Source organism: Oryza brachyantha, chromosome 1 (assembly GCF_000231095.2).
Source record: "Oryza brachyantha chromosome 1, ObraRS2, whole genome shotgun sequence".
Taxonomy (NCBI): Eukaryota; Viridiplantae; Streptophyta; class Magnoliopsida; order Poales; family Poaceae; genus Oryza; species Oryza brachyantha.
This window is the reverse complement of record NC_023163.2, coordinates 6432732-6502280: the sequence shown is the minus strand read 5'-3', so window position 1 is coordinate 6502280 and position 69549 is coordinate 6432732. Positions and strand designations below refer to the sequence as shown.

The window sequence follows — 69549 nt, the reverse complement described above, 5'->3', positions numbered from 1 at the left end:
GATGCCTGTGTGGTTGATTTGGTTTTCCAAGAATTTTTCCTTTGGTTGCACATCAACAGTAAGCATTTGAGTACATTGTGCTGTTTTTTTTACTAATCTGAACATAAATTATTCCATTTGCCATTTGCTTATTCATACTTAACAGTTAATTAGAAATGTTAACTCTATTATGCATGTCCACATTCACATTGGAATGTACAAAGCCTTTACTTTGATCCGTGTGGTACTGCAGTGCACCTTGAATACTTGAAGCATGCTGAAATGCTCAGTGACTGTGGTCCTTATGGCCAAATCCAATTATCTGAATACCGGTGTCATACTTGAAACTGGCTGGTTGTTTTGTAACCTGTTTGCCTGGCATTGTACCAGCTTTCAATAAAGGCTTGCAGCAAGTGCATGGAGCTTCACAAACTCCATGTAGCGATCTAAACCAATTTGTAGACTCTCACTTGTACTATTTGTCACTCTGCTTCTTCCTTTCCTGCAAGCTATTGCTATTGACTTGAACAACTGGCTTCTGTGATTAAGTTACTCTAATTGATCTTAACTTTTACTGCTCCTCATTTTGGGTTATCAGCTTGATTGCTTGAGAACTTTTTAATATGTCCAGCTTATTTATCCTAACTACATCCCTTCTTTATGCTCACATTAAGCCATAAGATACAAAATGCACGTACTAAGTAAATGCTGGTATTTTTGTTTTTATGTAGTTAAAAATAATTAAAGATTTATGTTAAGATGAAATTATAATATGGATTTATCTTGTAGCATATTTTGTTGTATTTTGAAGCATGATAGTTTCTGTTGTTACCCTATTTGCAGTTTGTTCTGACTTGCTTATGAAACTTGGTCCCTCGATATTGTGGGACTTCATCTTAGTTTTCATCATCCCTTGCTAGACTGAAGTACACTTTATTGTTGTGCTTTATACCTTAGAAAGGCTTATGCTACATTATGTCATCTTCTTTTTTCTCTCTATTTCCAGCTCTCTAGGATTGCCTGATGAGATTTGACCTTACATTTGCCCTATTTATTTTCCACCTGGAATCTTCTATTGTCCTTGATTCTGGCCAATTTAAATTTTAACCCAAATATCTGTGTAACATACTTACAGTTAACAATAATTTGATCCATAGCATTTCTAACATTTTATATAGATATATGCTGTTACTCACAACATAATTTACCTTCTGTCTTACCAGGATGTTGTTCACCAAACATGGTACAAAAAAGAGGGGGCCAAGATTGCCATTGTGTTTACCCAGTAAGAGTTGAGCTCTTCCTCCGAAATGTTTCACTGACATCAAATTGGAGCGATGAATTTCTTGGGGAGCTTGCTTCTCAGCTCAGCCTGAGAGTTAGTCAGTTTGAGATTGTAAATTTCTATGTTGTTGGGGCTTCTGGGCTAAACATTACAATGTATATAGCTCCTCACACTGGAATTAGTTTCTCAGCCGACCAAGTTACTTCCATGAATTATTCACTTAGTCAGCACACAGTTCAGATCAACCCTGTACTAGTTGGGGACTACAGTCTTCTTAATTTAACCTGGTTCAGGCCGCTGGCTCTAGCTCCTGGTAATGCTCACTGATCTTGACTTTGCTCTATGTCTTACAATGCTGCAGTTTATTTTAGTGTTCAGGTAGAGAGAACTGTAAGACTACTTCAGTTTTTTAACTTCTTTAATTTATCTCTATTGTCTACTGTGCTAGAGAAATGGAAGAATGTATGTAGTAGGTGACAATAACCCAGATGTTTGTGATTACAAATAAGTATATGAATATAAAAAAAATCACTGTTGGTTAGCATATTCTATTCTATAAAACCAATTTGCAAGTTGCAACTATTCCAGATGCCAAAGGAAAAGCAAAAAAGAAAATCAAGATAAACTGCAATATTCAGTTCCTTATATTTCTCTTCCTTTATTTATTTATTGGTCTGCTGTTGTTCTGCCCCTCCCCACCCTTCATGCAGTCATATAGTGTATCCTTTCAATATGCATCCAGTTTTACCAAGATACATACTATATCTTACTGCATATGCTTTGAGTTTAGCACTGGTTGGTCTAGTGCAAACTTTGTACACCCTACACAGTTTGTTATACATATTCTGGTTCTATCTTGTTGTATTAACTATCAACTTGGTTATGCAGTTAATATGCTATTTTCTTTGGTGAACTTTGTTGTTCTTCCTGTTGTTGATGATGTGACAGAAAAGGATGCTTGTTGATATCAATATGATACTTCCTAAGGATGATATAAACATATTTCTTTATATGCACATCCCTGTATGCTGTCGACCTTATGGTTTTTAACAGATTTCCTTTTCTAATAGCATGGTCTTTCATTTCTATTTCAGCTCCAACATTCACAATATCACCTAAACCGTCTCCATCTCAAGCATCTACATTACCAAGACAGCGTGCGGACACCAGCAACAGCAATGACAAACGCACGAGCATGAGCTTGATTACTGTCATTTGCATTTGTATTGGTGCTCTAATTGCTGTTTTGGTGATTGTCATGTTTATTTGCTTCTGCACACTGAGGAAAGGGAAAAAGAAGGCTCCTCCAGTTGAGACACGTATGTGTGGAGTTATTTATTCTCAGCTACATTCTTTGGAAACTATAGAATTATTATATTGCATGAGATTCTCTTAGTGATCTTTAATATTTTAGTCACGCTAGAGGAAAAGTACAAGTGCAATCACATGTCTGACCTCTCTAAAAAGTTTACGAATCTTTACTCAAAAGTAGTAAATTTCAGACATTTCTGCCTTTTTTCTCAGTGAAGCTAAGTCAGTAGCTGTGCCTAAGGGGGACCACGTAACAAATGAGTAATAACTAATATTTGTAAATCAAAGCCATTTTGTCTTGTAATGTTAAAAACTATTTTGCACACGAGAACCTTTACGGTGGTTTCTACTGGTAGTATTCAGTATTATCACTAGTAGAATTAATCACAACCATTGATTTGTGAGTTCTACCAGTAGAAAAAAGAATGATCTACTACCACTAGTTGAGTTGGTAGTATAAACAGATACGGTCTGTTGGATTAGAAAAGATGAATGGTCTAGATTGATTTCTACTACTAGTTGTAAAACACTTCTTTGCACACATAGACTTGCTGCCTGCGAAAGGTCATAACTCATAAGGTATCTCTGGCTTTAGTTCGAATTGTATAAAAGAAAATGCCGAAATGATAGTGGAGTTAGATACCATGGGGGTGATTGTTTGGCTTATTCAGGGGAAAAAACCAGGCGAAATATTTGCAAATGAAAAATAACTGTGAATAAAAATTTTATATACATGTTATTAGCAATCTAAAACACAAGACTAGAAAATAAACTACGATGAAAAAACCCCAAAATCTACTCCAAATTTAAGGTTGAAAATTCAAAATTTGGCTTATAAGAATAAGCAAAAACGAAAAAATGGGGCTGCATGTCCTTAACTCGTCATAATAAGTTTGGCTTCTTAAACCAAATTCAAATGAACAGTGAATTATATTATGCTTATTTTCTGGTTCATTATGCATGTTTGTAGGAGCATTAATATTACCAGTTCTTCTGTGCAGCCAAGCAAAGAACACCAGATGCAGTTTCTGCAGTGGAATCACTTCCTCGCCCAACAAGTACAAGGTTCCTTGCATATGATGAACTGAAAGAAGCAACCAACAACTTTGATCCGTCAACTATGCTTGGAGAAGGGGGTTTTGGCCGTGTCTTTAAGGGGGTACTAACTGATGGCACTGCTGTTGCTATAAAGAAGCTTACAAGTGGAGGGCACCAAGGAGACAAGGAATTTCTAGTTGAGGTGGAGATGCTGAGCAGGTTGCACCACCGAAACCTTGTGAAACTCATTGGTTACTATAGTAACCGCGAGTCATCACAGAACCTACTTTGCTATGAGCTAGTTCCTAATGGAAGCTTAGAGGCTTGGCTTCATGGTATGGCTAATTGAGCTAACTATTTTACTTTCTTAAATTGCTGGATAAGTTCCACCCAGTTGCAATTGAATGTGGTCCTTCATTGTTTAATTTAATGAGCAGTAAATACTGTAAACATGGTCTCTGGCTACTTTTTTTTCAGGAACATTGGGTGCTAACCGCCCCTTGGATTGGGACACTAGAATGAGGATAGCACTAGATGCTGCCAGGGGATTGGCGTACCTTCACGAGGATTCTCAACCTTGTGTAATTCACAGGGATTTCAAGGCTTCTAATATATTGCTTGAGGACGACTTTCATGCTAAAGTGTCTGATTTTGGTTTGGCCAAACAGGCACCGGAAGGCCGTGCAAATTATCTTTCAACACGTGTTATGGGAACATTCGGGTAATTTGGTTGACCTTTACCTTGAACTACTCCCCAGCTATTTCTGTTCTGCTTTTGTTTCATGTAACTGTTGTGCTTTTCAGGTACGTAGCACCAGAGTATGCAATGACAGGGCACTTGCTTGTAAAAAGTGATGTATATAGCTATGGAGTTGTTCTACTTGAACTACTTACTGGGAGGAGACCTGTGGATATGTCACAACCGTCTGGCCAGGAAAATCTAGTGACATGGGTTAGATTTCTTTCTGCTGTTATCTTCAGCTGTTATTGCATTACCTTTTAAATCTGAACGTGGATCCTTTAGCATGATAATCGTCATCAGCGAACCAGTGAAGTTCACTAGCCATGCATGTCAGATGTCTATAGATATGTCTTGACAAGGCAGCCAACCAAAGGGACTTGGAGCAATATTGCTATAAATCTGTCTCCTTTTCCAAGAAAAGAAACTATTTTTTCCAGTTCCTCTCTATTCATATGCATTGTGCACACCCTTGATGGAAAGCAGATTTATGTGCAAGTAAACTTTCACTTGCATTTTTTTCTGCCCATTGTGCGCCAAGCACCATCTATCTATTTGTTTCTTTTTGTGGTGTTTATGAGCTTACACAAATGTTTCCCTGATCCTTCTGCTAAAAGCCTAAACACACTGTTGATTTGTGTCACATCTACCTTTTATGGTTGAATTGTCAGGTGTGGACAACTGGACATTAGTATTTTTTTGAAAAACAACTCTCAAGTGTCAACATATTTCTTGCAGACAGTACCAGATTATTATCGCTGCAGAAGTATAAAGATACTTATTTGCTCAATTTTGACTATGCAGGCACGGCCAATTTTGCGAGATAAAGATATGCTAGAAGAGCTAGCCGATCCTAGGATTGGCGGCCAGTATCCGAAAGATGATTTTGTGCGAGTATGTACAATTGCGGCAGCCTGTGTTTCACCAGAGGCAAGCCAAAGGCCAACAATGGGCGAGGTGGTGCAGTCACTGAAGATGGTCCAACGTTCCGTGGAGTTCCAAGAATCTATACCAACTCCTCCAGCACGCCCCAACGTTAGGCAGTCTCTAACCGCCTATGAATCTGACGGCACCTCGTCCATGTTCTCGTCTGGACCCTTTTCAGGTCTCAGCCCCTTCGACACCGAGAACATGCCCAGAACGGCTTTCTCTGAAGATCTCCACGAAGGTCGATGACAGACAGCGGTGGTTTGGGATCTGTTTTGGGTAGAGCCTCTGACCACCCATTGAAAGGCTGGTGGTGCAAGTGACCTAGCCAGTTTTATTGGGAGGTAAATCCTGTAAATTCCATTTTTATTCACCACCTGCGAAAGACCAAACTGTTACAAGAACATTCAGTGGCTTTGTATGATGGAAATGATTTTGTACCAAGGAAGCTCCTTTTTTGCTCCTGTAGCTCCTGCCACATGTTATCGTGTAGTAGGGATAATAGACATTAGAATTCAATGAGTTGATGCGGCTGGCTTCCCTGCACTGTGTTTGTGGTACATAGCTCATTTTCTGATCGCAGAAGAGAACTGCAGGGTGACCCTACACGTGTCATGTGCATGGTGATTGGTGAACGCCTCTCCTCTCTTGGACCAGGCAAATGCTCCCAGTCACTGACACGTGTCGCACCCGCTTCTCCCGCGGTCAAATACTACTCCCCCCCTCAGCTTCCCTCGTTTTGCTCCTCTCCTCTCCTCCCGCCATCTCCATTGCTCTACCTCACACCACCTTCTCCCCCCTGTGACCCTGTCCGCCTCTCTCTCTCTCTCTCCCTCTCTCTTGTGTGTGTGTGTGTCCATGGCTGGCTGGGCTCGGTGCTTGCGGCTGGTGCTGGTGCTGGCGCTCGTCGTGGTGGCTGCCTCGGCGGCCGTGGCGACGGCGAAGGTGTACAGCCCGGCGGACAAGATCCTCCTCAACTGCGGGTCGACGACGGACGGGCTGGACGCGGACGGGCGCAGGTGGGTGGCGGACACCAACAACAACTCGTGGCTGGAGGACTCCGGCAAGTCGTCGATCATGGCGGCCGCCGACCAGCTGGAGCCGATGCTGCCGTCGTCCATCCCGTACATGACGGCGCGGGTGTTCACCATGGACGCAGTGTACAACTTCTCGGTGAACCCGCGCGACCGCCACTGGCTGCGCCTCCACTTCTACCCGTCGTCGTACAACGGGCTGGAGCCGCAGGACTTCCGGTTCTCCGTCGCCACCTCCACCGGCTTCACGCTGCTCCACAACTTCAGCGTCTACCTCACCACCAAGGCGCTCACGCAGGCCTACCTCGTCCGGGAGTACTCGCTGCCGCGGTCGCCGGAGGGCTTCCTCACCGTCACCTTCTCGCCGACGCCGATGGTGAACGTGACGTACGCCTTCATCAACGGCATCGAGGTCATCTCCATGCCGGACATCTTCGGCGACCCGGCCACCATGGTCGGGTTCGCCGACGAGACCGTCGACGTCTCCGCCGCCGCCTTCCAGACCATGTACCGCCTCAACGTCGGCGGCGCCTACATCCCGCCGTCCAACGACTCCGGCCTCTCGCGGTCGTGGTTCGACGACACGCCCTTCGTGCGGGGCCCCACGCAGGGCATCGTCTACACGGCCGGCCCGCGCTTCCACATCAAGTACCCGAGCGACGCCGCCGAGTACGCGGCGCCGACGGAGGTGTACCTCGGCGGCCGCTCCATGGGCAGCGACTCCCGCTTGAACCAGAACTCCAACCTCACCTGGACCGTCGACGTCGACAGCAACTTCACCTACATCGCGCGCCTCCATTTCTGCGAGCTCCAGCTCGTCCACGCCAACCAGCGGGTGTTCGACGTCTACATCAACAACAAGACGGCGCAGACGGACGTCGACGTGCTCGAGATGACGACGGAGCGCGGGGTGCCGGTGTACAAGGACTACGCGGTGACCATGAGCAACGACACCGCCGACGAGGTGCTCTGGGTGGCGATGCACCCCTCGGTGATGCTCCGGCCGCAGTTCTACGACGCCATCCTCAACGGCCTCGAGGTGTTCAAGGTCAACAACTCCGGTGGCAGCCTGGCGGCGCCGGACCCCAGCCCGTTCAAGCTGCTGGCGGAGAACGAGCTCGGCTGGGGCGGGCCGCCGGAGTTCTCCACCAACGACCCGGCCGGCATGGCCAGGGTGATGGGCGGCACCGCGGGCGGCGCGGCGGCGGCCGGGATCCTAGCGGCCATCTGCGTGGTGGTGTACAACAACAAGAGGAACAGGAAGCCCGGCGGCGGCGGCGACTCGCACACCTCCGCGTGGCTGCCGCTGTACCACTCCCACACCAGCGGCAAGTCGTCGGGCCACGTCACGGCGAACCTGGCCGGCATGTGCCGCCACTTCTCCTTCGCGGAGATCAAGGCGGCGACCAAGAACTTCTCCAACGACCTGGCCATCGGCGTGGGCGGGTTCGGCGTGGTGTACCGCGGCGTGGTCGACAACGACGTCAAGGTGGCGGTGAAGCGGTCGAACCCGTCGTCGGAGCAGGGGATCAACGAGTTCCAGACCGAGGTGGAGATGCTCTCCAAGCTGCGCCACCGCCACCTCGTCTCCCTCATCGGCTTCTGCGAGGAGGACGGCGAGATGGTGCTCGTCTACGACTACATGGAGCACGGCACGCTGCGCGAGCACCTCTACCACAACGGCGGCAAGCCGACGCTGTCGTGGCGCCACCGCCTCGACATCTGCATCGGCGCCGCGCGCGGCCTGCACTACCTCCACACCGGCGCCAAGTACACCATCATCCACCGCGACGTCAAGACCACCAACATCCTCGTCGACGAGAACTGGGTCGCCAAGGTCTCCGACTTCGGCCTCTCCAAGTCCGGCCCGACCACGCTCAACCAGTCGCACGTCAGCACGGTGGTCAAGGGCAGCTTCGGCTACCTCGACCCGGAGTACTACCGCCGCCAGCAGCTCACCGAGAAGTCCGACGTCTACTCCTTCGGCGTCGTCCTCTTCGAGGTGCTCCTCGCCCGCCCGGCGCTCGACCCGGCGCTGCCGCGAGACCAGGTCAGCCTCGCCGACTACGCGCTCGCCTGCAAGCGGGGCGGCACCCTGCCGGGCGTCGTCGACCCGGCCATCAAGCACCAGATCGCGCCGGAGTGCCTCGTCAAGTTCGCCGACACCGCCGAGAAGTGCCTCGCCGAGAACGGCGCCGACCGCCCCGGCATGGCCGACGTGCTCTGGAACCTCGAGAGCGCGATGCTCGCGCAGGACACGTTCGACGGCGCCTCCGGCCGCCCGGCCTCCTCGCTCGACCCGGCCACCAGCAACGACGACGGGAGCACGGCCAGCGCCACCACGCTGGGGACGTCGTCCATGTCCCACCCGCACGAGACTTGCGTCGTCTTGGAGGCCGACGAGGTGGTGGCCGAGCGCGCCACCTTCTCGCAGCTCGTGCAGCCCACCGGCCGGTGACACCTCGATACAATTACAAGCTAGCGAACCATGCCAAAAGTTTAATTAGTTGAGTTTTTTTTTCTGTGTTAATAACTAATCCCAACGTTTACTTAGTTTTGAGTTTTTTTTGTTAATTAATGTTAAATCTTGGGTTTTTAAGTAGTAGATTCCGAATCAGGTTCACTTGATTACGAAACCTAAATCGAGTTTAGGGGTGATTGTTTGGGTATTTTGTACAAAAAGATAAATGACATATTTACAATTGAAAAGTAATTTATGAATAAAAATTTTATATGCTTATTCTTAGCATATCTAAAAGCCAAATGCTAGAAAATAAACTTAGCTAAACACCCTAAAAATCAATTTTAAATTTTAAATTTAAATTTAGCTTATAAACATAAGTTCAAAAAAAAGATCGTATTCCGAATCCGCTCCATACTACCTATAATTCCCATATCCACCGTCAATCTCTCCAGCCAATCAAAATTAGGAACACTCGTGCCATCCCCTGTATAGTCGATGCTCTGCGAAGGAGAGTGGAGCGAGGCATCTATTTCTGCGATTTTATGTAATCCAAAGATGATTTAAATTCTTCAAATTTGATTTTGCATTAATTCAAGGGTTTTCTTATCCACTTTCATCACAAAACCTCCTTCTATGATAGGAAGACAAGTAGAGAGATCAAGAAAAAATAATTTAAACGTAAAAGTTCAAATTCACTTTAATTATAATTTGAAAAGAACATGACCTCAAGTAGTTCTCCCTCGTAGAAAACAGTAGTGACATTTTTCGTAAGAGTATTTATCGTGACAACTATTAATGTACAACGGATAACAAGTGGGCATACTTTTGTGGAATTATCCAAATGGTCCAAATGGACAAGGATGAATCAATTTAGCTGGCACACCAGTCTTCAGCTTTCTCTGAGCATGAAATAAGCAGTCTAAGCAGCTGTATGTGAATAAGTAAGGTCCTGTTTGAAACCTCGAGATTTTGGAACTTTAGATTATCGAGGTACAAATGATTCAACTAACAACTGTAAGGTCGAAATATTTGATCTATAAAGGTAACATGTTAATTTTTATATAGAAAATCTATTCACGAAGCATACTCCATACATTCCATATTACAATATGTTTTCACCTAACCAAGATTCATCAATGAAATCATGAATAAGTGTACTTTTTGAGAAGAAGAAGATAATGGTGGTGGTTAAATCTGCCCCCACCTCCTGGTACTTTATATCCTTTAATGTTTATAAAATATCATTCCATATATTTATAGGGACGAATATCATGCAAAGTCATATGTACGGGTGAATATTTGAAAAATCTCACCTATAATTTGTTCCAAACAATATTAGTATACACATAGTTCATTTTTATCCATAGAAAAACACATATATTTAGCCAGTGTTATATATGTCTAAAATCATCAGCATTCATATCAATCTAGAGACAAAACATATCATTATCATTTCATAATATAAACGTAACCATGAAAATTCTAATTCTACGGAGGAAAAAAAAAGGAGGAAATGGAAAGGCATGATTAAAAAAAAGGCAAAAAAAAAAAAAGAAAAACTAGGGCACGGAGGCGCGGACGCCGAGCCACCCAAAACGTCCCAACCATTGCCATCTGGTTCAGCCCAGCCGTTTAGGTCAGCCAGCCTGCTCCATCCCGACCGACCCATTGACCCACCCAAACCAACGCCGCGCCGCTCTCCACCGCTTCCCCCTCCCCTCCTCTCCTCTCCTCTCCCGCCCGCCGAGTACGGCGCCGGCGGCAACGCCGAGGGGCCCATCGTCGGAGCGCCCCCCACTCCCCCTTGACACTGGGTCGCCCCTCAGCGGGTGGCCGCCCCCCCCCCCCCCCCACTCCTCCCGGAAGGCGCGCCCCAGGTCAGTTGCTGGGGGTGTTGTGTTGCGTCCCTGTCGATGCGTGGCCGCCCGCCCCGCCCGGTGGAATCAATGCCGGGCGCGCGCGGCGCGGATGCGGTATTGGAGATAGAGGCGACGCTGGGCGTATTGGCTCGATTTGTTTGTGCATCTGTGGCTGTGCTCTCGGGTAGAGATAGTACTAGAAGGGTTGAATAGTGCGCCGCGCCCTTGGGTTGGGGGCACTGCCATGTATTGGCTAAGGTTAAAACTAAAGGATGTGATGGTTTGTGGGGAGAAAAACTGTCAGAATGTTTTTTCATATAGCAATTTCGGTTATTGGTATGCACATGAAATCTGCGTAGACGAAAGAGATAGTCATGGCTGCTTTCTGTGGATTTCATGCGAGGTTCCATGGCTTGTAGGGGGGAATGTAGGTCTTGTAGAGCCCAATGGTGTGATCAATTTTATCATGTCCTGTATGATGTTGACTAGTGCATGCATCCTAAACTTAAGGGATAAAATTATGCTTCAACGAATGACAAACAAATGCCCTCTAGGAAATATGTTTATGTTTTATACGTCAGTTATAATTTGTTTACTTTGATAAGAAAACATCCATGCGGATTGGAAGTATTTCATTTTTCTTTTGGTAAATAACTTCTTCATTCTCTTTCCTCAGCTTTTGGTAGGAAATACTAGATCAAATTGATAATTATCAGCCAATGGCAAGGGAACCAAGTCCTGAAATTGATGATGAACTATTCAATGAAGTTTATGGGAAGGCATACAGTGGTCCAGTCGCAACAACTACTAATAACGTGACGCCTAGAGTGAATGATGAGAAGAGGCCCCTGACACATGAAAAGTCAGATGAGGAAGATGACCCCCCGGATCCCAATGCTGTCCCTACCGACTTCACTAGCAGAGAAGCCAAGGTCTGGGAGGCTAAAGCTAAAGCTACAGAAAGGAACTGGAAGAAGAGAAAGGAGGAAGAAATGATTTGTAAAATATGTGGAGAATCAGGTCATTTTACTCAGGTAGTCTTTTCTCTGAAGAAATTACAACTGGTATTCATGCTGATTGAGATAGATGCATAATGCATTACTAGGGTCGATTTTCAACCCTGCAGTACTCATTCAAGTATCTGCTCAATCTTAGGGTGATAACTTTCCTGGAAATCATTTTCCTTCAAGGAGAAATATTCTCTCTCGAGAGAGATGCTCTTCTTGAATCTTGCTAAAACTCTTATTTGAGTTTCATAATTCTCTTCCTGAGAATGTAGTGTTCTTTGTGACACTATTAATATGAGATTTCTATAAATACATTGAATCTCTAGGACTAATTTTGTCTCAAAAGTACCTCTGGAAGCTGCCTCTATACATCTGGACATTGATTAGAGACACTGTAGTGTTTTATGTGTGCTTATCATCAACATATACATAGATTCTTGCAGTACTGCCTAGAAGAATGTAAGCATGTAGGCGTTCTCAACATGCTAACATTACTTTGCTACCATAGAAGTGTAAAAGTTTGTACTTCAGCTTACAATTTTTCCCGTTTGGAACAGGGTTGTCCATCCACACTGGGGGCAAATAGGAGAAATGCAGATTTTTTTGAAAGAGTTCCAGCAAGAGATAAACAAGTCAGGGATCTATTCACTGAGAGGACAATAAGTCAGATTGAGAAGGACGTGGGGTGTAAAATCAGAATGGATGAGAAGTTCTTGTTTGTCAGTGGTAAAGATAGGTTGATACTAGCGAAAGGTGTAGATGCTGTTCATAAAATCATTCAGGAGGGTAAAGGTAAAAATACTCCAAGCAGTCCAAAACGGGATCGTTCGAGATCCCCTCCGCGAACTACCACTGATATTCGCCCCAGACATACTGATTCTAGATGGTCACATAGTCCAAGAAGTGCATCACACTCTCAAAGTAAAGGATATTATAACGAAAGGCCACTAGATGGCCGCTCACGTGATGATATGCCTAAGTTTTCAAAAGGATCTCCACAAGGTAGGGCGCTCAAGCATATTGGTATTATCATTGTTGTACAGGCAAATATTAGAAGCCAGGAATTTTAGACAATTTGAGCTAAAAAATAATGCCTCTGATCCAATTTTGTTGGTTATCAACATGCTACAGTACAATTTGTTTGGTTCCTTTTGCAGCTAGAGGTAAGTTCAAGATTTATGTGCTCAAATATGACTCAATGCGTGTCTGGTTATGATCAGACAAATTTACTTGAATACAACAAGTTCCGTATTGAAAGACTTTCCAGACATCTATGACTTGGGTGGCCTGCAATTTGTGTATTGTATCTGGCATTGTTCCTCCTTTCAGTGTTCAGTAAAGTCTATTTAGGTTGTCAGTCATCCTATCTTAGTCATCTGGAACTAAAATGCATATCTTGCATGTTCTTCGTTTTCTGAAGCTTCTGCCAACTATGGAACCAAAGGCCGTCCAGCCCAATCAAAATCTCCATGTCAACCCTCCTATCTTGATGATTCCCTTAGATCAAATGATGGGAATAACCAATATGTGGCTACATGTGTGCCAAATACCTGGAGCACTGAGTCACGTGGAACAGATTCCCGATTAAGCCTTAAGTTTGACCTGCCTTCCTACCCTCAAACTTTGGAAGAGCTTGAACTGGAGTTCAGAAGAGAAGCTATGGAGTTAGCTAGAGTCCATGACAAAGAAGAGGATGAAGAAAATTACAAGCATCGGGAGGTAAATTACTTGGTTGGCATATTTAATTACGCATCATTTCTCTGTTAGGTAACCTATTTTCAATATGAAATGTTCACTGGTGGTATCTGAAAGAGCTCTTATTTATTCAATCAATATGGTGGTTTGATCTGTCCATGATAGAAGGGATGAAATGCATTGCATTCTTTATTTCTTTTACAGGAAAGCCGATAAATTTCAGGTTTCCTCATTTGGTATAGCCACAGTATGTATAGTATTAAAACTATATGTTTCAGTAGTTCTGTCACTTGCAAATAAATTAAGAAAATTGAGTGCTCACAACTCTGACCCAATGATTGCTTAACTTTGGCATTTAGGATTGTTTTACCCTTCCGCTTCCGGCCTCTGTTGGGAACAGCTGAAGCTCCCAATTCTTACTCTGTTCATTTTTTTTTCTTTTTCTGTTTTACTCCCTCACTTTGAAAACATAAGGTGTGTTAGCTTTTTACATTGTCTCCAACATTATTCTTTGATTATTGGTTTCTTTATAATATGTTATTAATGACTACAAAATTAACATCATATGAAAATATTTTGAAATACAAATCTAATGGTACTACATGCATGACCAAAACAGATATATTGTAGTTAAAACCTTATATTTTAGAATGGAGTGAGTATAACTGTATGATTAATATGTGAAGTGAAATTGGAGTTAGCAACATTCCACATAGTATTTGAGGGCTCATTGTGTTTTTATTCTAAATATCGTGGATTGCACTCCATGGATTCTCAGTTGTTCGTTAAAGAAATATATTGATCCCATCATCATTTTCCAGCAATTTGTTTATTATATGCATGAAACGTTTGAGGTTACATCAGGACAATACAACTTAAAATACTTGCCATGATTAGTTATTTGTTTCTTTTGGTTGCTTTCTATGTTATAAAAAACTAACATTTCCATCTATTAATTTAATTCAGTTGCACTATCTCTATTTCATGTTATAAGTCATTTTAGTTTTGTTCTAGGTCAAACTTATCTAACTTTGACTGAGTTTATTGATAAATGCACCAACATCTACACTAACAAATCTATACACTATCAAAACTTATTACATGGTGGATTTAATAAAACCAATTTGTTGTTGTAGATGTTGGTTCATTTTTTTATAAACTTGTCAAAGTTAGAGAAGTTTGATTTAGGATGAAACCAAAATGACTTGTAATATGAAACGGAGGGAGTAGTAGCATGCAGCGGGCAACTTTTCATACTTGGATAATTTCTTTACCAGTGGCTTCTATTTTGGAATTAGATGTATTCTACGGTAAAGGGTTTTATGGCTCAATTTCGTACCATGCAGCATGGTTGCTTTGTAACATTTTGATTTTTGTATTGAAAATGTCTACCAACTAGTCACCTTCTAGTATTTCCTGAAGTCATCATTATTTTCAATGCAGTCACTAAGAGAAATGAGAGAAAACCACATGAAGAGGGTGACAGCCATGAGGAGTATGCAAGCAAAGAAGTGGGATAAATTTCTTGAACAAAGCTTTAAAAGGCACCAGCAAGTTCAGCAGACTTCTTATGCCCAAACTACTTATCCAGACTATGATCAGAGAACTACACAATTTGCTGCTACTGATGGTCCACCAATCGATTCAAAGAATGCATATCCATATATTACTGATAGCTACTCAGCCCCAAGGCCTCATACTGCATACGATGAGTTTCAGCATGAAAGGCATGACAATTTTGGGAGGACCTATGGGCGATATTAGCTTTTGGCTAGTGGTGAGTTAAACACTCATTTTAGCTTTTCACCATAAGTTGTGTTGTTTAATTGTATTTAGAGAGAGCCTCTTTTGCGGTTTGAGAAACTGATACAAGGGTAAGTCCATGATATGGTGTTCCAGGTAAGTGTGGCAAAGTTTAAGGGATTGCGACTCGCTACATAAAGCAGAGCAGATATGGACTTGGTAGCATCCATCTTACTAACAGTAAACAGATGTTGACGGAATGTTCTCTTACATTTTAAGTAGCTAAGAGCACTTCCCGGATTTTCAGGGCAACTTTGTGAGGAATCTGAGTCAATGGTGTGCTACTGTCTTAGCAGCCTAGTGCCTATTCTCTGTCATGTAGTTTCAGCAGGTAAGGAATTTCATATATTGGCAGTAAAATGCGTTCCAGTTGCTCATTCTTTTGCAGCACCATCACAATGGGATGTGAAACTGTCAAAACGGATTTAGATAATGTATCTCTTGCTTACCTATCTCGTCGATGAAACAATTGATGTTATGAATGGCTTTAGATAATGTATCTCTTGCTTATCTATTTCATCGATGAAACAATTGATGTTATGAATGTATTAAGTATTAACATAATATTGGTTACTCCTTTTTCCTGGAAGCATTTTCTGCTGGACTGATATTTCTTTATAGAAATATGCTCATGTTGTGTTGCTAATTTTATTTGAAATTTGCATCAGACCTTTTGAGTTGATCAGTTTATATAAAAAGGGTCCTGTTGAGTTGTATTTTTATTTATTTTCTAGTGAAGCTTCATGATAGTTCGGTATTCATTGCAAGGTAGTTATCCTTTCACATTCCACCAACTACTTTTACTTGTGGGACATATATGCAATGGGAAAGGCGCATAGTTTAATTTAATTCTAATTAAACTCTTGAGTTGTATGCAATAGAGCTTATTTAAACTTGTCGAATAACATCTATAATGAGGTCGAACTTAGGGGGAAAAGACCATACATGTAGATTGCATGGATTGCCTTCGTACTATTATAGTTTTTATGATGTTTTGTGTACATATTTTTTTCTTTGGTTTTTTTTATTTCATACTATAGATTTTTGAATCTATGTTTGACCACTCGTATTATGTTTTTTTCTCACTTTTTTGAATCTATGTTTGACCACTCGTATTATGTGTTTTTTCTCACTTTTTTATCCTGTGTTGTAAATCATGTAGGAAATATACCCATATAAATAACTGCATGTAGTGATGGAATGACGCTATACATGCATGTAGCGATGGAATGACACTTTTCTTGATTGCATTCTTCTTTTGTACTTAAAATCTGAAGGTTGCTTTTATCAACAACTTTGATATGAAAGTCAAAATCTGAACACCTGTCGTAAAGAGTAGCTTCCGATGAACTAGGCCGATCTAGATGCACGCATGCCGTTGGACGTTGTCGTCCTTGGAGAAATGCATCGCAATCTTGTCGTGTGCCGTGTTCGTGTCGCAATAATTTCGATTCTGGATAATCCTTCTGCCAATCTGTTGGCCAGCCTTTTTCATTTATCTCGGTTGCTATGGCTTGCTGAACTTCCAATCAAGTTGACAAATTGGAAACCAACGGTCCTGTTCTTTTTATGCAAAATTTTATGTTAAATTTGTGCCTAAGTTGAACGCGTCTGCAAAATGATTGCCTAATGTTGCAAAATTAGATAGTCCTCACCGAAATTTATATATATACGGCGGAGTGCTCCGGTAGATTTTTTTTTATAAAACACGTGGATTTATGTTTAAATTGTGGTTTGCTGAGCATAGAACTACTCTCTTACGTTATTTTACTTATACCGTTATTTTTGGATTTTGGATATTGGTCTTATTTATTTACCCGTGACATATAATTTAATGCTACCATAATATGATTGTATTTTTTGAGTGGGTGTGAGTAAAATTGACATTGGAGGTAGAATTAATTACTCACGCATTGTGACTCGATTTAATTTAAAAAAATTATAACTAATCTACCATTACCATTCTATATATATTTTTTCCTTCCCATAGTAAGTTGGTAGTTGGATGGTTGATACGTGGGTAATCTTAACACCATGCTATTATTATTATTTTTTCTTCTCACAAAACAGTAAGGACTTGTTGTTGTTGGTGGTGACGCCATTAGCATTTTTTTTTAAAAAATAGCAGAGATATATGAGTGCCCAAACTAAAATAATGAAAGTTAAAAATGCCAGAATGGCAGGCACTATCCTTAACTGGTGGAATTAATTGTTTGCAACGCCGCCAATTCATGCCATCTGCTGTTATATTACGTGTGTGAAAACCCCATGATGCCTTTGATCGGCTGAAACACTATGGGCGATCGATGCTAGCTGCCGAGATGGATGCCATCTGCTGTTACGTTGTGATAACCCCATGATATCCACACGGATTGTGACCTTGTCGATGCATTTGTGACATGCATGCCTTGACGTGCTTACTGACAATAACATGATGCTTAATTGATATATATCATTCCAAAAGGGGGGAAAAAAAAAGGAGAAGCTGATGCCAATCGCTGATTAATTGATTACACGGATCTTCATTAGTACAATTTGAATAGAGTGCTGTGTAGATATGTGAGGACTACATCTGCAGGTGGGTGTCTCATGGACCACGAAGAATAGGCCTCAACAATGTTGATGCGGCCTAATAATGTTGACTTGCCATTAGAGATATACACCCTCGTCTTTTCTCTTTTATGTATGCTTATAAACTAAAATTTAAATTTTTAATTTTTTTCATCATAGTATTTTTAGTCGTGGTTTTTATATCACTAAGAATATATACATAAAAATTTTATTTATAAATTATTTTTTACTTGTAAATATGCCGACTTTTTTCATGGAAAAAAAAAGATGAGCCTCATATACTAATGGCCTAATGATGCTTTTACAGTTATAGTGCTATCAAAGGACTTTAAAAAAGAAGTTTTAGTAAATATCATGTAAAAAGGTAATTAACTCTTTTTGTTTTTTAATTGCACCAAAGACTTATGTACGGACACATATAACATGTACATAATAATATAATATAAGGGCGCTCTCTTAACGCATGCTGATGAGACGGAGGCAAACAGTAAAATTGCAATCTCACTAAATTTGTACTATTGAGTTTGGTTTGGTGCCATTGGAGATCGGAAGAGAGAGTTGGTTGATTAATAAAATTGAAGACACGATGGTAACTGGTAAGTTTGTTAAGGAGAGGCTTAATTTATTTTATCCTCGGATAATTAAGAGCACTTATTGTGTTACAGTTTTCATTCAAAGTAAACCCCTTTCAGAGTCCGGGCTAAAATGAACTATAAAATCTTATAATTATATTCGTATTTATTTTCTTAATTACACGATTATGAGTATCACGAGAGCTGTGTCAAGCAATGCCTAGCTGCTCAATTGAGTGTGTACCTGTGTGTGATACGGAAACAGTTTTTATAGCACAGGTGTACCTACACCCGTGTACTTGTATGTCATCTAAATAATCATCAAAAAATATAAATTTTTTTTAAAAGATAAATTAATATGAGTTATATCACTTCACAAACATGCAAGTTTAAATTCAATTTCTACAAGTTGTAGAAAAAAACAAATAAAACTGAAACTAACTGTACGCATATTCATAATTGTTTTTGTTATTTTTGCTACAACTTGTAGCAGATGAATTTAAACTTGCATGTTGGTGGAGTGATATAACTCATATTAAACTATCTTGTTAAATTTTTCATATTTTTTGATGACTATTTAGATGACATACAAACAACATTGTATATATACTAAAAAACTGCTTCCCGTGTGATACTGATACATCGCCGGCGACGACGACCGGAGCTAGCACGTGTAATGAGCCATCTACTACCCTATTTCTTGGCCTTGATGGCCGCCGCCGCCACGGCGCCTTCGTTGCCGGCGAGCATCATGTACTTGTCCTTCCTGGTCATCCCTGTGAGCTCGAATCCGAGCGCCTCGCCTATCTGGCGCTGCACCCGGTTGGCGACGCGGATGCTGCTGCAGCGGCGGTCGTCGCCGTCCTCCGCCGCCGCCGCGACGGCCGCGGCGCGCGGCAGGAACTCGACCCGGTACGACGGCTTCGGGTTCATCATGAAGTAGAAGGGGTCCATCCACTTGGCCGCCGGCGTCGTCGACGTGCCGTAGAACATGTCGACGCTGGTGTCGAGCGCGACGGGGTTCACGTCGGCGCCGAGCTCGGCGAACAGCGGGCTGAACCGGAGCAGGTACCCCTCCCGGCACGTCGTCCCCTCCGGGCACACCACCAGGTCGCCGCGCGCGAGCAGCGCCGCCATGTCCCGCCGGTCTCTCTCCCGGTTTCGCGTCAGCCTCGCCGTGCGGATCGGCGCGATCATCTCCGACACACGGCTCAGGCTGTACGTCACCGCCGTGACCGGCTTCCCCAGCGCCGTCGCCACCACGACCGGGTCGAGCAGCGTGCGGTGGTTGCACACGTAGAGCCTCCCACCGCCACCGCCTCCACCTCCACCAGCCACGGCGGCGCCGTCCGCGTCGGGCGCGTGGTGGCGGGGGCCGGCGACGAGGCGGTAGTGCACGCCGGTGGCCGCGCCCACGAGGAACGTGACGCGGTACGGGAGGAGCGACAGCGCGACGACGCGCGACACGGCGAGCGCGACGCCGAAGGGGAGGTAAGCGTACATGGCGAGCGCGGCGGACGGCGTCGGCGGGAAGGCGAGGCGGCCGTCGTGGAAGACGAGCGGCTCGACGCCGCACTTGCCCGGCGGCAGCGGGCGCCGCTTGTCAGCCTCACTCGCAGTGAAGGTTTCCTGCAAGGACGTTAATTGTGTGCATGTCTCACTCTGTAATTATTATTAATGAACAACGTGTGTTAATCAATTAGATAATTGGATATTATTGACATATTGTTGACTGCACCCATCGAATCAAAGAGAAAAGAAACCCTTAGATTTGCCCTGAACACTAGTACCACAAAAGGTGACAGATTATGCAGCAAGCGACACATGCCGACCTCATTAATTTGCTTAAAAGATGGCCTCCACGGTTGGCTACTTTTCTTTCGATTTGGTGATAATGCTTTTTGCACTATCCAGTTAATGTGTAGTTAACTGATGTCCCTAACAAATATAACAAAGACTAATGCTATTCGTACAATGGGTTTGCAACGAGCAGAAGTTATGGTAAAGGGTGCTGGCAGTGGAAGAGATGCCGCATTACGAGCCCTTCCGGATCAATGTCACTAGTTCCGCATCATTTCCTAAAATGATGATCTCATTATTAACTATTCTGGCAAAACCGCTCCACAGAACCGCCGTTAACCATTGATCGTTGAGGAGACGTATTCTCAAGGGACCCATATCTACAGCAGTGTTAATGGGAGCGTGGTTTAGTAATACGCCAATTTGGTCACTGTTAGTAGATAAAATAATTTTCCTAGAAAAATAACACTAATTAATGTCCCAGAATAAAAAAGCTAACTAATGTCATTAATGTATCGATCATAATTAATGGTGCCTATCTTTTGGCTCATTTAAGAAATAAACGAAACGGGCATGTTAATAAACGAAAAATAGCTTGTGAATAAAACTTTTATATATTGTTATTAACAATTTAAAATCTAAGATTGAAAAATAAACTACGATAAAAAACACATATTTAACTCTAAAAGTTTTCATAATATTTTAAGTATCATGTAAATTATGAGCGGACATCCACCCAAGGGATAGCTTTCTCACTATGAGAGTAAGTATAATAGTAGATTATAAGTTGGCTATAAGCTGATGTGGAGGAAAGAGGTAATGAAAAAAAGTGAGGTAGGCTCTCATGCAAGAGCCAGCTATACATCAACTCCAAAAAAATATATTAAATACAAAGTTAAAAGAAAGAGATAAGAGATAAAAATCATAGTCAATCTATTATATATGTTAACTATAATATAAGTTTATAGTTAATAAGTTGACTTTAGTATTAAACTTGGTCTAAGGTGATGGGTTTACACATGCATATCGAGATGAATTTTTGGAAGGGGGTTAAAAGTTTGAGAAGATTTAAAAATAGATGTCTCGATGAATAAATGAACAACATGGATTTCAGTGAAGATTCATGTATGTGCACTGTGCAGCTTTCCCTTGTCTCATTTGGAACTAAAAAAAAAGGATGAACTTGTTGAACACAACGTAGACTCACCTTGCAGTAGTAACGTGAGAAAAGGTGGTGCACCGTGCCACCGCTCCTCCCTTCTCCGACGAGCCCCACGGCGGCGGCGCCGCCCTGCTTGCCCTCCTCCGTCTCGTCGCCGAGCAGCGCCCGGAGCCTCCTGGCGGCCACCTCCGCGGCGTCCCCCTCGTCCACCAGCCCGGCGACGACGCCGGCGACCGACCTCAGCTCTGGCCCCACGACGGCGTCCACGCCGACGTGCTCCCGCAGGAACGCCTCCACCATCACCCTCGGGAACGTCGCGCTCACGGCCACCGACCGCCGCGCCGCCCTCACCGCCTCCACCCCCTCGGCGGCGGCCGCCTCCAGGAAGAACCTGGGCAGCACCGCCCGGCCCACCCTGGCCACCTCCTCCTCCTCCAGCCCGATGAGCGCCACCGTCGCCATGGCCCTCCCCCGCGCGCCGCCGCGGCCGTCTCCAAGGAAAGCGCACAGCAGCGGGTAGAGCAGCAGCAGCAGGAGGCCCCGGAGGAACCCGCCGGCCTCGACGGCGACGACCATGAAGTAGGTGAACGCGTGCACCGGCGGCCGCAGCAGCCACGCCTCCACGTCCACCACCACTGTCCGTCCATACAGCCTGTCGAGGGGCAGCGACGACGTCGGAGGAGGAGGATCGCCGCTTGCCGGCTTCGCCGCCGTGTTCCGACCGCGGTGGTGGCGGACGCCGGCGAGACGCCGGATCAGGTGGAGGAAGCTGGAGCAATGTTGCATGGTGTTCGATCGTGTGTTGCCCTAGTCTCTGTGTGGGTGTTGACGTGTTGTTGCATGTACTTGTCCTTCGCCTCGCGCCTCGTTGGCTGTCGGTGTTAGGCTAGCTACCTTCTTGTAGCCGCTGATTTTTAACGTGTATCTTTTACTTGTAGGCGCATATCTACGAGTATTGAGACATTGAAAATAGATATACCTTCTCAAATCTTTGAAAAAACGCTCTATATATATACATGCACACACCGCACTTGCACGTACCGGTGTTAGGCTGCCTCTACAAGTATGAAACTATGAACTATGTCGCTATGAACTATTAATTGTCTCATTTTTGTACATTGTAAAATATCTTAAACATTGAGTGATAGTATTATAGTATTGTAATTAACGATACACCGTTATATTTTCGGTTGTCAACGTGAAGAGAAAGAAAGGGGCCTGTCGAGTGTCGTTGGTTTGAAATCTTTTTTGAAAAGAGCTTCTTCAAAGCATGGAGCGTAGTAAAGTTGTCCTGGTAAGAATTTTAATCATTTTCACATTTTACATGTTTCATATACTTTAGGCTCAATTTTGACATTTTGTGTTTATATATATATATATATATATATATATATGAAGCCTCTATCCTACTACTAGGTGTACCTACTCCATTCACATCTAAAATACAAAAACATCTTTATATATATTTTTTCTCTCTTTCAACAAAAAGTATAAATTCTATACATGTAGTTATATCATTCATATGAAATTTAATAGCATCCATACTTTCTGTTGGGTGGGAGCAGAAACAGTTATGAAAATACTTTTCATCATAGACGTGCACAGAGTAGCTACACCTGTTAGTATGATTATATATATATATATATCGCTAAGTGTTTGATGTTATACAAGCCAATTGTTGGGATTTTGGATATACATTTTTTTTATACCCTAATATTTTGAATACCCATTCTTAAATCCCGCGTCCACCCCTGTCTTTGTGTATGTGGATATTTCGTGACACAGAAAAGAACTAATTTATAATGATGAATATGGTTTTATAACAGTTTGAAACACCTATTATTTCCTGTAATATTCTTAATATACTTACTCCGTTCTAAAATATAAGTTTTTTTTCTTAATTCAAATCATATAACAAAATATAAGCAATTGTCGCATCAATTACTCCTCATTCAAAACTTTTCCTATTATATTTTCACCTACCCTCCCACTCTCGTCATTTTCTCATTTATTAAGGGACATTATAATTTTTTCAAACTTAATCTCTTTTAAAGAAACTAAAAATGATTAATTTTGGAACAGAGACAATATTTCTGTTAATGGGTCATCTTTTAGTTTTTTAGGAAGAAAGTCGAACATCATATTTACAAAAACAAAAAATAATTTATAAATAAAACTTTTATAAACATGTTCTAAGTGATCTACAAACAAAAACCAAAAAATAAACAATGATAAAAATCTCAAAGTTAACTCGAAATTTAAGGTTAGAGAAAATTTCAAATTTTGGTTTCTATGCGTAAGCATAGATCAGATTACTCCACCGTAAGTGTAGCTCATATGACAAGCGATTCAGTGCATTGATAGTACTTTCATAAGCGTGGCCGTTTGACTGGAGCCGACTAAGTACTAGTATACTCTAGTACTAACCAACTACACAAGTAACACAACATACATTCAAGATGATCAACGGGGTTAGTAGGGTGTGGCTGTAAAAGTACAAAGTAGGGCCAGACAGAGGTGTCAATGATGGAGTTCATCGACCACAGTTGTTTCATAGACACGATTAACTAGAGTGATATGTCATTTAAAAATATTTAAACTAGGATAAAACATACCTCTCTCGATGCATAGTCTCATCTATTGTTGTTTTCATCTATTCTTGTTTACTAGATTACATGCAAGACATAAGCTGCCTAGGTAACTGTGCATACATGTTTCATCTTCATGAAACTCATTTTATCTCTCTTCATTAATACGTTACCACATCATCAAAAATATCTATATGTCACCTTGTTTATTGTCCATAAAACTCTGGCTGAGAATAACCTAATATGTTGATTGTTTGGAAGAAATCAATTGGAAACCATGCATGCATCTAACTATTGTGCAGAGAATGTGAGAAAGCAGTCATTAGCCATTAATCCAGGTACCTAACCTTAGGTTCAGATAAAATATTCAGATTCTTTGTAGCTCCTTTGAAACACATGATTTTTTATATAATTAACATCGAAAAGCAGTTCACCTACTGATCTCCGTAAATTCCTCCGAACCAAATAGTCCATAAGAATTGATTCAGCAGTTGGCTGTGTCTTTCTATGTACACTGATCTGCGTGATTTCTTCTCCGGTGAGGTGTTAGATTTCCACTGCAACGGTCGGGAGTCTTGCAGATACATCCGGTGGCTGAGCAGAGCATGAACAGCTCAGTTGGACGCCATGGTTTGTGAATTGTGATGTGATCTTGTTCGCTTTCATCACCGACCTGCTGCCGCCTCTGCATCGTCGCCGCCGCCCACCACCAGCTGCGCCTTGAGCCATCTCGCCAGGTTCACCAAGAACGGCGTGTACACAAAGTAGCACGTCGTCGTCCAGCTCACGAGCCCCTGCAGCCATGCTCAGGCTCAGCTCAGCTCCCATGGCGGTTGGTCACCTCAGAGTAGCTGCCATCGCTTCAGAATCAGATAGTGAGACGTGGTGCTACCTCGCCAAGAAGCTGTACGTCGGCGTTGGGGTAGCTCCAGCAGTCGAACAATCTGCAATCGGCAGCGACAGGTGTTGCTTTAGATCAATCACGCCGCGCGCGCGACGCCATTAGTGGAGCTGTGGAAGCGAAGAGATTTGAGAGCTTGCTATGCGCACTTGATCAGAGGGATCTCGGCGAGAGGGCAGGCGGTGCCGACGAGGCAGGCGAAGGCGAAGCCGAGCCAGGTGCCGTCGAGGAGCAGCCACGCGAGCTCTGCGCCAGCGAACAGCACGTACGCCTCCACGTTGCTGGGCACCCCCGCTCTGTACATCTCCGCGCTCAGCTCGATGAACAGCGCCAGGAACCTGGGCGGCCGGAAATTAGTCAGCAGGGAAAACCAGTGGTCAGGATGCGCACAGACGGGGGGACGATTGGACGAACACTAGCGACGCCGCCGTCTTCTGCGGGCTCCCGGTTGCCTTGGATACGGCCGGCGGCGGCGACACCCTCTCGTCCAAGAACAGCTGGAGCATCCCGACGGTGGAGTAGAACGCTCCGAGAAGCGGTGGAACCTGCACCGGCACAGGCGACGACGGTTCAGCACCTCCGGCGAAAAGCGGAGAAAGATCGATGCACGAATTGTCACCAGGATGTGGGTGTGGAGGGGGCCGACATCTACGGCGCCACTGTGGTAGAGCTGGAGGCCGACGCGGGAGTGGATGCCGTCGAGGAGCGGGCCGAGGAGGAACCCGGCGCCGAAGAGCGCGGCGGCGACGGCCGGCCAGGCGCGTCCCGGGGGCCCGCCGTCGCCGCTCCGAAGGGCGCGCACGGGTTTGGCGGGCAACCGGGTGTGCGGCCTGGGGCGGAGCGAGACAGAGGACGGCCGCGGCGGCGAGGGGGCGGCGCCGGCGACCGGCACGGCGAGCTTGGCGCGCATTAGCGTTATCCGGTGGGGCCGTCCAGCTTAGCAGCGCCACTCGAGGTAAGAAGAACGCCTGACCATGGTGGATTTGGATCCAACAGTGCTCAGCTCAGCAGTAACCAGTATCTATAATACTCTCTCCGTTCCCACGTTTGACTTTTTTACTATCTAAAGTTATAAAATATTATTTATTTTGTTTGTAATTTACTTTATTATCAAAAGAATTTTAAACATAACTTATCATTTTTTATATTTATACTAAATTTTTTAAATAAGACGAATGGTCAAACGTTATAATAAAAAAGTCAAACATATTATATTATAGAACGGAGGCAGCAACTACCGGTCGCTTATTTTTATCACACGTTTACTCATTCATTTTATTTTAAAAATTATGCTTTTTATTATATATTTTTATTATGATTGAATTTACTATTATTTTAATTATAGCTTACATTTTCATATATTTAAACAAAAATTTTGAACAACACAAATATTCTACCGGAAAAATCAGTGGCGTCGTCTACTAGAATAGAGAGGGAATACTTGTTACGTTATTATATGTAAGATACACACCACTACGCATGAACATTACTTTTACTCATTAACCAATGTGTCTTTCACACGTATTCGTTTAGGCGACGATGTTAACTTTGTTACGTGTTTAACCATTCATTTTATTTAATTATGTAAACATGTGAAGTTGTAATTAAAATATATTTAGATAAATTAGTAAATATATTTTACCAAGGTTTGAAATAAAATTTTTAATATACTTAAAAAATACATAGCTTGATATAAAATTTAATACACTACTGTAGCTGCAAGCAAGTAAAATATACCGTAACTTACATTGTAGCTGCTATTACACCATCATCTATGGCCATCACACTACGCTCTATTCTTTTCAACCGATTACTCGGTTTTTCCTGGACTTTTGGGCGCAAAATTCCCAACCTGATAAACAATGTATTTTGGTAAAAAGTTTATATATAAAGTTCATTATCTCATATTTCTCAAATATATTTTTATTCTTGTAGTAGCTAATTTTATTATTTACACTATTAAATAGTTATATTAATAAATCAGATAATTTTTTATCTTTCCTCTTCAGCTTGTGAAAAGAATACGTCTATATTTTGCCTGCAGTTAGGCTAAGACTGGAACCATGGCCTCTAGTTGTCGGCTTTCGAATTAATATTGGTATATATTGAAGCGTGTATACGTTCTATCATTTATATTATGGCTGTGCAAGGCAGCATCCTAATCTCTTGACAAACTTAAAGACCTAATAAGCGGTCACAGGCTTCTGCACCATGCACACACATGACACGTAATCACAGTCATCTAGCATGATCACCTGTATTGTTATGCATGTGTACGGTGTACCGTGCCTCGGAACAAATTGACACTCTAGGTTAATGTAGAAAAAGATATGAACATATTAATTAGTTGTCAGGCCATGCAGTATGTGGTTAGGATTTGTTTATTATATTCCCATGTCGTTGCAAAGTCCAAGCATTACTTATCTAGTTATTTCCATCGATCTCAACCATTATGATCTATAGGTAAAAAGTTTCCGTAAATATTTTTCTTTTTCTCCGATTAATCTACACCATTATAATATGGAGTTCTAGACCCACCACGATCTAATGGTAAATATTTTTTTTCTTTTTCTACGATTAATCTACATCGTTATAATCTGGATCCACCATGATCTAATAGTGCATATTTTTTTCTTTTCTCTGATGGTAAATATTTTTTTTTGTTTTTCACCGATTAATCTACACCGTTATAATCTGGACCCACCATGATCTAATAGCGTATATTTTTTTTCTTTTGCTCTGATTAACGTGGTAATTTCAGTCCCCAGAGTGAACGTGAAACCTCTTTTTCAGGCTTTCTTTATATTATAATAGATAGATAGAGACCAGGGGCGGGCCTAGCTATATTATTCAAGGGTATTCAGACATATACCCAAGATTTTTACGAATAATAGAATAAAAAGAAAAAGTATATCAGTTCAAACAGACAATCAAATGGCTTATTGGGCCAGTTTTCTTCCTTCAGCCCATTTCGCGCTAAGGCCCACGACCCAATAGAAGTAAAAAACCCTAATGTGGGGTAGGGGCTGGTTGCTGGCGCCTGGCGGCTGCGTGCCTGCGTCTCGTGCTGCCGTGCTGGTGCTGTCCAGGAGGAGGGGCGAGCGCCGCGAGCCAGCGTCCGGCAAGGAGGGCGGCCGGCGGCAGACTGGCGTTGGAAGCGGCCTGTCAGATCCCGGAGTGAAGGAATCGCAATGAACAATCGACGAATTTGAGGGCGCCGCAAGACCAAGATCGGAGCACGATGAAATGAACTCCAAAACAAATAACCCTAGATTACTCCTACTCCTAAAGACGAAATGATTAGAGTAATTTTCTTCTTTCTCATTCTGCCAGATCGACGCAAATATATAGCCAGGTCTTTTTTCACCGTTTTACAATTCACCAACAGCTATAAAGTAAAAGTTTTTACTGAATTTAAAATGGGAGCTAAGCTACCCGACAAAAGATGACAACCACAGCGATTCCCTTCTACGGATGCCATCCGATCTTCATAATTCACCCCGCAGCTTCTTTCCTGGCCGCTAGATGAACAAATCGTTTTCTTCCCCTTGTGTCTTCAGATAGCAAGTCTGAATGTTTTCTCCAGAATGTTCAGACTTGTCTCCTCCATTTCTCCCTGCCATTCCCGGTTCTGACAATATGCCGCCCCTTGAATCCATACTTGTCCTCAAGGATGAAAAGTTGGAAATGTACGCTGGATGAAGGAAGCATCTTCCCAAGTGGCGTCTGCTGGAGTGAGGTTCTGCCATAAAACAAGCCACTGAATCACAGCAACCCCTTGCCTTGCACCATCTTGCGTTGCAACACTGCCACTGGTTCGGTTTTAATTTCCCCATTTGGACCCACTAATGGCAAATTGGCTAGTGGTACAGCATTTGGTCCTAGATGTTTCTTCAACTGACTGACATGAAAAACAGGGTGAATAGCAGAGTCATCAGGCAGTTGCAATCGATAAGCCACTTGACCAATTTTCTCCAGAATTCTGAAAGGGCCATAAAACTTTGATCTCAGCTTCAAAGAACCCCTGATCCCAAAAGCATTTTGTCTGTACGGCTGCAGTTTCAGATATACCATATCACCCACTAGTAATTCTCTTTCAGTTCTGTTTTGATCAGCATAGTACTTCATTCTGTGTTGAGCCACATGCAAACTGTCCTTCAGATTTTGCAATATTTCTTCCCTGTCCTCCAGAGTCACCCTTGCTTCTGCGGATACCTTAAAGGGAATAGAAAATTCTCCGATCTGTGGTGGATGATACCCATACAAAGCTCGAAAAGGAGTCATGTTGATAGATGTATGGTATGAGGTATTGTACCACCATTCAGCCAAAGATAGCCAACTATACCATTTATGGGGCTCCTGGAATGTCATGCTCCTAAGATAAGCTTCTAAACATTGGTTCACTCTTTCTGTTTGTCCATCAGTTTGGGGATGATATGCAGTGCTGAGTCTCAGTTGGACATTTAAAGCATGAAAAATTTCTTGAAACAACTGACTGGTGAAAACTCTCTCTATCAGTTACTATAGCAATGGGTATTCCTCATGTAATCTATGAATTTCCTTCATAAAGACTTCCACCACATCACTCACAGTAAATTGATGAGACATAGCTATAAAATGAGCATATTTAGTTAATCTATCAACCACCACCAGTATAGTGTCTTTACCTGCTGATTTAGGGAGCCCTTCAATGAAATCCATAGAAATGCGAGTCCATGCCATTTCAGGAATTTCCAAAGGATTCAGAAGACCAGGAATGTGTATATTTTCAGACTTGGTAATTTGACAAACTGGGCACTCCTTTATGAAAGCTTCAATTCCTCCTTTCAACTTAGGCCAAAAAAAAAGTTTTTTCATCTTGTGGTAAGTAGCTCTCATCCCAGAATGTCCCCCAATATTGGATGAATGAAATGTGTGTATCAATTGAGTTCTGAGTTCAGTGGTGGCTCCGACATAAATCCTTCCTTGATATTTTATAATTGGGCCTTCAATCTTGTAATTACCCTCGGGATTGTTTCCAGTTTCTATCCAACTTTTGATTTTCAAGGCTAATTCATCCTGATTATAACTAGCCTCCAAATCATGTATCCAGTCCAGATTGACAAAAGTGATAGCCTAACATTCTTCCCTACTGTCAGTAGCAATACCAGGTTTCCTGGACAGAGCATCAGCCACTCTATTCTCCTTACCACTCTTGTACTCAATGGTGTAATCATACTCCAACAGTTTCAAGAGTAACTTATGTTGAATACCTTCTGTCAACCTTTGTGACATCATATACTTCAAACTTTGTTGATCAGTCCTGATTATCAACTGGTTTCCCAATATATAATGCCTCCAGTGCTTAAGTGCTTCTAAAATTGCAATAGACTCCTTCTCATAAATGGACTGAGCTGCAGCCTTAGGCCCTAAAGATTTGCTGAAATAAGCTATTGGGTTTCCCTTCTGTATTAGCACTGCCCCAATACCCTTGCCACTAGCATCAGTTTCCAGAGTAAAGGGCTCGTTGAAATTTGGGAGAGTTAGAACAGGACTGTGACATAAACAAGTCTTCAATGATTCAAATGCCTGGGTTTGTTCTTCTCCCCAATGAAACCCATCCTTCTTCAACATATCATGCAATGGTCTACATATTACTCCATACCCCTTGATAAACCTCCTGTAGTAACCTGTCATTCCCAGGAAACTTCTAAGTTCGGTTACATTCTTGGGTTCTTGCCAATTCAAAATTTCTGCAATCTTTTCAGGATTAGTAGCCACCCCTTCACTGGATATTACATGTCCCAGATAGGCTACACTTGGCTGGGCAAACGTGCACTTCTTCAGTTTGATTTTGAGTTGCTGTTTGTCCAGGATTTGTAGTACTATATTGAGATGTTCCAGGTGCTCTGACATGTTTTTGCTGTATATCAAAATATCATCAAAGAACACAATGACAAACTTCCTGAGATGTTCAGCAAATACGTGATTCATCAGGGCCTGAAAAGTGGCTGGAGCATTTGTCAGGCCAAAAGGCATGACCCTGTACTCATAGTGACCCATATGAGTTTTAAAGGCAGTTTTAGGAATATCCTTTTCATCCATCCTAATTTGGTGATACCCTGACCTCAGGTCCAATTTGGTGAAAACCACTGCACCACTTAGTTCCCCAATCAGATCCTCAGTGATAGGCATTGGAAATTTGTTCTTGATTGTTTGAGCATTAAGTTGTCTGTAATCCACACACAACCTCCACGACCCATCTTTCTTTCTGACCATCACAGCAGGAGAAGCATATGGGCTTAGACTGGGCTGAATCTCCTCAGACTGCAACAGTTCTGAAATAATATTCTCCATGGATTCTTTCTGATAGTGAGGTACTCTATATGGCCTCAAATTAGGTGGTTCAGCTCCTGCTTTTAGGTGAATAGAATGATCGCATTCCCTCTTTGGTGGAAGCCCTTTTGGTTCTTGAACCACCTCTGGAAAATTCAGCAACAACTTCTCAATTTCTGTTGGTATGCTCATCTGTTTGGAATTCCCTTGTGACTGCTCAGATATTAAATGAATCTGAATCATGCAGCCAACCTCCCCTTTCCTCCATAATTTTCCAGCACTTTTTCCCTGAGCTGTCCAATGTTTCCCAGGTTTGGTAAAGTCCTGGATTACCATCATCTTACCACATTTAGTAATGCTCAAACTTCTTTGTTTTAAGTCCAACTCAATTGGACTGTGTTGGTATATCCAATCAGCTCCCAATATCACATCATACCCCTTCAGAGGAATCAAGTTGAATTTGTTACAAAATTTCTCTTGTTGTATAGTATAATTAGTTTCAGGTACTTGCAAGTCACTGAGCAACTCTCCCCCTCCAGCTATTGTAACCTTCTTAGCTGCGCTGGGAACCATCTTACATCCACTTTTGTGTGCAAAATCATGATCCATGAACGTTCCAGTGCTTCCACTATCCACCAATCCAACTGCCCTTTTTCCTTGTATATTTATCAACACAGCAAATGTGTCAGGTCTAGAAGTCCCATATATTGCAGTATGTGAGATCAACATCAGTTCTTCCTTCTCCTGATTCTGATCTTTTGCAGGGCTGCCATGAGCAGATTTGTAGTCGGCTTCCTTCTCATCTTCCTCGGAAGCTTCTACTTCTTCATCCTCTGTTGGCTCCATTAATAAAGCATACACAACTTTCTTAATCTTGCATTGGTGTTTTGGATCCCAAGGTTCCTTACAATACCAACACTTCTTCCCTTCTTTGTCTCTAGTTGGCTCTGTCCTTGCTGCCACCTTAAAAGTATTTGGTTTTTCAGGTGGTCTACTCCTGTTATAGCTCCCAGCTGAAAATTTTCTCCTAGCTAAGGCAGCTTTCTCATAATTCTTTGCATACCAATAGGATTCCAGCAGCCCTTGAGGTCTATGTCCACTAACATCATGTTTTATGTCTCCCCGGAGGCCCCCGATAAAACAACTGGTTAGAAATGGTTCTTGTAGGTAAGGGTGATCTCTTCTGACCAAATCCATGCACTCCTCAAACCTATCAATGTACTGGTTGACAGTGCTGCCATGCTATTTCACATTTTGCAATAGTTCTACAGCTTCATGCACATTTGCATCAGTGAACCTAGTACTGATCATTGCACACAACTGTGGCCATGAAATCATCTGCCAAGGAATTCCCACACCTCTAAACCAGGTTGCAGCTCTTCCACACAGATGAGCTAGAGCCAAATTAACCCATTGATCATGTGGAGTTCCAGATACTTCATAGAATTTCTCACACTGTTTCAGCCAATTCAGAGCATCATCTCCATTGAATAAAGGTATTTCCAGTCTAGGTCCCTTGATAATAGCCTCAGCATAAGTACTATGACTTCCACGTGGATCAATATAAACATTCCTTTGAGCATCCAACATCTGTACCCCAGGAGCATGCTGAAACTGAAACCCAGGAGGTCTTCCCATATTATGGCCTGGTGGTATTCCTCCTCCTCTTGAAAAACCAAAGCTAACCCCCCTGTTTTCTCCAGATGTTGCAGGAGGTGGATCAGCATCAGGACTACCGACTGGAAATTTTGGTGGCACCAGTGACCCAAGGGATCAGCATCCTGAACCACTCCCCCATCACGCACAATCCCACTAATCACATTCTCCTGATGTGCTGCACTAGTTCCAGCACCTGCAGTATCCGTATGAATCACAGGAGGTACTTCTCCCCTCACCTCAGCATCCTTTTGCTCGCAAAAACGAACCAACAGCCCCTTGATCTCACTCACCTCAGTTTTCAAATCCTTCAATCCAGCTATATCCTTCTTGATCACCCCCAGTTCAGCTCTCAGTTCAGAGATCTCCTCCATCTCTTCCACCGAACCCTGAGATCTAGTCTTGCTAACCATGCACACCAAATAACAAACACCCGAGAGAAGGATCGAGTACCTGAACTTGCTCTTCTGGTCCGAGATTTTACAGCAGCACGGGTATCGTGCTACCAACCTACCAGATCTGATACCGCTCTTTGCTTCCAAGGATCAACCGTGCTCTGATACCTATGTCAGATCCCGGAGTGACAGGAATCGCAATGAACAATCGACGAATTTGAGGGCGCCGCAAGACCAAGATCGGAGCACGATGAAATGAACTCCAAAACAAATAAACCCTAGATTACTCCTACTCCTAAAGACGAAATGATTAGAGTAATTTTCTTCTTTCTCATTCTGCCAGATCGGCGCAAATATATAGCCAGGTCTTTTTTCACCGTTTTACAATTCACCAACAGCTATAAAGTAAAAGTTTTTACTGAATTTAAAATGGGAGCTAAGCTACCCGACAAAAGATGACAACCATATGCCATCCGATCTTCATAATTCACCCCACAGCTTCTTTCGTGGCCGCTAGATGAACAAATCGTTTTCTTCCCCTTGTGTCTTCAGATAGCAAGTCTAAATGTTTTCTCCAGAATGTTCAGACTTGTCTCCTCCATTTCTCCCTGCCATTCCCGGTTCTGACATGGCCGAGGCGGGAGCGGGACACGGCTGCGGCTCGCCGGTGCGGTGGCGAGGACCGACCGACCGTCGACCGAGGCGGTGCCACGGCAAGCTGTGGAGGGCGCGAGGCGCATCGCAGCCGCGAAGGCAGGCGGCGGCCGCCGGGTGAGGGCGACTTCAGCCGGCGCCCGGGCCGGCGGTGGGCGAGCCCGTGAGGTGCCTGTGTGCCGTGTGCGCCGTGCGGGCGTGCGGGGAGGCCGGGCGACTACGGGCGACAGCGACTGAGCTTATGATGTTTTTTTTGGTGAAAACAAATGTAAGCCACTGGCTTGTTCGTCCATGCATTTGATTGCATCCAAACTTGGAAAAAAAAAAACAGAAACAAACGCCTAAAGTGAAGCTGAACTCTTGCTTTAGTGAAGGCAACATCCAACTCCAGCTAATTTTAGTGCCTACTTAGCATTTGCCACATGTTAAAAATGGCACAAATACTCAAAAATGAAAGATCATACTCCTCTTATTCTATCAGAAGCTGATAAGCATTTGCATATCTCAAATATGGCACAGCCCTGTGATCACACACTTAGAACTGGAGCTGAACAACGTATGGAGCTAACAAGCAAAATAACAACAATAATAACAATTCACCTCGGGTATGGACTCCCCGCCGCCCTACTTGAACCAGGCGTCCTCCCTGCTGATCTCCTCCGCCCGCTCTTTCCGCCTCCTCTCATCATCCCCCTGCGCCGCGGAGGCGGACACCAGCACGGCGCTGCTCTGTGACTCTGCGGGCGGCTTCACCGCCACGCCGTTCCCTCTCCCGTTGCCGTTGGACCCGAGGTACGCCTCCACGGCGGCATTGTCGTACCCGACCCTGCTCGCGCTCCCGTTGAGCCCGTACCTCCTCGGCTCCTCCGGCGAGGCGGAGGGGGCGCGGTCATCCTGCAGGACGGCGAGAACGAAGCGGCTGCGGCGGCGGTGGTCGCCCCGCAGGATGTGCGGCGGCTGCATCTTTGGCGGCGGCCGCGGGTGGAGGCGGAAGCAGCGGAGCCGGAGGTGGTCGGGCACGGACAGCGACGCGGAGGTGGCGACGAGGGAGGCCGCCCCGGCCGCGGCCGAGGCCGACATGGCGAGGAGGGACTCGTAGGGTTCGTGCGGCAGCGAGAAGTGGAAGCGAGAGGAGGCGGCGGCGGAGGAGAGAGAGATTCAGAGAGAGAGAGAGAGAGAGAGTGGTGGTGGAGAAGCCGACGAGGCGAGGCGAGGCACAGGCATCTTATGCCGTCATCCTTGCGGCGAGAAAGGAGTAGCTAAAGCCGCCGCCGCGAAGAGCCACCGCTAGGTCAGAGATCCACCGTGGGGCCGACCGGATCCGTAGCCGTTCCCTCTGCTGCCCCGAGGCCCTCCCACCCCACGAGCGCACGGCGCCGGGCAAGCACCGGCTCAACCTTGCCGCCAGCGGAGATGCACAGCAGGCACGGTGCCGCCAGATCCGCGCGGACAGGGAAAAGAACGGCGAGGGCGACCACCGGCGTATAGATGTGCGGTAAGCGACCGACCGGCGGCACCCCCGCCGACCGCGACCGTCGGAGGCCATCGGGGAGGCGGGGAGAGCGAGGTAGGGCTGGACGGCTGGGGAAATTTTGACGGAGGCGGAGCAAGAGAGAAGCGGCCAACGGTATTCTCTAACGTCCCTTTAAAAGTCAGAATACCCTGACTCCGGGAGTGTTTTTAGTCGTCTAATATAACGAGCCCACGAGATCCATCGCTACCGTACCGGTGAACAGTAGGTATGGTGACGTATATTTCCTGTATCTACAGTGTTTAAAGTCAGGTACTTTTATGACTTTTGTTCACTAGGTCAGATTGGTGGAGAGTGACGGGCGATGCCGCGCACGGCATAAATAGTAATTGCCTGTCACTTTGGGAGCACTGGTGCTATTGTGATGACGTGAGCCGAATTCCCTATTTCCTAGTGGAGTTTGGATGGGATTTTTCATGACACGGAAAATGAGAAGAGTCGTTAGCATATAATTACTAAGTATAAGCTATTTTATTTTTTAAAAAGAATTTCACATGAATTTTTTTAAATAATGTTTAGCAATTTGAAAAAAGTACTCACCAAAATCGATGAAATATTCTATATTGGGAAACTTGTCTAGATACCTATACAGAACCGAGGTCTTTTGGAGATAAAGGCATTAGTAATTGTTATTCATTATATGATTATACTTTCTCCATCCTAAAATAAGCATTCACTCTGTTTTATATTTTAAAACTTTTGAGTTTATCTAAATTTATTTATTTATATATATCTAGATTTATTAACAAAAATAAATCTCGACAATGATAGAAAGTCTTATAATATAGAACAGAGGGAATATTAACTTTTAGTTGAAATTTTAGAACTAATTTGGATCAGGTCAGTTGTGAAGGGAGGAAGGCTAAATCCCCACCTCGTTTGAAAAATACCATTGAGTTTTTCTATAAGAATTTCAGTACTTTCTTAAGAAAAAAAAATGTGACTAATGTCTATTCGAGCTCTCTACGTTAGCATTTTTTGTGTGATTCTTATTGTCACTCCGCTACTGACCAAGCAACAGAGTCCCTTTTTTCCTCTTTTCCATGTCAGTTTTACACGAAGCTTTTTTAGCCTTAGAACAAACAAGACCATTCATCCCGGTTAATGCGGTTGTAGATCGATGGACAGATAGGCGTGACAGACAGAATTAACCGAAAGCAAGAGTTATGATTTTGCACTTTCACGTGAGAATGACAGATAGGGTTATATTGTGAAGGTTTTACGTTAGCCCAAGCTCGGAGGGTTTTGTTTGACTTTTTTCTTGAAAAAAAAGCTAAACGGCATATTTATAAACGAAAAATAATTTGTGAATAAAATTTTTATATATATATTATTGGCGATCTAAAATAAACTTCGTGAAATTTTAGATTATAAGCACATGACTGATAATCTTTCTAAATGCTATGTTTTATCAACGAAAGCTTCAAAAGCGAGAGCAAACATTGCAACCATTCTTGTGCCATTTATAGAAGAAAATGAGCTGTCTTGGATCGGCAATTGGTATCATCACAGAGAGCTTTGTCATGGCGTACACTTCACTGGCTAATGCAGTGCACGAATAACGAATCGACAATATAATTTTGTTAGGTAACATTGTACCAAACAATGTATTGCAAAATTATGTGCTAAACCAAGATAAAAAATCTCGGGCTGCCCTTCTCACCTAAAAGCACAATTGGAATGTTGGATGAACAAACAGAAGGACTGGCATTCTAGCAGATATTTCAATTTGCAGCATTGCTGCCAACTACATCCCTAATAATTCTGTTCACCTAGAGCCCACACTAGCAGAGCACCAGAACCAAACCCTAAGCACAACCTTTCTGTGACCCACCAGCAAAAAAGTTTCCTTGCAAGAACAGTGCAAATGCCTTGCAAGAAATGCAGATTTACCTGAAACCTGTAAACAAAAAAAACTCGGGTCACTATAAGTAGGTGCAGCTTGAGCACACTTGTTCACAGTCATTGCAAACTGACGAGCCAACCAGCAGCCGATGGCTTCTCTCCTGCTGCTTCTGCAAGCCATCGTCAGTGGCGTCGACGTCGAGGAGAAGCTCATCCATGGCGAGAGGCAGGTGTCGGAGGAGTTGGAGAGACAGCCAGAGCGGTTTTGTCCAGAGCTTCCAGCGATGCACCAGCGCTGTGGCTTCTCCAATCACGATGTGGAGGAAGAACAGTGGCTGGTCTCATGCTTACGGTGGCCTGGTGTTGATCGGCAGGCAGCCTGGATGCAAACGATCTGATCGAGCATCTTCAGGTTAGGGCGTGTTTGCTTGCTGCTCTCAAATTCGCGCCTGGTTTGGGCGTCATTCTTAGGCGTTCGATTGCGGTCGCCTGCGGCCGGATCGATCTGCCTGAGCAACGGTCTCCAGGCGAGGGCAGCACCCAAACAGCCCCATATATGTAGCCATGTGCCTGTCAGTCGAATGGAGATTTGCTGGTCCTGCTCCATGAATGTAATTTTCTGTGGAGAAACTTATGGCTAAATTCTGTATTGTTAGTGCAAAATGTAAGTTCAGTATGCTGAAACCAAGAGAAGGCACAAGGCTCCCCTTATTGTAGGCAAATGTTTTCATGGCTGATTGAGTGATCTCATGTTGTCTACTTGACTGCTGATCCTCCTGGTTGCTGATGCACAATTGGCCCTGTTAATTGAAGAAGGTTCCAGATTATAAAACACATCTTCTAGAAAACCAAAAAATCACAAATCTCAAGAACTTGGTTGGTAAATGGAGATCAAAACTGAAACTTCATTAACTAGGTGCAACATATCTGATGGATGCATAGCATTGATGGGCCAGGATGCCCATCCAGATCCAGGTTTCCAGCCCATTCAATTACAGATCTGGGAATGGCGAAAGGAGGCCAGAAAACACAATTTTAAGTACAAAGAGAGCTCAATTCCTAAAAGGAACATTTTAAGTGAATGCAGGTACACAGTTCACTAAGAGGTACAAGTATGGCTGCATATGAGAACTATTTCATAGCCAATATAAACCCTTTTTCTACAAAGTAGCAATATTCCTTTTGCACATTTGAGACAAGAAGTACCAAGCATGAACTTTCAATATATGGCACCTTCGCATTAACAAGCAATTCAACCCCAGTCCACAAAAGGAAAGGGAGGATAACCTCCTTCAGGAGGAGGCCGTAGTGATGGAGGCAAGTTCCCCCATGAAGTGTGGCCCCCAAGAATGTTCCCTGCTAAAAGAAAATAAAAAAAAAATGTGACATCATCAAGGAGAAACTAGAGAATTATCTAGTAATACTTTGAAGAACACTGAAACATATGCTAAACTGGCAGGTTATGCATCTTAAAGCACCAGAATTCATTGTTTAGGTCAAGGCTTTCGAGCACACTTGTCATGAATCCAGTAGTTTGACAATTCTTGAGTAAGCCAAACTATTTAAATGTCCTAGTATCTAGTGCCTCATTAGTCAATAAAGGGGCCAGCCATCAGACCCAGATGCAATCAAATTGCCTAGAAACATCGGTCCTCATGAGTCACTGAGCACCAACCATTGGGCCTACATGCATAAAGGATTGCATCCAATGATTGTATGGCACCCTGGCAGGTCCAACGTGTTCTATTCATGGCATGAAAGGTGACTGGACGGAAAACATGCAGAAGAAATTTATGTATTCCACAGAGCAGAGAAACAGACTCCTAAGCACTAAAACACAATGGAAACCCTTTTTTCCATTCACTTTTTTTTTTCAGAATGTAGCTAACTCAAGTAGTAAAAGTTTGCAACATAACATCCAAGCTTCTTTCCCGTTATATGTTCTTTTATCCTCATTTTACATTATCTATATAATAATCTTTCCCAACTCCAACAGTTGTGACATGGCATGCTAGAAAAGTAAGCCACCTAAAATTTTTTCTATAAATGCAAGCTAAAGTTTACCATATTCCATTGAGAGTAAAGGTGACATGTAGTATTTGACTATTTGTTTTGCTGCTTGCTGCGGCAACTATGGTCGTGAGTCCAGACATTAAGTTCGTATTTTAATAATGATGTGATTGACTAACATAAAATAACCACCAAATGCCTTCATTCATCGATTTAATCTAAGTTGGATGGAGAAAGCTACGTAAGGACTAAGAACCAGACCCTAAATTAATTAGAACAGAAAACGAGAAATTGTCTGGGAATAAAATCCAATCATCACTTGGAGGAAGCAGCATAGGCCTTTCAATTTTCTGAACTACCCCAGTTAGCTATAACAATGTTGTTTTTTTGCCAAGAGTGTGCCATAATCAGATCACCTGAGAGAGAACTTCCATCTGCTGCCTGATATCCAACAAAATTGGGTTGACTCCCTAGAAAATTAGACTGCTGCACCATTGGTCTAGAGCCAGGCCCTGGATAATAAAAAGGTAAGTCACAAGATAAGGACTATCCACGGTTTAAATCTAGTTTAGAACTATGTGCAGTTGCAAGAATTATCTTATAGCAATAAGAATCATGACTGGTGTACATTTGACATGGACATATATAAATCGTAACTGACAAGAAGACTCAAGTGTGTGCATGGTACTGTAGGCACCTAATTTCATGAAAGTATATTTTGTCTATTTTTCAAGTCACACAGATATACAAATAGTCAAATATATCGCCCTTTGTGCTATGTACACTATATGGTCCAACAGACTTGTGTACAGCTATTTTCTTCATGTGAGATAAAACTAAGGACTAAAGAAGTATTGGTAGAATCCCAAAACAAGGGCAGATACAGATAATCCTCTGAAAAATGAGTTGCATGGCAATGTGCATAGTGTTAACATCAGGCCAGCGACTTCTTGTTTTGCGCCAACATTAAGACGCCTTCAACTGCACTAATACTATGTGAATACCTTCAGCCCAGGGCTTCCTGCAGGTGTGTGATGAACTGAAATAAGTCTAGACAAACGCCCATCGGGCAATCGTCATTCCAATGAGTTTTTATCATAATATAGCGAAGAATATGTCCCGGCATCAAGCAAACTTTCGCTGAAGAATCTTACTACGCAGCTTTCCAAAATAAATATACCAAAAGATTTACAAAAATAAATCAGGGCACAAGAAGGTAAACTCACCAGAAGGAGGTGATCCTGGATGGGCAGGACCTGGCTTCGGATGGAAATACCTACATGAATCTCCAAACTTGCACGTCCCCTGTAAACACATAAAAATACACCCAAAAATAATAGTAACAAGTTACTGTTCATCCCCGTTGAGTATAGATGCGTTTGCAAAGGATGGTAAGACCGAGCAGGAGCGCACGCACCGTACGGACGAAGTGCTGGCAGACGCCGATGCCGCCGTCGGTCTGGACGAGGGGGGCGCCGCCGCCGTGCAGCTCTGCCGATTAAGACGAGGTGGGGGGGAGCGAGCGGTCAGAAGGCGTCGGAGACAGCACGTGAGCCAGCCACGCGGGCAAAAGCAAGGGGGAAATGGAGGAGGAGGAGCACCTTGGCGGCGGACGGCGTCGTACCAGAGAGCGCGGGCGCGCTGGTGCTGGGAGCCCTCGAGGTGGCGCTTGCGGGCGGCGGCGGTGTCCTGGAACTGCTTGTCGCAGTAGTCGCAGTAGTACTTGCCCAGCGGCATCTCCGCCCGCCGGCGCCGCGCCGCCTCCCTTTCCCCTTCCCCGGCTTCTTCTGCTCTTCTCACTCCGGCAGTTTCTTTCTGGTTTTCGGGTGCAACCACTCTCAACTCTGAAGAATATATTTAAATTTGATTCTTGTTCGCTACGATTTTGAGCTTTCTGCCAGAAACGGAAGGCGAAGATTAATTAAAATTTTAAAACCATGCTATCCAAATATAGTTTTCTGCGATCATGTTGTGCAAGTTTGGAACTAGCTCGAAAACGTCGATAGTTTTTTTTTAACTTATTTCCTCCATAGTTTTTTTTAACTTATTTCCTCCATCCAAAACGACTAACTTTATGAATGAATCTGGATAAGCAGATTCTATTTTAGAAGTTGTCCGTCAGCATAAACTAATCTAATCCTAGGGGTTGTTTCGATTTTTTTAAGCCACATGTCACATCGGATTTTTGACACTAATTTGAAGTATTAAACATAGATTAATAAAAAAACTAATTTTATAAATGAATGCTAATCCACAAGACGATTTTTTAAGCATAATTAATCCATAATTAAAGCATGTTTACTGTAGCTTCACAGATGTTAATCCACGATTTTTTAAACCTAATTAAAGCATGTTTACGGTAGCACCACAGGTGATAATCATAGATTAATTAGGCTCAATAGATTCGTCTCGCGAATTAGTCCATGGATTAATTAGGCTTAATAGATTCGTCTTGCGAATTAGTCTAAGATTATGAATAAGTTTTATTAATAATCTACGCTTACTATTTATAATAAGCATTCAAACATTCATGGAAGAAGAGCTTGTCCTAAACAGCCCCTTAATTCAGTTTTGCCATTTAATTCACCAAAAATTTAATTCCCTTCCAGTCTTGTTACGCAGTCGTTCCAGTGCAATAACAGAACGTAGGTACCAAACTGACCCTTCACCAGTAGAGAGTAGTAGAAAGAAGTAAACCAACGAGTCAAAAAGGCATTATGAATCTATACACAGGAGGGCAAGGTCATCGACGAACTTGTCCATACGGTCATCGGGCAGAAGCAGAACGTCCTCACAGAGGCTACACACACAGGAGCAAACAAGCGCACAGTAAGGTGGCAGGCAGTAGTACCGTAGTAGTAGCATTTTTCAGAACAATCTAAAACCAGGTAGCAGTCTGGGGCACAAAGAACCAAGAAAATAGACGACGATCCCAACATATGGATCAACTACCATAAATACATTCTTAACTGCTCTAGAACATACTAACATTACAGAATCTGCTATGGCAATCTCAATTCTCATGTGGGTGAGGGTTAGTAGGGGAGGGGTGCACCGGTTACATGTCAGGTTTTGCATCACAGCATACTGCTACACAACTACACTGGTCAACAAGGTGGTCATACAACAAAGGCGTAGCTTCACATCTTCATCAACCAGCATGCACGCATATGTTGACGATCCATCGATCGTCCAGGGGGGGGGGATGCGCACTTGCCATGGAAATTTCCAGGGGATTGCGACTGCGGCCATCTCAGACTCCTGCATAGGAGCATTGCTTCTTCGCATGTTCGGGGATCAATTTTGCCATAATATCTGATGGGATTCCTTTCAATTCTGTGCAAACACAAGAAAGGGGCATATAAGATGCTGATCTTATCAGAAAGTAATGAGCAAGCAATTTGCAGCATATCGCCCAATCAAACTGTAACATTACAACAGAATAACCAGAATAATTGCAATGCCAGCTTGAGCAAACAACTGGTAATATCAACCAGGATAACTGTAACCATGATCCATAACTTACCATGAGGCTTGAAGTTAAAGAGAGGAGGCAGAAAGCGGCCATTCGGAAGACGAGCATTAGGGTCTCGAAGCTCATCAAAGAACGGGTGGACAAGTGCTTCCACCTGGACAAGGTAACACGAATATTAATGAAATGAATCCCTGCAGAGTCATCTCAAGAACTAAGTGTGGCAATGTAGTATCATTTTCAGTACTTTGACCATGAAATATCCATTGAAATATACTTACAGCAGTGCATCTTAGGTTGGGTGAGTACTGGAGCAGCCTAGAGACAAGATCAACAGCTTCTGGAGGCAACCTTTTATGGAATACCTAAATATTTTACATGTACGGTAAATCACATGATAGTGACCAGTCCTTGAAAGTATATAACACGGTAATAGATGGACTTGCACCTTGTGCCATGGGTGTGCTTTAATCTGTGGAAACTTGAACTCGGTATAGTTTGGATTCATGCATTTAATTTCCTCCCTAGTAGGTGTACCAAGAACCTGCAATGTGTGACCAGTTTTAAGGTTATAAAAATATGTGCCTCAGAACAACTCAGAAGGCCAACTTCACCAGAATTGGCACCAACCTTTATGATTTCCACAAGTTGGTCTACACCACTTTCACCAGGAAACAGAGGCTGCCCAACAGAAAACAGTTGTAAGGCATACCGACTTAAAAATAGAGCGCTGGGTGGTATGTGGTAAACAACAAACTTCCCAAATCGTGCAAAGAAAATGCAGCTGCTTACCTGCCCTAACATAAGCTCAGCAAGAACACATCCAGCAGACCAGATATCAATTGCTGTAGTATACTCAGTGGCACCAAATATGAGCTCTGGAGCCCTATAGTATCGGGAGCAAATGTATGATATGTTTGGTTCTCCCTTGACCTACAAATTAGAAACACAGGGAAGGTAAGACCAGACTGTAACTGCTTAAAATATAATACGTTGTGGATTACTTCATTGTCTTTCTTACCAGAACTTTTGCACTCCCGAAGTCACATAACTTGAGTTGATGGGTATGCGGGTTTACCTGATTAGAAGGTCAAAAGTTGAACATCAATTATCAAGTTACAAAACAGAAGGATAGTATTTAGGACTGGCACATGAATGGGTGACATTCGCATACCAGAAGATTTTGAGGCTTGATATCTCTGTGGCAAACTCCAATGCTATTGTGGATGTAAGCTAATGCCCTACAAATCTGCCAAACATCAAAGGAAAATATCAGTTTAAATTCAAAGTCAGAAGTAGCCTTGTTACCTTATCCAACAGGCTATTGTAGCAAGCAGGTACATAAATTACAATATAAATCAAAGAACAAGTATCCACAAGGAGTATAGGACAGTTTATTACCTGGTACATATATAGCTTCACATAGATAAGTGGCATACGTTGGTTCATCTTGTTGTAATGCTTCACAACACGGTGAACAGTCTCAGGCACATACTCAAGAACCAAGTTTAGATACAGTTCATCCTTCTCGGTTGTAGAGAAAAAACAATGCTTCAGAGCAACAACGTTTGGGTGGTCAAGAAGGCGCATGGTCTGAAGTTCACGGTTCTTGTAGCGCTTATCCTGAAGAACCTTCTTGATAGCAACTGTCTCACCTGTCTCCAGACATTTAGCCTGCAGAATTGCCAAAATGGTATCAAGTGTCTGCTTACAGACATAAAAAGCTTTTAGGACATGAATTAACAAGGTTACAGTGTAAAATAATATAAATATTTCAAATGTCAATAATTTGTTAAATAATAAAAAAAAGTGATAGTAGAGTTGAATGTTAAAACAATACTCGAAGTTAGCTAGTTAGCTTACTGGTGAAATATATGAAAGCCCAAAGATGTTGCAACTAACCTGGAAGACAATCCCAAATGAACCTTGCCCTACGATACGCTCAGCCATGTAGCTAACTGTCTGCAGGATTGTCGAAGAATACAAGTTAGAAAGGAAGATTGCATTATAATCGATGAACAAATTGATATCATGGTGGACTTGAAGTTGGATATATTCGCAAGAAATGATGTTGTCCTGTTGATGCTATTGCAACATTGTGTCAAGAAGTTATCACCTGTTTCGGCTGACCGTTCCTGCCACCAGTAGTTGTGACAATTATGTGGCCAGTTTCTGTTCCTTTGCCATTAATAATCGTTGCCTCAACTTCCTGAATTTACCATTCGATTCAACATGTTATGACAAAGTCAAATTTACATGATACATGGAAGAAACGACACTAGATTCATCATAATATAGCTTACCTTGTCATCCCTTATCTTCAGATCGTTCATCTGATCAGGCAACTTCTCAGCACCCATGCTGGTGCCGCTGCTGTTCTTTAACCCAGACGGAGCAACCCCTACTGAAGCCATCTCTTATGAAAGCTAATCGATGGCGAGTCAGCTTTGCATTAACACAAAACCCCACGGTGGATCTATCGGTCAACCTGCGGATCGTCAATAACAATCATTAGTTACAAATTACAAGTGGAACCACACAGGTTACAGTGAACATATCAAACGCAAAGGATTACTCATTCACGATGCTAAGCAATTTGTCCATCTAACCCACATAATTAACAGGACCTAGCATCCATCAAGAAATACTCATCGCAAGGCAAGACATGGACAAAGAGAAATGCACTCAACCAAAGATTTGGGACAAGGAAAACGAACAAATCTGAGAATGCCCTGAGGTTACACCGAATGGCTTGCATTACAGCAGCAAATGTTAGCAGCAAACCAGCTATCCACTGCAACAAGACATGGTAATGTATCGAAAAATCTCCATTTTTATGCCCAAAAATAGCTGCAAAAGGGTTTTTTTTTTTCATCGCCTTCCCCTCCAACACAAACAACGGGGTTTGCTATCCGCAGACACGTTCCGTTGCTAAGCAACTTCCCCCCTCTCAAATCGCCTCGCAAAATAGGGCTCTTGCTGTCTGTCACATTTCTTGACCACAAAGTCCACAGCTCACCAGCGCAACGCGCTTCTCCTAATTTGGGCTCGCCTCTTCTGCATCTATTCTTGAATTCGAGCTCATCTGCATCCGCTAGGAGCTCTAATGGAGATGGAATGGGCAAAACCGATAAAAAAATCGAAGCATTTGGATACGAATCCGTGGCGTAAATGATCTATCTTTACTCCCCAAGTCCCATCCGAAGCCAAGAACTTGCCATGCTTGCAGCACTAAATACGAGAAAGAAAAAATCCAACCACAAATCCGTACAAATGCTCCACGCTGACTAGTCGCCGACACAAACCCGAGAACCAAACGAGCCGCGTTTGAACACAGCTACAGAAGCCACCAACCTAACCCTCTCAAATCCGTGCGCAAATCCACCGAAACCCCCGCGAGAACGTAGATCCCAAGGAGACGGATCAGCCAGCCACCGAAACCGCCGCGCCCAGCGGGCATCCACACCGCGAACGCCCTTGGAAAAATCCTCAAACCAAAGTGAAGGAAGAAAAAAAAGAAGAGGACGAGGAAAAAGAAGCCAAATCGAAGCAAGAACACACGCACGGCTTCGCCCACCTTCCTCCTCGCCGCCGAAGATCCACACCCTCCTCCTCCTCCTGCGCCTCCTCTTCTCCCCTTTCCCCTCCCCCTCTGCGGCAGCTGCTCGCAACCTCTCTCTCTCCCCCTGGCTGCGGCCTCCTCCACCTCCTCCTCCTCCACTTGCTTTTGGTTGTCGGGACGCAGCGGCCGAAATGATTTGCAGTCAAAGCGCCCCACCACCACCACCACAGGACGCGGACGCGCCCCCACAGACAGGTGGGCCACGCCTCCCCCCGGTGCCCCGCCTTGGGTTTTGGTTCGCGGCCACGCCTTTTGACCGGTCAAATCGGACCCGGGGCCCCGGCCTGCGTTGGCCACTCGCCCGCTCACCTCGCCGCCAGGTGGGGCCCCTCCTATTCCGTGGCCCGCGAGTCAGTGGGAGGTGGGAGGGGATCCGGTGAGACGGCACGGGGTGGGCCTTTTTTTTGTTGTTGTTGGTGCGCGTGTTTTTTTTTTCTTAACCGCATCAAAGAACGCGAGATTCGGGCCTACCTATCATTCAAAATGGCAAAAATTTTTGCTATTTTCGAGCATTTTTCGGTAAAAATGGATCTAAACAATAGCAACTTTGTATTTGACATTTGGCAGTCTAGAGTAGCAAATTTTGTGAAAAAGCGCATAGTGATACGGACCATCTCTCACTTTTACCAAAAAAATAGTAACTTTTGCATGTCTCTAAATACCAAGTTGTAAAAATATAATACCAAAACTTTTATCATCAAAACTTTTGTCATTTACCCTGTGGTATTTCAAATGGATCTAAACAGACCTTGTCCCTGGTTGGAACGGGTTGCTAGATCTGATCTGCATCTGGAGTGGAGTCGTGTTGGGTTTGAGGGTGTAATTGTTTGTAATTTTTTTTATAAAAAAAACTAACTATGTATTTATAAATATAAATATAAATAAGTTTTATATATAGTGATGTAAACAATTAATATTGAAAAATAAATTTCGATAGAAATTTTAAAATTAGTTTATAAATATAAACAAAAGCTAAAAATGAGGTGTTAGATTTGAACTCGGGGCGTGTGCAGCGAGGAGAACGGTCACCGGCGGCAGGGGAGGGAGGGGAGGACCAGCTGCTGGGGCTGCGCAGGTGGATGATGAATGATGGGGCTAGACGTACTCAGGCGCGGTGAAATTCCAGCACCCGCGGCAACTGGCACGTAGTACTAGAGTAGTACGATTGGTCCAAAATTTTCAAATGGAACTGGCACGTACCGGTGGTACGCTTCGTTCAAAAAGTTTCAAATGGTGGCAGCTCTGTGTGCTACACGATGGTAAAGCCAAATGACCCCTAGCCGATTTGCCGTAAGCAAAATACGAGATGTAATTAGCATGTGATTAATCAATAACTAAATATTAAAAAGTTAAAAAAAACAAATCTATTTGATTTCTTCAAAAATATCTAGATTTTTTTGCATAAACACGTTATTCAGCAGTTTAGAATGGGTCCAAACTCTTTTCATTTGGTCTGACTTGTCCGGTAAAAGTCAGTCTGAATTTCTTTTTATCCAAACGAAATTTAAGACATGATGTTGTTCTTGTTTATACATATCTATAGTTATTATTTTTACAAATTTAGAAAGCTTATATGTCCAGTTTTTACAAAATTTCACTCATTTAATTGTTTTCACCGAATGTTCCCGATGTAAGAATCCATAAGGATCGTTGTGCTTTAAGTGTATCCAGTTTAGGTGACCGTAAAAAGGCACCACAACAATTACAATGCTCACACAACATGGCTATAAGTTTATGGCTAACTTGCTTCAATTAAGACTTCCATGTGTTCATCAAGGTACATGTATCTTCACGATGCAAATTTTATTGCTGAGGAGATGGTTTAGGACATGTATAGACATTGTTCTATATAAGTTATTTATAGACGAGGAAACATACGGCTTGTACAGTAGCTTATCTACTTAGCTTTCTCTATAATATTTAATACATCATTTTATATATTTTATATTTATTGCATGCAACCAATGCATGAAGTTTTTCTCTAAAAAGAATTGCATGCCCAAGCAGTAGACAAACGAAGAGACAACTTCTAAATTTTTTTTGAGTTAATGATGTCACGTAGAATGATTAATCTAACGTGGATGTATACATACGGCTATTATCTCGCTGTTGTACATGCCAACTAAAAATTACACCCCACATGTGTTCTTCCACAGTGTGCAAACGCCTATTATCTTTAATTTTAGACATTAGTATTATTCCCTTTCCTCCATTTATTTGTAGGATATAACAATTTAAAGATAGAACCCTAGACAAAGAAAACAAGGGTGATTGTTTGAATTTTTTAGGGAAAAAACTAAAATGTATAGTTGTAGACAAAAAAATAAATTGTGAATAATTTTTTATATGTGTGTTCTCTTAGCAACATAAAAGAAGACTGTAAAATAGAATGCAATAAAAACTCTAAAATCAACATGAAATTTAAGATTAAAAATTTAAATTTTAATATAATAGCATATGCAGAAGTGAAAAGATGATACTCACCAGCTGCACAACAATCCATTAAAATTAAATGGGATATCATATGCTCCTTGCAGTATTCTATGACTGCATGGCCCCATACATGTTCAACTTCCATGTGTAGATTTCTGCATCTCTCTTCCATTACAGTAATTCATAGGGTTCAGCAATACGGGTTTTGGATCTTCCTCATCTTCTCCTCTCTTTTAGGTCACATGTCTCTTATCCCCTCATTGTTGGATTATTTATTGAAGCTCAAATTCAGATTTTGAAGCTTAAATGTAGAGCTTATTTTATGGTTTTTTATCATGTTACTTCATTTTTATTATAATAGATAACATTCTTAACTTTTCGACACACATTTTATCATTCACATTTTTCAAATTTTTTTGTGTAATATGCAAAAAAAATGCAAGTTAAAATTAAATTATATTTAGTAATAAATCTAATATTACAAAAGTAATAATTACATAAGTTTTTTGAATAAGGCTGATGGTCAAACACCTGTAAAAAGTCAACATCATCATTTATTAAAATACGAAAGAAGTATATTTTAACCTTAGCTTTAAAACAAGTGGATATAAATAATGCCCTAATAAAAGTTTAATTCATAGATTACTTTTAGTCGTTTCATTAATATCTGTATGGTTTATCAGACATAACTCTGTCCCACTTCATCGCACAATCTATATACAAATTTATGAATGAATTGATTGTGCAGTGAACATCGTGCTGACAAAACCACGAAAGAAATAGTCATAGCGGCAGTCAAATTTGTGGAGTTGAACATATCCACACAATGCCCTGTCAGCAAGTTCTCACGGTAGTTCCCCTCCTTACATTTGTAGAGCTTAGCCTCATCGGTGTGTACCTGAGGGTGTGCTTTTCCAGTTCCTTTTCTTTTGGGCAAGAAAAGACGACGAGTTTTGACTTTTCTCACTGTTACTTACACAGGGCAGTCTCATGCCTGAGCCCTTTTTCCCTCCTAATGAAATGGAAGCATGTAGGCTTAATATTATCCTAGGGCATTCTCAACCTATAACACTAGATATGGTTTATATAAACTTTTCATCGTCAAGAAACTAGTACTAGACACTACTCTTCCAATACAAACACCACTATTCCACACTTAAATTTAATGCTACTTATCTCACATGATATCTTAGATGTTATGCAGAAACTATGTCTCATACAAGACATGGTTTCATTCTCTTTCCTCATTTATTCACTTGCCACATCATTTTTAATCTTATGTGGTAACTTATTTAATACTATAGACATCATCCTAATCATTGGATTGAGAATTCCCTTAGAAAACGACACTAAATGCTCCGGGTAGTTTAGGTAGGTGATTGTTTAGGTTTTTCGCGGAAAAAGATGAACGATATATTTTAAAATAAAAAAGTTATTAAAAAAATTTTTATATACATATTCTTATCGATCTAAAATCATACTGAAAAATAAACTTCGATAAAAATATCTCAAAATTAATTCTAAATCTAAGATTAAAAATTTAAATTTTAACATATAAGCATCAGCATAAGCGAAAATACGAGACGAAACGTTGCTGGTCAAATGGGGTCGAGAACTTAACTGGGGTAGACAAAATGCACTTGGGGTTGGGCATGTTCCAAGAAAATGGCTACACCCACCCGTATTTATTAGCACTAATAATATAAGTTGACAAGGATATATGTCGAGCAAAAGCCAGGCTCCGTCAAACCAACCCACTTGTATGGTGTGTGGAGTACATGCTAGGTTCGTGCATACGCGAGTGTTTCTAGAACTCGCGGCGCCACGGTCGTCGTCGTAGCCTCGTTTAACACGTGCCTTGAGTTGCAGCCGGCCGGCACCCGTTTTTTCTCGTCTCGCAGGCCGTTGCCGTAGCAGGCAGGGGGCCGGAAAACCCAGCGATCGAGCGAACAGATCAAGCGGGCGACCGCGGCGCGCACCGCAGGTAATCGGCGAGCGTCGGCTAATTACGTCTCAATCTTTTCGTTTCGTTCTATACTTATAATCAATATTTAGAACTTAACATTAAATTTAGAGTTTATTTTGGTTTATTTTTCAGTCTTGATATTTTTTGATCGCTAAGAACACGTATATTAATTATAAAAATATCTTTTGGTTTATAAATATATAAGTGAATTACACTAACGATACACAGACTTGCAAAGTGGGTGCAATCTAGTACAACAACATGTAAAATGCTCATTTCAGTATAATAACTTGTATAGTTCGTGTAAACCATGATTAACTATGTGTTGTCGCTGAAAATAACAATCAACGGTCACACACGTAGGCCTAGGAGTCAATCTTAGACCATTCCAGTGCAGGATCTAAATCTTACAATGCGCGGGCGTGCCAGTCAGTTTGATCCTCCAACTGAAAAGATAAACAGTAAAGCAAGCCGATCGGCTATCGAGCCGATAGGCGAATAAATATCCAGCCGATCAGATATTGGTGCTACAATGGTTAGCCGATAGGATGAAAGGTCGGATGTAAAAAGCTTGGATCGGCTAGAAACTTGATAGAAATAGAGTTAACTTAAATATTAGACCAACATAATCCACCAAGTTACTTAGTCGATCGGACGAGCCCCTATAACCAAGTCGAACTAGACGTGTAGAGATTGGACTTAACCAAGACAGTATGCAGTCGAGCGCGATATGATTATAGGAAACATGAGGATCGATAAGGCTAATAAATAAACCGACGAATTACATGGAATAAACAATGAGTCATATGTTACGATCGACTAAAACCAATTTGCATGTAATTCTCATAAGCCGATGCGACATAAATAACTGCCGATCTAACTAAAATCAAGCCGATTGGTAAAAAACAATGCAGTAAAGCAATCAACTGCTCTATTGATGTAAATATAATAAGCATGTAGATCGGCACAAATCATCGGTTATAGACGACGGACAAACAACCAAGATCTATAAAATACCTAGCCCAGATTGCTAAGAATAATCATAGAAGATCGGACCCAACCGAGACAGTTCAAAATTAAACCTAGCAATGTCAGGCTAGATACCAAACAGATCTAGATTGCTATCGGGCCAATGAACCGATAACGGATAACCTATCGGCTGGTACTCCGATAGAACAATGAGCAAAATACATCAATCTGATATAAACTATCTGACAAATGCAATCTACTAGATCGGACCTAACCGAGACAGTACTAGATTGAATATGTCAAACATATCAAACCTACGTAGATCGCCCAAAGTGGTCGACCAGATCAACTCAGAACACGAAAGTGATCTAAGTTAAAACTAATACGATAACTAGCACCGCGCAACTAGATTAGAAGATCAAACTGAACTGAGACAGTTCTAATCTAGTCGAACGATTACCGTGACCCGGCGGAACGATGGACTTACCCCTCTGCTGGAGATCGAGACGATGCAGCCCCGCGTCAGGTGCCAAGTTCCGCCAGAGTTGAAAACCTCGGACAAGAGGGTGGCGATGCGCCGAAAATATTTGATCTAATTGATGTGTCGATCAAAAACAATAACCCCGGGCATACATATTTATACCTTCGGGTTGAGGCTAGGCTGTATTGGACACGACATACAACTCCTAATAGATAAAAACAAATAAGAAATTAGTCTTATGCGGACTCTATCTCTAACTCCTACTAGATAAAACACACACAAGTCCTGATCAGACTCTAATCTCTTAGAGATAAAATAAAATCATAACTGACTCTAATTAACAGATAAATTTACGCCGTCAAGCCTTAGTCTTCACAATTCCCGTCGGATTCGAACTTTTCCGGATGAAATTTCTATCGGCGATTGCATCTTTTCTTATCCGAATCCAATACGGGAATTTACTAAATTTTGGTGTTAACACTATGCATGTGTAGTAGGTTTTTCTTTTTGTTGTGGCAATAAATAGGAAATTGTAGAACCGGATTACCCTTAAAGATGAGAATTTCTTGTGGTATGAAATTGGAGTTCAACCATGACAAATAATTATTTTTGTTAAATCAATGGTCCAAGAATTGATAATGATGACAAGGAGCGGGGAAACACAGTCCTAAACTATTAATACGTTGAGAGCATCCTGTTCATGCATTATTTAGTTACCATGGTTACTAAGCTTTGAAATTTACTTACATTTATTTTTCAGTTCTGTGAGAATAGTGCTGCAGTTTTTTTAGGGAAACCAACAGTACTAGCTATAGCTTACCAATAGATCAAGTTACTTGTAGAAATATATTTATCCATATACAATTTGCTTAAATTCTTAGTTGTATGGGCTATTTTTGCCTTGGTATACACGCATCAAACGAATTGTTGTATGAAATTATCCATTTTTCAAGTTGGTGTACTAATTTGCACCCACTCTACAAGTTTCTATATACCGTAGATGTAATTTACTCTAAATATATCATTTGACCTCTTCTAAAAAAAATTAAACAATCACGTCGGTAATCAACTCCCATTTGATTGTCTCCCTCTTTCTCTCGCGAAAGAATTGCATGGTTTGCATGCAGGGGCGGTTTTAAGGGGGGCTAGCAGGGCCTAGCCCACCATGCGCTGCATGGAAAAAGATAATCAACCCCACCAACCTTCGGATCCTAGACCCACCACTGTTTGCATGCATGATTGGGGAGCGATGGGCGGCTCAATCGTACATGTGGGGTCAGCTTTGCTAACGTATGAAGGATCGGGATCGGAGAAGTGCGCTACGAAGATTTAGGTGCTATTCATATTGCGAAGCACCATCCAAGCATAGTTCAAATTACAGCTTTATACTACAAACAATAAAGTTATTTTTGAAGCGAAGTAAGTTTTAAAATGACATGAAATTTATTGAAGTTCAAATTTGATAAAATAAAGGGTTCTTTAATCCCCAGGAGCCAGGATAGCTAGAAATGTTACAAATTATTACCTTTGCCTTGTTCGCACTAGGGTTGCATGAGCCAAACTCGAGCTCCGTATACTTCAGTAACATGATATGCTAAGTGATTTGTATGGTCTTTTTCTTATTCCGATGATACAAATTTGATTGATTTTTTTAGTTATTTTATATGATTCCTAAGTGAAACTATCGTCCACAAACCAAAGTACATAACGCCCCATGAGACAAAATAAAACAAAGCATGCAGTAAACAGAAATATACTACTATAAAGCACGATGCACTTCAGAAAAAACTTATTAAGCATGGGACTATTAGTAGCCATTATTCAGAAAAAAATGTTGATTTTGGGAAAACAAAAGTAAAATATATGGTAATAAAACTAAATAATCATGCATTCATGTTATCTATGATGACCTATTTTATTTAGGGTTAATTAGATCCATGCCATTATAAATTTGCTAGTTTTGGAATATACCATTACACTTCAACTAATTGTAAAGATGTCATTATTATTTCAGAAGTATTAGAAATATGCCACTCTATACCCTTTCGGTGTATTTTTTTTAAAAAATTAGACCATATTATCTATCTGCTATTTACTGGCATGTGAAGGGTAATTTGATCAAAAAATGGTATATTTGAAATGGTTCTAAAATTATAATGACATCTTTACAATTAATCGAATTGTAATGGCATATTTCAAAACAGATAAATTTATAATGGCATGATCTAATTAATCCTTTTATTTAATATAAATTGTTAAATATGATCTTCTATCAGAATAATAAAATATATTTATAATAACTAGATGTTTCTTTGTATGAAGCAGTAAAACTGTTAGTTTATATTTGTCTATGTGATATATCCACGTGTATGTATGATTGCTAAAATTTAAAAAACTTGATTTTTTTATATAAAAGACGTTTATAACTTTTGCTTATCCGAGAAGTTTGTTACCAAAGGCTTTTATATTTGTTCCATATCTATCTTCAATACTATCCGGTTCCTTCTTTATCCAAGTTTTTCACCGGTTCTAACTCCGAGAAAAGTAAAATACAAATATGATAGATGTACTTTCCTCTTTTTAAGGGGTTCATCTTCATGGCTATAAAAAGAAAAATTCAAACAACATATTTGCAAACGAAAACAATCTAATAGCCGAAAGATACAAATAAACTTAGTAAAAACCCTTAGAATGAGCACCAAATTTAAGATTAAAGATTGAAACGTTGGGTAAAGTTAAGATAGGGGGGCGTTAGAGTTTTTACGATCTGTTTCCATCCTTAAGAGCAAGTATAATAGCAGGCTATAAGCTGGCTAAATACTTATATGGGAAGAGAGGATGAGAGAGAGTATAAGCGGGCTGTAAGCTTGTAGCCAGCTCGAACACAAGAACTAAGAAACTCTGTGGGAGTGACAAGAAACTCTGTGGGAGTGACTGTATTAATGACGAAGAGCTAACTAGTATATGGGTGGACTAAGAGCTAACTATAAATAGTCTTATAGCCAGCTTGTTGGCTATATTATTAGCATTGAGCAAGTATAATAGCAGGCTATAAGCTGACTAAATGCTTATGTGGAGCAGAGAGGGGATGGGAGAAAGTGTAAGCGGACTGTAAGTTTGTAGCCAGCTCGAGCATAAGAATCAAAAAACTCTATGAGAGTGACATATAAGTTCGCATTAATGATAAAGAGCTAACTAGTATATAGATATACTAAAAACTAACTATAAAAAAATCTTATAAACAGCTTGGTGGCATAACCTTGCTCTAATCGCGCGGGTGCCGTCGCGTCCTCGTAGCTAGGCGCTGTACTATACGGATTATGGTCCACCTCCCCATGTGAGGGGCAGTTGAGGTGAGCCCAGTGCGATTAATTAAGCCCTAATTAGCCAGCCACCAACCCAATCATCACTACACCTCCATACTTCATGATAGCCGCCTTCCTGCTTAGTAAAGCCTCTCTACTTAGTTCCTTTTAGTCCTAAAAATACCAAATAGAGCTGGAAGAGCAGGTACAATAGCAGACTATAAACTAGCTATAAGCATATTTTAAAGAAATAATATGGGAGAGAGAAGGAATGTGAGCTACTAATTTGTAGCCAGCTGCATACGGACTCAAGACAAAATGTATGTATGACATGTGGGACCATGTATCAATGTTTTGTAGGTAACTATTATATGAATTGACTATAGATGAACTGTAGCTAGTAGTTGACTATACTATTAAACTTGCTCGAACTAATAGAGACTAAAACTACCTAGGTATACAAGTTCCTAGAGCAGTTGCTAAAAGAGACTAAAGGCATATAGTATACCTATTCCATACCGTAGGCCTATAGATATGGATGTGTCGTTTAACGAGGTCTTAGTTCCTTTAGTCCCTCTAAAGAAACATGGTAGGACTAAAAGAGACTTATATATAGTTGCATGACATAGTTATCAAGACTGTAAACTAGGTAACTGAGTCAGATGAGTTTTATGGGGATGAAACTCCTCCCTCATCTCATATAACTCCCTTGTTTAATGACCCTGTCAAATCGATAATTTTACTGATTTAATATGCATAACACATCTGTAAACATGTATCGAGACTGACGTCATGGAAACAAACCGCACATTAAAACCACTTAAAACTACTACAAATGCTACCCCTAGTCCTAGCTAAAGCTAGGCTGAGAGCTACTCCTAGACAGATCCAGATTATGCTGCAGGCAGGCAGGCTCCGTTGCTGATGACGATCGACGAGCTGGACTGGATGGAGTAGACAGAGACATGCACGGATTTTGAGGCCGGTCAACCGTGATTAGCGTTGCAGTTTCACTTCCCTATAGGCTACTACTCCACTAGCTGAGAGCAGTTGCAGCGGGCAGGCAGGGGACCATGGCCATGGGCGACGAAAAATAGAAAGACAAAGGGAAAGGAGAGAGGGCGCGCGGTGGCCGTCGATTTGGGGACAGTGGCCTGGATCGGCGTGGCCACTGTCTCCCGCCGGTGGCGCTAGCTGCGTCGACGACGTACTATTATCCACGATTTCCAACGACATGCATTATCCTGTTAAGTAAACATATTTTAAGAAAACTATAAACATATTTTAAATAGATAAAAAGATAAAAAGAATAGTGAGCTATATTTATAGATTTATATATATTTATAGATTTATAGTTAGTATAGACTCTAAGACACAATGTGTGTATGATAGATGAGACATGTTATGATAGATGAGACCCTAAGGCCATTCTCAACCCAATGACTAGAATGCTGTCCATAACATTAAATAAGTTGCTATCTAAGATGAAAAATGATGTGACAAGTGAATAAATGAGAAAAAAAGAATGAAACCATGTCTTGCATGAGACATGATTTCTACACAACATCTAACATATCATGTGAGATAAATAGCATTAAATTAAAGTTTGGAATAGTTGTATTTACATTGGAAGAGTAGTGTCTAATACTAGTTTGTAGATGACATGGAGTTTATAAAAACTATATTTAATGTTATGGGTTGAAAATGCCCTTATATGTTTTATAGATAACTGTTGTATGAATTAACTATTAAATTGACTATAGATAAATTGGAGCTGGTAGTTGACTATACCATTGAACTTGCTCTAATGCACTAGTATTAATAGATCCCAGCCTCTCATATTAGGATAGTGATATAAAAGATAAAAACAAGGTTAACCGTCTACTTTAAAATTAGAAGATGAACATCTTCTGAGAAATCTTTTGTAAAAAACACCTCGTTTAAACGGTTTAGGAGGTGCGCTTAAAAGCCAATTAAAAATCAAGAAAATTAGGTAAATAACGCATCCTAGTAAGTAGTAGTTCTCCTATTTCATAATATAAGATATCATAACTTTTTAACTTGCAATGTTTGACTATTTATCTTATTTAAAAATTATGAAAATATCATTTATTTTGCTTGTGACTTACTTTATTATAAAAAAACTTTAAACACGCCTTATTATTTTTTATATTTATACTAAATTTTTAAATAAGAAAAATGATCAAACGTTAAAAAAAATTAATAATCAAACACATTGCAGTATCAAACGAAGGCAGTAGATATCACGCCGATATCGTCAACCCTGTACAACTTACGGGTAGTCAGGTACTAACTTTCTACCAGTCGATAATTTCGGACCAAGGCATGTATGGGAAAAATAACTTATTTTTAACTTAGCTAACGTATAACTAAACCCTATGTATTTATCCTCCACCTTTTCGAATTATTTGTCCTCTACTTTCTCAAACTCCAATACAACAGTTACTTAAAAAAATATCTTTATAAGATAAACGAGAAAAACTAAAATAAAATCTTTTTAGGACAAAGGTAATACTTTGTTTCTTTAAGTTATAAGGCTATGCCAAACTGAGTGACGTGGTTAGTGGCTACAGCTTGCTGGGTATGGACACATGTTTGACTATCTGTATTTAAAAAATTATATAATTATTAATTATTTTGTTATAAGATCTATTATTATATAAACTTTAAATATGTCTTATAGTTTTATATATTTATATATAAATTTAAATAAGACGAAGATTTAAAATTTAAACGGTGTTTTATATACGGAGGGGGTACCGTATGATGGTAATGTAAGCTTGTTTCTTATGTCCAGCTAACACTACGCAGATTTGGAACAAAGAACAATAATTAAGTCTTGTTAGGTTTGGGCTGCATGCCCTAATTGATCGACACACGCGCATCATGGCGCCGCTCTTGGCCTGCCTTGCCTGTCCATCAATCGACTAGGACCATCGCGTCGTCGTCTTCGTCGCTGCTACGCTGGGGACAAAGCATATGCATGCATGGCCATCGTCATGATGCGCATGCCGTCGTCGACTCGTCGTGGCAAGCTCCGTCATCGGCATGTGGCCGTGGCGCCCCCACGACGACCGACCGAATGAACATGAATGTACTCTGCATCGGACTATCTCTGGCTGGCTCAGTACTTTGCTCCGTTGTAGGGTGTCCCCCCACCCCTCCCGGCCCTGCGCCGCCGTGGTCCTCCGTCGTCGTCGTCGTCGTCTTCGTCTCCGGTCGCCGTCGCGAGGAGCTCGGCTGTTTGCTCTCTTGGGCTTTTACGGGCCGGGCCTGTCCATGGCGGAGGAGAAGGCCCAGGCCCGAAATCTATAGGAGCCGTTAGTTGGTGGGATGATGGGCTTTTCCATGGGCCGCGGTGCTTCGGCTGAGACTTGCTCCTAATTTCAGTCGATGCTCCTTGCAGTTTCTGTCTTGTCAGTACATGCCGGTCTAGTTTTTTTTAATGTTGGTCAATTTAGCGTTGTCCTAATGACAAAATTTTTAACAATAAAATATCTAACATTATTGAATTATTACCTCCGTTCCACGTTATAAGATTTTCTGGCCTTACCTAGATTCATACGCATGCTAATGAATCTAGACATATATACAAATTATATAAATGGATATATGAATAAATCTAGTCAAATTCAGAAAGTCTTGTAATATAAAACGCAGGGAGCATCTTCGTGTGTTCCAATTGGCTTCACCCTTGGTGTGTAATGTTATCATAGGAACAAGATGATACTACGTGTAGTAATGGAGCTACACACTCTTAATATTAGTAATCAAGGATCTTTCATCCCACTTTGGAAGGTAGTACCTAAATTGTGTGCTAGAATTTATGTGATGTTAGAAATGTTATGTCGTCTTTTTTTACTGTAGAGAGTTATGGGTTTGTCCTATCATCTTATTTCTCTTTCTAGTTCTAAGATTTATCGACTGTGTGCCTAACAACAAACACCGAAAATGTAGTTCCTTTTCATTACTTAAAAAAAGTAAATGATGCTTCAGCAATAACTATTTTACACGCTAGTAATTCTACTAACTTCTTTGCACTATTGCCCCTTCTTATCTAGTAAAACTAGGCTCGTTGTTTGGGTATATAAATGGAGTGCTAACAAAGAACATGCGTGTACATACAAACTTCACACACAAAACCAACACATACGGCCACACCTTCAAATAACTATAATTTTGAAGACCCCACTTTGCCTTAGAGGCTCGGTATGTTGGCGGGTGTCGGGATGGCCCGACACCTGCCTGCTCTCCCATGGAAGGGGTTGGGGCAGCCCATCCCCTCCTAAAGAGGCACGAATTGATCCTAGGGCGGTACGAACCATTGGTTATTAAACCTTGGTTTTCATATCAATGGCACATATGTATATATAAATTTTATACAAATAAAACATATCACCACATTACACAATAAATACGATATTGTTATCTACAACAAGATAGTCCTAAAAAGACACTATAAAAAAGACGTTTTTGAATTCCAACATTATCCTATCTACACCTTGAGGCCCTTGAGGATCATCAGGAGACCAAACTTAGGATGCAACGTGATCATACTAGTGGGCGCAAGGACATACTTAGGGGATAGCGTGAATGAGAACCTCTGTAGGATCAAGGCCCCTACAAGGCGATGACATTCTTGATCTCGATCATGGCAAAGTTTTGCCCAATGCATGACCTCGGCCCACTAGAAAAGGAGAGCAACACATTGGGATGCTTCCCTGCGTTCCACACCCCGTCCTCGAACCTCTCTGGTTTGAACATGTTGGCGTCCTCGCCCCATGCCTCCTTGTCACGATGGATCGTTGCTATCGGGATCGATATAATGGTGCCTTTGGGAACCTTGATACCACCGAGCTCAAGTCATCCCAAGCCATTCTATTTATGAGTGGAACAGATCCATACAACCTTAAGGTCTCAAGTATGAACATGTTGACCGGCTTCAGCCTGTTTAGCATGTCACCGGTAGGCACCTTATTGCAACACTCTATCATCACCTCCTCCCTAAGCTTATCTTGCCAATCTAGGTGTTGTGCTTAGCAGGAACATTAATTTTCCGGGTGAGCATATGCGATGTGGTATCGTGCCCTGCGAAGAAGAAGATCTTGCACTCGGCGATGATCTCATCTATGCTTAGTTATGGCTGGTTCTTGTCATGGTCCTAGCATTAGACCAAGCAAGTCATTCCCATATCCCATGGTGTCCTTACTCACTAGCCGATTCTTGATGATGTCCACGAGCACGCTCCTCATTTTCTTGTCTAGCGACCATGTTTTTATATTTTTCTTGGTCGAGAGGTAGTTGAGCCCGATGGCCCGAGGAGGCAAGAAACTGTAACTCCCTTTTTGCTTGAAAGACCTGCTTCCCCTCCCTCGTATATTTTGGAACGGAACAGTACGCGCATAATACGTCGTACGTACGCCCTCCGATCCGGCCGTCATTGAAATCAGTAGAGCAGTGTGGTAACATGCGTGGCCTGTGGAGCCAGCCGTGATCCATGGTCACCAACCCATCCCATCGGGGCCAGGGCATGCACGTACGTACGGCGCCATGCGCATCATCGCTACTCCAGCTATAGCTGCACGCCTGCCTGCCTGCCTGCATCGCGTCCTCTCTGCTCTGCTCGGCTGTCGTCGTCGTAGCTCTCATTTACTGCGTGCTACCTGCGCTTCAACTCCATTGCATAGGTGTTTGGGGTGTGGGGTGGGGGAAGAGAAGAAGAGAGATAAGTGCCCCTGCAAGCATAGCTTTGATAGGATGAATTTCTATATATAATTTTTCTTAAGAACCGTAGGTTAAAAAATATATATGCAAAAACTGAGAAATAATACGAGGATATGTACAACAATAGAGATAACCGTTGTATATTTGATATACACAGATAAGTTATATAAAAAGTTGTCTATTTGATTATCTGTATAATATTTAATATATTATTTTTTATGTTTTGTTTTCGTTATATGTAACCAATGTATGAATCTTTTCTCTAAAAATTACATGCAGCTTGGGAGCATGTGTCCGAGCAATATATGAACAAAGAAGCGCCGTCCAGGTTTTTCTTAAGTTAATAATATTATGTTGGATAATTAATCTAATATAGATATAACAGGGACTCACTGTTAGTATGTGCCCTAAACCAAAGCAGCCTAGGTAGGCTAGTGTTCCGACCGGCCTCGTGAGAACCAGGATGGCGGGATGGATCGATCGACCAATGTTTTTGCTCCCGACAAGTGCAGGAGCTGACCTAATTCAGAGCTAACTACCGCGCATTGGCCTCAATTCTGTCAGAGGAGTTTTGGTCATAAATCGATGTGCTCAGGATCCGTGCTTTATCGGTGGTCGCGTTCCCAAGTAACACCCGAATCAAACTTCTTTTATCGGTGTGCATATTTTTCGGACTATTAATTGGTGAGTTATTTGCAAAAAAAACTATAAAAGTTTTTTTAAAAAATCAAATCAGTCCACTTTTTAAGTTTGTAAAAGTTAAAAACTCAATTAATCATGTGCTAATAGCTTTCTTTATTTTACGTGCACTGATTAGACTAGCTGACACAGGTAGGTGTCAATGCGGCCAACATCTCGATATATTAGATAAGGCCCCGTATAGTTCACGATTTTTTTTTTAGGTATCACGTTAGACGTTTGATCGAATGTAGAAAGAGGTTTTTAGACACGAATAAAAAAATAAATTCCATAGATCGTCTGAAACCGCGAGATGAATATTTGAGTCTAATTAATCCGCCATTAGTATATTTGGATTACTGTAGCACTTATGGCTAATCATGGATTATGCTCAAAAGAAACGTTTCATAATTTTCCCCTAAATTAGTTTTCTTTTTCATCTATATTTGATGCTCTATTTAGATGTCAAAGATTCAATGCGGTGATTTTCGAAACAAAAATTGGAAACTAAACAAACCCTAAGTTAGTTACACAGAAAATATTAAGAAACAAAAAGAGTACTAATAGTAGTATGTATGTAAAGTAGCTAAATGCAACCGATCGATCGAGGCCAGGCGTGAGCGATCGGACGGAACAGATGAGGTGTACGCTGGGGCGCTAGCTGCTGGGCTTGGTTGGCCGGTGTCGGGCGAGGCATTTAAGCTGGCAGCGTGCGTACGTGCGTGTGATCCACCCTCCTTTTCCCCTTCTTTTTTGCTCGCTGTTCTTCTCGGTTTTAAAATATAAATATTTTTATATTTGAATATTATACTAAAATTACTTCTTTCTAATACTAATCTCACCGCTCTTTTGTTCCATCAGTTATTTCTCTTTTAATACTCTTTCATTCTATTTTACTCACATATAGTTATATCTTTCAATGTCTGCCTATTCGCCGCTTATTAAGAAATATGATAGCCTATTCTTTTCAACGGTACATATCCCATAAATACACATATTTTAAAATGGATACATTAGCATAGCTAGCTAGCACGCGCGGGTCTTTCCTGACATCGTCTCTCATCGTAAGAGCAGGTATACAATAGCAAAATATAAGTTAGCTATAAGTATATTTTAAGGTGATAAGAGAGGGGAGAGAAGAGCACCATGCTATAGATTTGTAGCCAGCTGCAACACAGACTTTTAAGACATATGTATGTATGACCGGTGAGACCGGATATTAATTGTGTAGTATATGACTATTGTATGAAGAGAAATACCATACAACGGTGTACCGTAGGCGACGTGATACGACAACGGTTGCAACGACGACACTCACCATGCCGACCAAGGCGGACTTGGGAGACGCTGTATGGGTGCGGGGGTGACGCAGTCGAGCACGCCGGCGATGCTGGCCATGTACGTAGATGATGCTGCCGCTGCAGCGGGGCATCATGACGAGTGCGACGTGCTTGACCTCGGCGAGGACACCGCGTTGTTGATCGCCATGACAGTGTCGAAGTCGATGATGTCTAGCGAGCCGAGCGGGCGCTGCGCTAGGGAGCTCACGACGCCGGCGTTGTTGACGATGCCGTCGGGGTGTCCGTTCCGGGCCACTGCGAGGTCGACGGCTGCGGCGACCTTAATTACAAGCTCATGACAGCGGCCGGGAGCAGCTAGCGGCGATCGACGACGACGATTTGCTACCGGTGATATGATACTGTTCTCATGATACTACTAGTACTGGATATGATACTGTTCAGGTATCATATATGACATATGCGAGATACCATATTACTTGGAAATGTACCATGTTATCTAAACATACTATCTTAAAGTATCATACACGATACGTGCATGTGAAGTAACATGTTACCTGGACATGGTACCATGTCTGATATATTTGAAGCACTATGTTAACTGGGAAGTACCATGTTACTTAGATAAGGTAACATGACTGGAGGTTATCCCGTTGCTTAACGGTACACCGTACCGTAGCAACCCCTTGTATGAATTGACTATTAAATTAGCTATAGATAGGTAACAGTTGGGCTATACTGTTGAACTCGCTCTAAGGGCGGCCGCCTGTGCTCATGCGCGGCCACCGCCAGTTGGCTCTAGCATATATGCATGCATGGTCACGTACCCACGAGCGGTCGCGCCGCGCGCGGCGAGCGGCGCAAGCGCAACGACGATCGACAAGCGTAACCATTGACGTACGTACGGGCGCGCGTGACAAGCTGCTTGCTAGCTCCGATCCGTCGATCGATCGTATATTCATACGTGTAGACAGCTATGCGAATGCTGCAAAGTCGTCGCATGTACGTCGTGATCAATTAACAACGGGCATACATACATACATACATACATACATACATACATACACACACACGTACGCACGTACATGTACGGATGTACCAAACATGCATGGGCTGTATCTTGTTAACGTTGAGGTCAATTTTTTTTCTTTTTTGTGTGAATCTTATCGGGTAACAGCCTAACTGGGGTAGTGTACAGCATATATTCCGATGCAGTGCTACAGTACTTATCTACCCAGTAGTATACGCGAGTTTATAGACGGAGACCATCAATTTTAAGTCCATCGATGCGCTGAAACGGTTCTAATATATGGTCTATACAATTGTCAAAAGTTTGAAATTTTCTTTTAGATGCTACGTACATATGTTCTCGTTAGATATCTTCTAAACATGCAAAAACAAATACTAGGCTTCAGGTGACTGAACTTAATTGGAAGAAATTTCACACCCTTATTTTTTCGCTTCTGCTTATGATTGTAAGCTATGATTTAAGTTCCCAATCTTGAATTTTGAGTTGATTTTTGGGACTTTTACCGAAGTTTATTTTCTAGCCTTGGATCGCTAAGTATATATATATATATATATATATATATATATATATATATATATATAAATTTTTTATTGATAAATTATTTTTGTTTTCAAATATATCATTTGAAACTATCACTTGGGAGTTGGACATTGAGTCACGTTTTCATGTTCTTATCAAACACTTTCCATTTATGATTAAATGAGAAGATTGTTCTTTTACCAAACATATGCGATCAAATCACGTCTTATGATAAGAAGAAATAATACACGGTTAGGTACTACCACATATCCACTCATCGAAAATATACTATCTATGACGGGCTACTGTCGCTTGTCACGGATAATGTAACCTATGTTAGGTCGTAGAAGGGTCCATAATAGATGAGATAGGATGACTTAAACCATCACAAGTAAGTTCTTATCGGTGGACCGTCTTTTATGTCCATCAGAGGTATCGCCAAGTCGATCACCTTTAACTAGTAACTTTCAGCTCCATCTTTTCGCCTGTTTATACTTTTAAGCTAAAATTTGAATTTAATTTTAAAGTTGGAGTTCATTTTAAGGTTTTCTTATTGTAGTTTATTTTACAACCTTGACTTTTAAATTGTTAAGAATACATATATAAATGTTTTATTCATAAATTATTTTTGTTTGCAAATATACCCGTCATTGATACGGGTTACGCCTCATCATAGATGAGGGGTTCTAGCGTAGAGAGAACATCGTCTTCAATCTTAAGATGAGAGGAGGGGTAGAGAGGCAGGAGGAAGGTAGCTCACCAATGCGATGACGATGACGACCTCATGCTCTTCTCTGGTGCCAACGACATCAGCGACTGTTTATGTTGCCACCGTGCACGGCTGATTTGGATGGAACATATTGCGTGCAACTTGAACCGGTTAGGACTTAAACATCTCTGGTACCATGAGCTTGTTGTTGAAGGCATGGAAGAATAGAGCACCTCCAATACAGAGTGCTTAGTGAGGTACTTAACTATATGATTAAGCTAAGCACTATATCGATTTTTTATACAAGCACTTCTCTTTAGCACTGTATTGGAGGTGTTCTAACAGGGTGACACAGGGGAAGGAGGAGCGGTTTGGAAGAGGGTGAAACGGTTTTGGTAGGCCTCGCTAAATTAAGCATGGATAGCAGTGGCACGGACAAGCCAATCTGGAGGAGCGGAGCATCATGAGGAGACGAACGGGGAAGACAATAGGGTAGAGTAACTACAATAACCTGAATCTTGGCATGATCTGAACCCATCCAATATAGCTACGTAAATTTGTCGGTATGTTTAGGCCGCTCAAAATTAGATAGCCCAAAACAAAACAATAAAACTTGATCACAATTTTCTCTATCATCTAACCACAAAAGGTGCAATTTTATTCACAGTTATATATTTTTTTAAAAAATATTTCTCCATCTATGCATTGCATTTGATCCTCATGTCTTTGGTGAAACATGTAACGAAATAGCCCTACCTGTGCTTTTTAGTTTTTTGTTTCAAGTTCATGACCGAGATGGTATGCCAATAAGAAAATCTTGGCAATTTTCCAAACTCATAAAAGAAACACCTACCTGAATAACAGGCTTGTCATTTTTCTAAGTAGGAATCTATCTATTTGTAATATAATGCTATATAGAGCCCATGACCACAGCCTATCCCTGATCAGGGCATGTTGGCCGTGCCCATGCATTCAGCATTATGTCACCCAACTACCATTCTTCCAAAAGCTATAAATCTGTTTGTGGGAGTAGATAGATCAGCAGGTGCATGCAATGAACAGTGTGTGTATATATATATATATTAATATTATAACGGGTATCGGGTTTTAGAGCCAGCAGAGGTTTTTTTCTCTGTTTTTCATTCCGGAGAAGCAGCCAGCAGCTATCCTTTCTGCTTTTCAAATCCGGAGAAGCAACAACGAATGTTGCAGAGAAAACTAACCAATCATTTTGAACTACATGCATGCATGCAAACCCGTAAGACCAGTAGGTTAGTTTGCAGCGATTAGTTTTCAACGGCGGTGGAAGAGGATTGGCGGCAACGAATCGACTGCGTCGTCAAGCAAAATCATTTGGTGGGCGGTAGTGGAGAATAATGCAGCAGAAAGCCATCTCCTTCACAAGTTCCTCATGCTATCACTTCGGATACTATCTACTGGACTAATAGATACAACATGCCATTTGGAATATTTGTTGGAGTGAATAACCATTTCCAGACATCAATTTTTGGATGTGCCTTGTTGAGAGAAGAAACAATTGAAGCGTGCAAATGGCTTTTCCAAACTTTTATAGAGGCAATGCATGAGAATACACCATCAGCAATTCTTACAGGTGCAATATATATTTGTATTCTTATGTCAGTTTCAATGTACAGTTTAAAGAATTTTTCTGCATTTTTTTGAATTTAGAATTTAACACTATCCATATGTTCTGAATTTTAGATTAGACAATCACAGCATGGCTCCAGGTAAGAAAGATTTTGGGCAGTTGGAATTCATCCTAACTGACCCATCAGTAATACAAAAAATGTGTCAGAAAATGAAAGAATAAAACGTCCTACTGGGACACCACCATTCCAACTGAATCACCACCAGTGCTTATGCTTATTGCACAAGGGTAGTTGGTGTGCAACTAAATATTGCTGTACATGGAGCAGAAATAATTTTTGAAAGATGATGCTTGTTCCTGCTAATTGCATAGAGCAGAAATAAATTTTCAGATGTTTCTGTTTGTGATAGAAGAACATATGATTGTTTACAATACCAGAATCTGCATTTCAATAATTTTTCTGCATTTTCTAGTAAGCAATGATCCTTCACGCTCAACCATCAAAACCCATCTCCTTCACAAGTTCCTTATGCTGTTCTCCAAGATCTAGAAACAAATCAGACGAAATGGCAGGAGAACATCTGGTGTAAATTTTATCTTGGTCTGATTTTTTACCGTTGATTCTGGTGGTTTTTATGGTGTTTGAAAATCCAGTAACATGAGGATTGCTCTGATAAATCTTTTTAGCTCTAGCAACGGGAAGGGCTCTAGTGAAAACAGAACAAGAACTACCACCTCTTGCATCTCCGCCGTTGTGGCTGCCGGCGGTGTCTGATATGTTCCCATGTCCTCCTGGACTACAAAAGAGCTGCAAACACAAGAATCAAAAACATAAAAAAGTACGACTAGACAAACCTTTTTGTACCTGAAACTATGCAAGATCATAAGAAAATGTAGTGAATATGTATCAGATTAGACAATCAAAAACCTAACCGGCATGGGGGTGGCAAAGCAGCCGTTCAGGCGGAGAGGGACGCCGGCGTGAAGCCCGCGCAGGAGCATTGACCGTGGGCAGAGCGCGTCGCTGGTGTGAAGCCCGCACATGAGCGTCGAGCGCGGGTTCATGCTGGCAGCGGCGGAGCATGGAGAGGGGAAGTGCAGCCGAGCGGTGGAGGTCGGGGAGGACAAAAGAACAGATCGAAAAAAGGAGCAGCAACGTTTTTTCTGATGCAATACGAAGAAGCAGCCAACAACGATTTTTTTTTTTCTGTTTCTCAAACCGGAGAAGTAGCAAGCAGCTATCTTTTCTGTTAACGATATTGGATCAAATAATATTACAAACAAAGACCCAAACCCATTAATGGAGGGGAGTAACTAGTATCTAGTATCTATAATATATATATATATATATATATATATATATATATATATATATATATATATATATATATATATATAAAGTTGTGTTTATTCCTCAGCAGCTAAAGTCAAATTATAATGAACAAAAGCAGTAATACTTCCCATGCATTATTACTCACCAAATCAATTTAGTTAGTTAATCAAGGTGAAATTTAATTAACCTCCCCTAATTACTAGCACATCGTGCACAGCCTAGTCCTCTGAAGCTCCATCGAAGCTATGGGAAATAGTACCAGCTGCTAGCGAATTTGATGGTATACTGAACTGGAGTAAAGAACAGAAGAGCTACTACACCACATGCATGCAAGCTGTAACCTCTGACATATTTGAGCCTACCATTCTTTGTCAAACCAGTACTGGATTTGTGCTGCTTACGCAGAAGACTAGCAGGCTGCGATGGGGTTATGACCTGACCGTAGTAATTAATTGATTAATTAACCCCGTGAAAGTAGAAGAAACACGTACTCAAGAACGTGAATCATGATCCGTTTTATAGCGTGGGACTATTTAACAAAATGCACTCTACGCTACATGTATGCTCTCATGTATATAAAGTACCATATTGACCAATAGAAAGTCTTTTTAATACATAGGTGTAATTATAACTGTGTGTGTATATCACATAGATAATTACGGAAAACTTTCATGAAATTTAAGAATGTAGATTATAATGGTACATGCCACTGCGTAAAACGTAAGTCTATTCAATCTACACATCAATAAGCAAAAATATTACTTCCGTATCAGAATAGAAGGACTTTAGAGTTGTGACATTGGTACTAAGAAAGCGGGTAGAATAGATATATGAGAAGATTGTGAGTGGTTTGAGAAGAGAAAGCAGTGAGAAACATCAGTGGTGAAAGTTTGTAATTAGTTAAAAATAAATACTACTATATGTGTATGGGTTGTTATATCCAGGGATAAATTTGGATGCTAGAAGTGGATATATTTTGGGACGGAGGAGTAATAAGCATTATTTGTATTGTGCATGCATGTATTAATTGTTCTTTGGTTTTATTATTTTTATGCCTCTAGTTGTAGGTATAATTTATCCTTGGACGTTTGTATACACTTAAACCATCCTTATCAATTCTAGTATTTTCTTCAACAAATTTTACAACTATATTTAGGTTGCATGCAAATAATGGATGCAATTGCATCTAGGTGTAACAAAATATATATGTCCTACGTATATGCCAAACAAATCTGATCA

General features: G+C 41.8%; 8 protein-coding genes and 1 pseudogene across 13 annotated transcripts in view; 2 read left to right on the top strand and 7 right to left on the bottom strand.

The window, feature by feature from the left end:
• LOC102718591 (receptor-like protein kinase ANXUR1) overlaps positions 1–9003 on the top strand; it is an 11934-nt gene extending 2931 nt beyond the window's left edge. Inside the window, exons 3-9 of the mRNA XM_040521220.1 lie at positions 1203–1577; positions 2359–2583; positions 3577–3948; positions 4091–4334; positions 4418–4565; positions 5157–5521; positions 6200–9003. Of these exons, the coding sequence (XP_040377154.1) occupies positions 1203–1577; positions 2359–2583; positions 3577–3948; positions 4091–4334; positions 4418–4565; positions 5157–5521; positions 6200–8771 (4301 nt within the window). The 3' untranslated portion in view covers positions 8772–9003. The remainder of the gene's footprint in view (positions 1–1202; positions 1578–2358; positions 2584–3576; positions 3949–4090; positions 4335–4417; positions 4566–5156; positions 5522–6199) is intronic.
• A 1620-nt stretch (positions 9004–10623) lies between these two features.
• LOC102717837 lies at positions 10624–15705 on the top strand. Of its 3 annotated transcripts, none has more exons than XM_015832861.2 (7): positions 10624–10654; positions 11313–11670; positions 12201–12645; positions 12801–12806; positions 13064–13362; positions 14782–15115; positions 15238–15705. In XM_015832861.2, the coding sequence occupies exons 2-6, from the start codon at positions 11356–11358 to the stop codon at positions 15100–15102; spliced, it is 1386 nt and encodes a 461-aa protein (XP_015688347.1). In that variant the 5' UTR covers positions 10624–10654; positions 11313–11355; the 3' UTR covers positions 15103–15115; positions 15238–15705. The 3 variants fall into 3 exon arrangements, with proteins under 3 accessions (XP_015688347.1, XP_015688346.1, XP_006643999.1); XM_015832860.2 differs by having other exon boundaries at positions 10631–10654; positions 15389–15705; XM_006643936.3 differs by lacking the exon at positions 12801–12806 and having other exon boundaries at positions 10631–10654; positions 15389–15705.
• Positions 15706–18913: 3208 nt separating this feature from the next.
• On the bottom strand, positions 18914–22032 carry LOC121055994 (probable glycerol-3-phosphate acyltransferase 3). Its single transcript, XM_040529565.1, has 2 exons — positions 21292–22032; positions 18914–19913 (listed from the first exon to the last, which is right to left on the bottom strand). The coding sequence occupies exons 1-2, from the start codon at positions 22030–22032 to the stop codon at positions 18978–18980; spliced, it is 1677 nt and encodes a 558-aa protein (XP_040385499.1). The 3' UTR covers positions 18914–18977.
• A 2091-nt stretch (positions 22033–24123) lies between these two features.
• On the bottom strand, positions 24124–25714 carry LOC102713864. The gene is made up of 5 exons (XM_040530010.1): positions 25355–25714; positions 25150–25280; positions 24885–25073; positions 24727–24778; positions 24124–24628 (listed from the first exon to the last, which is right to left on the bottom strand). The coding sequence occupies exons 1-5, from the start codon at positions 25643–25645 to the stop codon at positions 24500–24502; spliced, it is 792 nt and encodes a 263-aa protein (XP_040385944.1). The 5' UTR covers positions 25646–25714; the 3' UTR covers positions 24124–24499.
• Positions 25715–29850: 4136 nt separating this feature from the next.
• LOC107303452 lies at positions 29851–33119 on the bottom strand. Its single transcript, XM_015832562.1, has 3 exons — positions 32592–33119; positions 32407–32505; positions 29851–32292 (listed from the first exon to the last, which is right to left on the bottom strand). The coding sequence occupies exons 1-3, from the start codon at positions 33117–33119 to the stop codon at positions 29851–29853; spliced, it is 3069 nt and encodes a 1022-aa protein (XP_015688048.1).
• Positions 33120–36776: 3657 nt separating this feature from the next.
• LOC102717656 (zinc finger CCCH domain-containing protein 3) lies at positions 36777–40970 on the bottom strand. Of its 2 annotated transcripts, XM_040529055.1 has the most exons (5): positions 40743–40970; positions 40559–40632; positions 40368–40446; positions 39558–39653; positions 36777–38487 (listed from the first exon to the last, which is right to left on the bottom strand). In XM_040529055.1, exons 1-5 carry the CDS (start codon positions 40876–40878, stop codon positions 38384–38386), a joined length of 489 nt encoding a protein of 162 aa, XP_040384989.1. In that variant the 5' UTR covers positions 40879–40970; the 3' UTR covers positions 36777–38383. The 2 variants fall into 2 exon arrangements, with proteins under 2 accessions (XP_040384989.1, XP_015693861.2); XM_015838375.2 differs by lacking the exons at positions 40368–40446; positions 40559–40632; positions 40743–40970 and having other exon boundaries at positions 36777–37931; positions 38365–38490; positions 39558–39645.
• A 983-nt stretch (positions 40971–41953) lies between these two features.
• LOC102717190 (shaggy-related protein kinase alpha) lies at positions 41954–46232 on the bottom strand. 2 transcript variants are annotated; one of them, XM_006643934.2, is made up of 13 exons: positions 46191–46232; positions 44917–45101; positions 44730–44822; positions 44516–44575; positions 44015–44287; positions 43788–43862; positions 43635–43691; positions 43406–43546; positions 43244–43294; positions 43062–43157; positions 42895–42978; positions 42668–42770; positions 41954–42477 (listed from the first exon to the last, which is right to left on the bottom strand). In XM_006643934.2, exons 2-13 carry the CDS (start codon positions 45025–45027, stop codon positions 42395–42397), a joined length of 1227 nt encoding a protein of 408 aa, XP_006643997.1. In that variant the 5' UTR covers positions 45028–45101; positions 46191–46232; the 3' UTR covers positions 41954–42394. The 2 variants fall into 2 exon arrangements, with proteins under 2 accessions (XP_006643997.1, XP_006643998.1); XM_006643935.2 differs by having other exon boundaries at positions 46179–46199.
• Positions 46233–59905: 13673 nt separating this feature from the next.
• On the bottom strand, positions 59906–60909 carry LOC102713316 (annotated as a pseudogene).
• Positions 60910–67348: 6439 nt separating this feature from the next.
• On the bottom strand, positions 67349–68166 carry LOC121053302. 2 transcript variants are annotated; one of them, XM_040520068.1, is made up of 3 exons: positions 67911–68166; positions 67713–67785; positions 67349–67523 (listed from the first exon to the last, which is right to left on the bottom strand). In XM_040520068.1, exons 1-3 carry the CDS (start codon positions 68040–68042, stop codon positions 67471–67473), a joined length of 258 nt encoding a protein of 85 aa, XP_040376002.1. In that variant the 5' UTR covers positions 68043–68166; the 3' UTR covers positions 67349–67470. The 2 variants fall into 2 exon arrangements, with proteins under 2 accessions (XP_040376002.1, XP_040376001.1); XM_040520067.1 differs by having other exon boundaries at positions 67349–67785.
• Between the last annotated feature and the right edge of the window lie 1383 nt (positions 68167–69549).

Bases quoted from the DNA above. Each gene is read 5' to 3' on its own strand.
- LOC121055994 (XM_040529565.1), bottom strand. From the start codon at position 22,032: ATGCAACATTGCTCCAGCTTCCTCCACCTGATCCGGCGTCTCGCCGGC. The intron at 19,914-21,291 runs GTGAGTCTACGT...ACGTCCTTGCAG, and splicing joins TCTCACGTTACTACTGCAAG to GAAACCTTCACTGCGAGTGA.
- LOC102713864 (XM_040530010.1), bottom strand. From the start codon at position 25,645: ATGCGCGCCAAGCTCGCCGTGCCGGTCGCCGGCGCCGCCCCCTCGCCG. The intron at 25,281-25,354 runs GTGACAATTCGT...GTGCCGGTGCAG, and splicing joins CCCTCCACACCCACATCCTG to GTTCCACCGCTTCTCGGAGC. The intron at 25,074-25,149 runs GTTCGTCCAATC...CCGGCCGCCCAG, and splicing joins AAGACGGCGGCGTCGCTAGT to GTTCCTGGCGCTGTTCATCG.
- LOC102717190 (XM_006643934.2), bottom strand. From the start codon at position 45,027: ATGGCTTCAGTAGGGGTTGCTCCGTCTGGGTTAAAGAACAGCAGCGGC. The intron at 44,823-44,916 runs GTAAGCTATATT...TGGTAAATTCAG, and splicing joins TGAAGATAAGGGATGACAAG to GAAGTTGAGGCAACGATTAT. The intron at 44,288-44,515 runs GTTAGTTGCAAC...GCAATTCTGCAG, and splicing joins CATTTGGGATTGTCTTCCAG to GCTAAATGTCTGGAGACAGG.
- LOC102717837 (XM_015832861.2), top strand. From the start codon at position 11,356: ATGGCAAGGGAACCAAGTCCTGAAATTGATGATGAACTATTCAATGAA. The intron at 11,671-12,200 runs GTAGTCTTTTCT...CGTTTGGAACAG, and splicing joins AATCAGGTCATTTTACTCAG to GGTTGTCCATCCACACTGGG. The intron at 13,363-14,781 runs GTAAATTACTTG...TTTTCAATGCAG, and splicing joins AAAATTACAAGCATCGGGAG to TCACTAAGAGAAATGAGAGA.
- LOC121053302 (XM_040520067.1), bottom strand. From the start codon at position 68,042: ATGAACCCGCGCTCGACGCTCATGTGCGGGCTTCACACCAGCGACGCG. The intron at 67,786-67,910 runs GTTAGGTTTTTG...TTGTGTTTGCAG, and splicing joins GCTTTGCCACCCCCATGCCG to CTCTTTTGTAGTCCAGGAGG.
- LOC102717656 (XM_040529055.1), bottom strand. From the start codon at position 40,878: ATGCCGCTGGGCAAGTACTACTGCGACTACTGCGACAAGCAGTTCCAG. The intron at 40,633-40,742 runs GTGCTCCTCCTC...CTTAATCGGCAG, and splicing joins CGACGCCGTCCGCCGCCAAG to AGCTGCACGGCGGCGGCGCC. The intron at 39,654-40,367 runs GTGAGTTTACCT...TTTATTATCCAG, and splicing joins TCCAGGATCACCTCCTTCTG to GGCCTGGCTCTAGACCAATG.
- LOC107303452 (XM_015832562.1), bottom strand. From the start codon at position 33,119: ATGGTTAGCAAGACTAGATCTCAGGGTTCGGTGGAAGAGATGGAGGAG. The intron at 32,506-32,591 runs GTACTTATGCTG...TGGCTGAAACAG, and splicing joins TGATCCACGTGGAAGTCATA to TGTGAGAAATTCTATGAAGT. The intron at 32,293-32,406 runs GTGGGAATTCCT...AATGTGAAATAG, and splicing joins CTGCAACCTGGTTTAGAGGT to CATGGCAGCACTGTCAACCA.